Source organism: Solanum lycopersicum, chromosome 2 (assembly GCF_036512215.1).
Source record: "Solanum lycopersicum chromosome 2, SLM_r2.1".
NCBI lineage: Eukaryota > Viridiplantae > Streptophyta > Magnoliopsida > Solanales > Solanaceae > Solanum > Solanum lycopersicum.
Window position 1 is genome coordinate 44,215,750 of NC_090801.1, and position 72,089 is coordinate 44,287,838.

At 32.1% G+C, this 72,089-nt stretch overlaps 2 protein-coding genes across 2 annotated transcripts; both read left to right on the forward strand.

The window, feature by feature from the left end:
- The first annotated feature begins 4,895 nt into the window (after positions 1-4,895).
- LOC138342065 (uncharacterized) lies at positions 4,896-9,901 on the forward strand. Its single transcript, XM_069294248.1, has 6 exons — positions 4,896-5,352; positions 5,533-6,366; positions 6,838-7,647; positions 8,256-8,326; positions 8,744-9,133; positions 9,470-9,901. Exons 1-6 carry the CDS (start codon positions 4,896-4,898, stop codon positions 9,899-9,901), a joined length of 2,994 nt encoding a protein of 997 aa, XP_069150349.1.
- A 25,893-nt stretch (positions 9,902-35,794) lies between these two features.
- On the forward strand, positions 35,795-36,349 carry LOC112940645 (nuclear transcription factor Y subunit B-9-like). The gene has a single exon (XM_026028887.2). It carries the CDS (start codon positions 35,795-35,797, stop codon positions 36,347-36,349), a length of 555 nt encoding a protein of 184 aa, XP_025884672.2.
- The last annotated feature ends 35,740 nt before the right edge of the window (positions 36,350-72,089 follow it).

Below are 72,089 nucleotides of genomic sequence, written 5' to 3' on the forward strand. Positions count from 1 at the left end.
TTATCTCCATACAGGTGATCATTATGGTAGATGTTTTCAGCCATACGTCAGATTTGTAACAATATAACCATGAATAAATAGCATCTATGGTGATTCATCTTCTAGAATTTGTTTTTCATATATCGATCCTGATATTCCAAACCGTGATTCTCCTATCAAGGCACCAAGCATATTTGTCCAAGAAGCTAAGATGATTTCATTCTTTGAATTCCATCCAGCCTGGAAAACTTTCTCATTGTAACAATCAAAATCATGAATATTAGTGTATATCATTCATGATACTGATGTAGCCATTTGAATTCCATACAATGAAGCATATAAACCTATTTATAGTGATTTGAACGTACATAACTGATTATGCTTTTTTCATTTTTCATTCATCCTTTCAAATTTCATAATAAAGTGATTCAGTATTTTCAACTTTCAAATTAATTGACATTTTGATTAATTCTTTACAATTTACAAATTATTTGTCAGAAAATGTTAATCATTAATATTATTTAATTAATTGAAAATTAAATTATTTTTTAATTTGTTGTAAGGGCTAAATAGTAATTCAACTTTGAAGTTGAGAGCATCCCACTAATAATAATACTAGTTCCGGGAACGTGCGTGGCACGTGTGTCCCTGGCTAAGTTGCGTGAAGTTGTTGTAACGATGTGTTTGTATGACCTATTTGATATTAAGACGAAGAAACCACAAATATTATGAAAGAAAAATAATTCTACGTTAAATGTGTGTACATTTTGATTTAGTAATTTACTGATAGAATAAAAATAGATCAATAAAAAAATAGTTAAAAATGACAACAATTAATTAAGAAAAATATATAAAGAAGTTTCACATATATAAGAAATAATAGGCAAGAGAGAAGGCATACTAATATTGCAGTTATCTCAAGTTTTCTTTTCAAGAAAATCAACAAAGCCTTTCTTTGTATTGAAAGATATATATTTTTTTTTCTTGTAAAGATGGGTCCTAACTTAACTAAGAGAAAAATAATTAATTAAATTTGACAATTTGAACTTAAACTTCACGTTAGTATTAAAATGAATTAAATGTAAGAAAGTGAATGAGGGGAATCAAAGTCTCAAACATCTTTACATATTTCACCAGTAGCTAAAGAATTTCAGTAGATGAATATGGTATATTGAACTAAGTGTATTTAATTATTAAGTAACCCTTCAAACTCTTCAGATTTTATATTTTCAAAGATTGTTATACTCTATACAAATTTATTGAATTATTTTAGTAATCCAACCTTTAACTTTGTTGCTTTACGCTTTTAATAGAACTAATAACTCTATTGTTTACTATAAAGTTTGTAAAAAAAAATAGTAAATTAGGAAAAAAGTACTTTAAAAGCTATACAACTTACATTTGTGGTCACCAAAGAAAAAATAATTATCAACCATGCAAAGAAATTCTTATTGTGTATAATAATTTTTTATTTGTAGTTATTTATTTATCAAATAGCAATTAACTCGAAAAAGAAAATAGAGATTTTTTAATGGTAAATAAAAGAACAACTCTAAAAAAATCAACAAAAATATTATAAAATGAAGCTAAAAATAACAATATGAAAGAAAAAGGTACAATAAAATATAGAGAGATAAGAGATGACAACTTTCTTTATTCTCTACCAATTATTCAAAATATCTTCCGATAGGATATGATTGAGAGACTCAAAGGATTGTCATGAATATGTCATTAACCCATTTCATGGATGAAAGGTGAAAGTAAAAAATATATTATTAATGAACATCAATAAATGTATAACATCTTCATTTCTAAAATATTAACACAAAATAAAAATTCCACTTGAACACATAGAAGAGAAATTTAAACAAATCTTAATAAATCTACAATAAAATTATCAAACAAATATTAAGATCAAGGAGTGAAGAGAATTAGCTATCATAAAAACTAAGACAACATATATCATGAAACAATTTACAGATCGAAAAATTAGTGAAACACACGATGATATTTATAGCCAAGATATAGAAATTCAAAAGTCAAAAGCTATAAAAAGATCATTAAAATATCAATAAATTTCTTTATTGAAGAAGTAAAATGACACTTTATATTTTATTCTTTAAAAATGGTTAGATTTCCAAAACTAAATTTATAGTTATTGTTTAAAGTTGATGTAACGACCCGCTGGGTCGTTTTGAGAATTAGGACTATTTTGACTCTTTTTGAAAAATTTAAAGGGGGTATTTTAACTATTGATAACTACAAGTACCTAGTTGACGAAACTTTTATTAAATATAAGTAATATAGATAACAGATTAGTGGGGTTTCACAGTTAATAAACTCTTGTTTAGAAAATAAAAGGGGTGGAGGCAGAAACTTACCGTAAGCGATGAACTAGAGGAGAAGCAATAACCACCGCTAACGAAAACAAGGAACTTCTCATCCCTTTTAAATTCTACCATAGGTATGTTGTCAAAGTAATTTTGGTTTGTTGTTATTATTATATTATTACATGGATAGTTCATATCAAAGTGGGGAAAACGATTGGTATATATTATAATTTTAAAAAAAACGGCACCCAGGACGTATTCAAATTCCATTAATGACCATCATTCTGATGGTGTACTTTGATTTAAGGGTTGATTTGTATGTTATTTTATTATTTTATGTCTTGTTATTATTATTTTAATTGATGGAAAAAAATTGGGAAAAAAGGCAAATGGCAGTGGCATCGTTCTTTCCATGGCAAGCATGGAAATTGGTCAATTAAGATTATCATATTGGTAGGGGATCTGCCAATCATTGGGCAATCATATGCCAATGATTGGCATTTGGTAAAAAGGTAAAATAATTCTTTTTTGAATATGACATTTGGTTACAGTTTAGATTATTTTGGGAAAATCTTGACCATTGTAGACCGATTGTGTCTTGCGTGGTATTGTTAATTGGTGGAGTTGATTCTTAGTTTATTTAATTATCAAATCAAGGTACTAGTTTTGACACATGGAGATAGATAATTAATTATTAGATGTACACCATATGGTCAAATATTGAATGTTAGGGTATTTATGAAATTAAGGTTAAATTCTTGGCTTGAAATATGACAATTTGGCATATAAACTATGCCATGTTTTCTGATTTGATTAGAGATATGAGTGAGTTTTGAGAATTATGTTGTACCTATTATAGATATGAGTGAGTTTTGAGAATTATGTTGTACCTATAAAAAATTTAAATGTCTACAAACTCGCTTATTTACGAACCTTGCATCATTGGTAGATCGTGAGCGTTTCGAAACTTTGCATAAAGGGAAGGAACTATCTTAAAGATTCGTGACACAAATTCGGCACTTGAGGTATGTTAAGACTTTTTTTGACTTGTTGAAGGACGTTTTCCTAATTAAAGATTAAAAAAATGAAAATAGACAAAGGGGTAAGAGCGAAAGATGGGGGTCTCGTATCAATGGTGTGACGGGCATTGGTACGAGTACCGGTGTTATAAAACGGAAAGTTACTACTATAGAATGTGGATTTTAATTTGAGAATTTTCCAAAGCATATGGGCATTCGATGATATAGTATTGACTTGAAATTTTTGTGTGATTGTGTTTTATTATTTATGTATTTTTTTACACCCGTATAGTTGTGATAATGGAGGTGGTTGTGTATTATGTCGATATTGATTGAGTGAGATGCATCATCATCCTCTTAGTTTGAATAATTTTGTATACATGCATTGACATGAGATTGAGTATAAGATGGGCACGTGGAGATCGTCTGTGCTGGGGATGGTAAGAATGTTAAGATTGTAATTTTGGCATGTGGAGACCGTCCGTGCGGAAATTGTTTGATATTTATGATGGTGCATTGATATCGTCCTCACAGATACATGAAGATCGTCCGTGTCAGTATATGGACCTTGCGAGTCCCCCATGGGTCATGAACTCTCGATGTATTTCCGAGGAGTATCATGTATATACGGTTGAGTGAGTACTGGGTATTCTGAGACACATCATTACATGACATCATATTGCATTGCATTTCATCCCATCATTCATTCTTGATGACTATATGTTTCGTTTGGTGTTTGGAAAATATTAAATGTTGATTTCCTTTATTGATGAAACTTAAATAGTAAGTGTATAATATATATATATATATATATATATATATATATATACTTGTACAATCTAAGAATTTATTTTCTTATATAACTCCCGTCACTACTTCTTTGCTGTCGGTCAATGAGACATACTGGGTACACGTGGTTTCGTACTCATACTACGCTTGTTGCACTCTTTGTGGTGCAGATTCGATTCCGAGTAGGAGCACATCTCGTGGAGAAAATTGAGTCCGAGCTTGGAGTTCTTGGAGTTGTGGTGAGCTGCTTGGCTGTTCTGTGGCCCACACCTCCCTCTATCTTTTATTCATTCTGTTATTAGTATTCAGACAGGATATTCCTTATGTTAGTTTTGTCATTTAGTTTCAGACTTGCATCAAATTTTAGAAGCTCTTGTACTTAAGACACCAATTCTTGGGGTGATATGTTTTAGCTTCCACATTTCGTACTTATAAGGAACTCAATGTTGGAGATTCTTGCTAAGTGTTAGTCTTTTTACTCATTTGTTGGTTTAGTTGGGTTAATATGTTGGGTTGGCTTACCTATTTGTTCGGAACATAGGTGCCATCACGACTTGCAAAATTTGGGTCGTGACAAATTTGGTATCAGAGCCCTAGGTTCATCGGTCTCAAGAGTACAAGAACAATGTCTAGTAGAGTCTTGCGGATCGGTATGAAGACGTCCATACCTATCTTCGAGAGGCTATAGGACATTTAGGAAATAATCTGTTCTTTTATTCATTATCGTGCACACTTGACCTTGTAGAAATTCTAATCTTGATATTTCATTCTCTCCCAGATGGCGAGGAATCGTACATCGGCAAGTGGTGGTCAGGATCCTATTCCTGCGCCTGCTTCTGGGAACACTGTCCGAGGTAGAGGTAGGAGACGAGCTCGAGGTCGGGGTAGGGGCTGTGTTGCAGCACCTGTGGATGTTCAAGTACCAGTAGCTACCCAGGGTCGTGATAGGGTCGTACCTCCAGATGCAGAGGTTATTCATGGGGAGGTGCAAGATCGTGTCGAGGGGGATGGGCCAGCTCAGGATCCAACCAGTACTATTGTGCCCCCAGTGCTTCAAGATACCTTGGCTCGTATGTTAGGAATCCTAGAGGGGATGGCCCAGGCAGGAGCTTTGCCTGTCACTTCTGATGGCTCACAGACCCGTGTTGGAGGTCAAACTCCAGATCCGATAGTTGCTCCACATTCTCAGACTCCCAGGACTCAGCCAGTTGCCGTTGTAGCTCCTCGTTTGGATAGTATTGAGTTTCCAGATATGACATCACATTTGGTGAACAGGCCTTCTATGACTATGGATGAGCAAAAGATGTTTGGGAGGTTCAGACTAATGAATCCTCCTACTTATACTGGTGACTTAGCTGAGGATGCATATGAGTTTATAGTTAGTTGTCATGAGAGGTTGCATAATCTTTGATTAGTGGACTCTCATGGAGTTGATTACACAGCGTTTCAGATGACTGGCTCTGCTAAGCAGTGGTGGAGGGATTATATTAGTAGTAGGCCAGCTGGATCTCATCCACTATCCTGGACTGAGTTTACTCAGGTATTTCTATCCAAATTTGTTCCACGCAGTGAGAGGGAGCGCAAAAGGGCCCAGTTTGAGGGTTTGCAGCAAAATGGTATGTCAGTTGCAGAGTATGAGGGTAAATTTCATGCCTTGGCTAGGCATGCTTCGATGATACTTCCCACAGAGGCTGAGAGAGTGAGGAGGTTTGTTAAGGGGTTGATTATTTCGATCCGTCTAGAAGTTTCTCAAGTTGCTGCTTGTGGTGTTCCATTCCAAAAAGTGGTAGATGCTGCTAAGGAGTTGGAGATGATTCGACGTGAGGGATTTGAGCAGCGAGAGGGAAAGAGGACTCGTTATTCAGGTGATTATGGTGGTGCTCCGCCTAGGAGTCGGGGTTACTTGGGCAGAGGTTATCACCCTCAGTCCAGCAGACCCATTTATGCTGCTATACCAGCGTCTGAGGCTGGTTATGCTGGGAATAACTCTTCGAGCTCAATGCATACTTCGCAGAGTTCATCTTCTAGACATGTAGTTCGTGGAGGGCATTATGGTCATTCAGGTTCCTCTCATCGGCCTGTGTCTCGTAGGGGCTGTTTTGAGTGTGGTGATATGGGACACTTTGTGAGAGACTGCCCTAGGACCAGACGTGATGGATTGCATCAGGGTTCTCAGGCTTCGACTTCCAGGGCTGCACAACCTCCAGCTAGGGGTGGTGCACAGAATGGTAGAGGTGGTTCTCATTCAGGTAGAGGTGGTTCTCGTTCTGGTCGAGGTGGTGGTCGTGGAGGTTCACAATCTGATGGAGTTCGTTCTCACTGTTATGCTTTTCCAGGTAGGCCAGAGGCTGAAGCCTCAGATGCTGTTATCACAGGTATTATTCCGATTTGTCATCGACCAGCTACTGTATTATTTGATCCAGGCTCTACTTATTCTTATGTGTCCACATATTTTGCTCCTAGTCTGGATATATTGTGTGAGTCTCTTGATTTGCCGATACGTATTTCTACTCCTGTCGGGGATTCTGTAGTTGTAGATCGGGTGTATCGTTTATGTACTGTTACTTTGATGGGGTGTGACACTCATGCAGATTTAAAGGTCTTAGATATGATAGATTTTGATGTGATTCTTTGTATGGATTGGTTATCTTCTTACCACGCAATTTTAAATTGTCATGCAAAGACCATCACTTTATCTATGCTTGGAATTCCTATAGTAGAATGGAGAGGTACTCTTATTCATCCTTCTAAGGGTGTGATATCATTCCTTAAGGCTCGTCAGTTGGTACAGAGAGGATGTTTGGCTTACTTGTCCCATATTCGAGATACTAGTATTGAGACTCCTATGCTTGAGTCTATTCCAGTGGTGAGTGAATTTTCAGAGGTATTCCCGGCCGATTTGCCAGCTCTTCCACCAGATCGTGATATTGATTTTTGTATTGATGTGGAGCCAGGCACTCAGCCTATTTCTATTCCTCCTTATCGCATGGCACCGGCTGAATTGAAAGAGTTGAAGGAGGAGTTGCAAGATTTTTTGAGCAAAGGTTTTATTAGACCAAGTGTATCTCCTTGGGGTGCTCCAGTGTTATTTGTGAAGAAGAAAGATGGATCTATGCGTATGTGTATTGACTATCGGGAGTTGAACAAGGTAACCATCAGAAACAAGTATCCGTTACCTCATATTTATGATTTATTTGATCAGTTGCAGGGTGCTTCAATTTTCTCAAAAATTGACTTGAGATCTAGCTACCATCAACTGAAGGTTAGGGCGGAGGATATCCCTAAAACGGCTTTTCAAACACGTTATGGTCATTACGAGTTTTTGGTGATGTCTTTCGAATTGACTAATGCCCCAGCAGCTTTTATGGACTTGATGAATGGAGTGTTAAGACCGTATTTAGATTCCTTTGTTATTGTCTTCATAGATGATATATTAATATACTCACGCACTGAGGAGGAACATGAGCATCATTTGAGGATTGTTCTAGGGATTCTAAAGGAGAAAAAGCTTTATGTGAAGTTTTCAAAGTGTGAGTTTTGGCTTAGTTCGGTAGCATTCTTGGGACATGTAGTGTCCAAGGAGGGTATCATGGTGGATCCTAAGAAGATTGAGGCGGTTAGAGATTGGGTCAGACCTACTTCAGTTACTGAGATTCGGAGTTTCTTGGGCTTTGCTGGTTATTATCGACGGTTTGTTGAGGGTTTCTCATCCATTACATCTCCATTAACTAGATTGACACAGAAGGAGGTGACTTTTCAGTGGTCTGACGAATGTGAGGTTAGTTTCCAAAAGCTCAAGACTTTATTGACTACTGCTCTGATTTTGACCCTACCCATGGAGGGAGAGGGTTTTGTTGTATATTGTGATGCTTCTTGGATTGGAAGCGAAGGGTGATAGCTTATGCTTCGAGGAAGTTAAAGGTTCATGAGAAGAACTACCCTATTCATGATTTAGAGTTGGCAGCTGTTGTGTTTGCATTAATGATTTGGAGGCATTATCTTTATGGTGTGCATTGTGAGGTGTTCAGGGATCATCGTAGTCTCCAGTATATATTCAATCAGAGGGATCTAAATTTGAGGCAGAGGAGATGGTTAAAGTTGCTCAAAGACTACGATATGACTATTCTTTATCACCCAGGCAAGGCAAATGTTGTAGCAGATGCCTTGAGTCGGAAGGCGGTAAGTATGGGTAGTCTAGCCATGTTACAGGTTGGCGAGCGTCTTTTAACTAGGGATGTCCAATCCCTGGCCAATAGCTTTGTGAGACTTGATATTTCAGAATCTGGTAAGATGTTGGCTTATATGGAGGCTAGGTCATCCTTGTTGGAGCAGATTCGGGCTCAACAGTTTGATGATGGTGATTTATGTAAGATTAGGGAAAAGGTTTTAAAAGGAGAAGCCAAGGCTACAATTCTTGATAGTGAGGGAGTTTAGAGGATTAAGGGTCGTATATGTGTTCCTCGTACAGGTAATTTGACTAGATTGATCATGGAGGAGGCTCATAGTTCGAGGTACTCTATTCATCCGGGGGATACTAAGATGTATCGTGACTTGAAGCAACACTATTGGTGGTGTCGTATGAAGAGGGACATAGTAGACTTTGTATCTCGATGTTTTAATTGTCAGCAAGTGAAGTATGAACACCAAAAGCCTGGAGGTATGACTCAGAGGATGCCCATAACTGAGTGGAAGTGGGAGCGCATTGCTATGTACTTTGTGGTAGGGTTGCCATGTACCTTGGGTAAGTTTGATGCTATATGGGTCATCGTGGATCGACTGACTAAGTCTGCACACTTTGTACCAGTTCAGACTACCTATAACTCAGAGAAGTTAGCCAAGATCTATATTCAAGACATAGTTCGTTTGCATGGGGTTCCTATATCAATTATTTCAGATCGTGGCACCCAATTTACATATCATTTCTGGTGGACTATGCAGAAAGAGATGGGCACTCGGGTGGATCTTAGTACAGCCTTTCACCCTCAGACTGATGGTCAGTCTGAGCGGACTATTCAGGTTCTTGAGGACATGTTGCGGGCGTGTGTGATTGACTTTGGTGGTCAGTGGGATCATTTCTTGCCGTTAGCGGAGTTTTATTACAATAATAGTTATCACTCGATCATTGAGATGGCACCATTTGAGGCTCTATATGGTAGGAGATGTCGATCTCCAATTGGCTGGTTTGATGCATTTGAGGTTAGACCATGGGGTACAGATTTGTTGAGGGAGTCCTTGGACAAGGTCAAGTTGATCCAAGATAGACTTCTCATGGCTCAGAGTAGGCAAAAGAGTTATGCAGATTGAAAGATTCGTGATTTAGAGTTTATGGTTGGAGAGAGGATTTTATTGAAGGTTTCACCCATGAATGGTGTGATGAGGTTTGGAAAGAAGGGCAAGTTGAACCCAAGGTATATTGGTCCTTTCGAGATTGTTGAGCGTATTGGTGAGGTGGCGTATCAGTTGGCTTTGCCGCTTGGTTTGTCAGGTGTTCATCCTGTATTTCATATTTCAATGCTTAAGAAGTATCAACAGGGTGGTGATTATGTGATTCAATGGGATTCAGTGTTACTTGATCAGAATTTGACTTTTGAGGAAGAGCCGATAACCATTTTGGATAGGAAAATTCGGAAGCTAAGGTCCAGGGAGATTGCTTCAGTAAAGGTTCAGTGGAAGCATCGTCCAGTGGAAGAGGCTACATGGGAGACAGAGTCAGTTATGAGGAGTAAATATCCTCATCTTTTTGAGCGTTCAGGTTATCTCTTTTCTTTTTCCGTTCGTGGATGAATGTTTGTTTAAGTGGTAGGTGATGTAACGACTCGCTAGGTTGTTTTGAGAATTAGGACTATTTTGACTCTTTCTGAAAAATTTAAAGGGGGTATTTTAACTATTGATAACTACAAGTACCTAGTTGACGAAACTTTTATTAAATATAAGTAATATAGATAACAGATTAGTGGGTTTCACGGTTAATAAACTCTTGTTTAGAAAATAAAAGGGGTGGAGGCAGAAACTTACCGTAAGCGATGAACTAGAGCAGAAGCAATAACCACTGCTAACGAAAACAAGGAACTTCTCATCCCTTTTAAATTCTACCATAGGTATGTTGTCAAAGTAATTTTGGTTTGTTGTTATTATTATATTATTACATGGATAGTTCATATCAAAGTGGGGAAAACGATTGGTACATATTATAATTTTTTAAAAAAAAACGGCACCCAGGACGTATTCAAATTCCATTAATGACCATCATTCTGATGGTGTACTTTGATTTAAGGGTTGATTTGTATGTTATTTTATTATTTTATTTCTTGTTATTATTATTTTAAGTGATGGAAAAAAAAATTGGAAAAAAAGGCAAATGGCAGTGGCATCGTTCTTTCCATGGCAAGCATGGAAATTGGTCATTTAAGATTATCATATTGGTAGGGGATCTGCCAATCATTGGGCAATCATATGCCAATGATTGGCATTTGGTAAAAAGGTAAAATAATTCTTTTTTTGAATATGACATTTGGTTACAGTTTAGATTTTTTTGGGCAAATCGTGACCATTGTAGACCGATTGTGTATTGCGTGGTATTGTTAATTGGTGGAGTTGATTCTTAGTTTATGTAATTATCAAATCAAGGTACTAGTTTTGACATATTGAGATAGATAATTAACTATTATATATACACCATATGGTCAAATATTGAATGTTAGGGTATTTAAGAAATTAAGGTTAAATTCTTGGCTTGAAATATGACAATTTGGCATATAAACTATGCCAAGTTTTGGGATTTTATTAGAGATATGAGTGAGTTTTGAGATTTATGTTGTACCTATAATAAATTTAAATGTCTACAAACTCGCTTACTTACGAACCTTGCATCATTGGTAGATCGTGAGCGTTTCGAAACTTTGCATAACGGGAAGGAACTATCTTAAAGATTCTGACACGAATTCGGCACTTGAGGTATGTTAAGATTTTTTTTGACTTGTTGAAGGACGTTTTCCTAATTAAAGATTAAAAAAATGAAAATAGACAAAGGGGTAAGGGCGAAAGATGGGGGTCTCGTATCAATGGTGTGACGGGCATTGGTACGAGTACCGGTGTTATAAAACGGAAAGTTACTACTATAGAATGTGGATTTTAATTTGAGAATTTTCCAAAGCATATGGGCATTTGATGATATAGTATTGACTTGAAATTTTTGTGTGATTGTGTTTTATTATTTATGTATTTTTTTTACACCCGTATAGTTGTGATGATGGAGGTGGTTGTGTATTATGTCGATATTGATTGAGTGAGATGCATCATCATCCCCTTATTTTGAATAATCTTGTATACATGCATTGACATGAGATTGAGTATAAGATGGGCACGTGGAGATCGTCCGTGCTGGGGATGGTAAGAATGTTAAGATTGTAATTTGGGCACGTGGAGACCGTCCGTGCGGAAATTGTTTGATATTTATGGTGGTGCGTTGAGATCGTCCGCACAGACACGTGGAGATCGTCCGTGTCGGTATATGGACCTCGTGAGTCCCCCATGGGTCATGAACTCTCGATGTATTTCCGAGGAGTATCATGTATATACGGTTGAGTGAGTACTGGGTATTCTGAGGCACATCATTATATGGCATCATATTGCATTGCGTTTCATCCCATCATTCATTCTTGATGACTATTTGTTTCGTTTGGTGTTTGGAAAATATTAAATGTTGATTTCCTTTATTGATGAAACAGAAATAGTAAGTGTAATATATATAAATATATATATATATATATATATATATATATATATATATATATATATATTCTTGTACAATCTAAGAACTTATTTTCTTATATAACTTCCGTCACTACTTCTTCGTTGTCGGTCAATGAGACATACTGGGTACACGTGGTTTCGTACTCATACTACGCTTGTTGCACTCTTTGTGGTGCAGATTCGATTCCGAGTAGGAGCACATCTTGTGGAGCAAATTGAGTCCGAGCTTGGAGTTCTTGGAGTTGTGGTGAGCTGCTTGGCTGTTCCGTAGCCCACACCTCCCTCTATCTTTTATTCATTCTGTTATTAGTATTCAGACAGGATATTCCTTATGTTAGATTTGTCATTTAGTTTCAGACTTGCATCAAATTTTAGAAGCTCTTGTACTTAAGACACCAATTCTTGGGGTGATATGTTTTAGCCTCCGCATTTCGTACTTATAAGGAACTCAATGTTGGAGATTCTTGCTAAGTGTTAGTCTTTTTACTCTTTTGTTGGTTTAGTTGGGTTAATATGTTGGGTTGGCTTACCTATTGGTTCGGAACATAGGTGCCATCACGACTTGCAAAATTTGGGTCGTGACAGTTGAAGCGTCTGATTATAATTATTCAATATATGTACTAATACACATATAAGAATATGAAGAATCAATCTTGAAATTTTTAAAACATTCATTGTATTTTAGTCAATATGATACTTAGCATTTATTTAAATATATATTTACTTTTTCTTACACAAATTATTAAAGGAGTATTTCTTTATTTAAAGATAAAAATGTTTAATTAATTATATTATATGAGTTTAATTAAATATTTTATAGCCTTTTCATTTTGTGTGGGGGTAAAATGATAATTCAACTTTTCACTTTGGAGTTTTTCACTTATAATAATATATGATATATGATATGATTGATGATATGATATCATTGATATGTATTAGAGTTATATGTATAAGTTTCTTCTACGTTTGAAGTAATGGCATTTATAAGATTTGAAGGAATAAGGCTTATGTTTTCACATGAACTTTGAGGACGTTATAGCTTAAATATGATGACATTTGAGTTTGTCTTATGCTTAATAAAGATGTTGTAATCTAAATCAATTTTGAGTTCGGTTCAAAGTAGCCAGTCCCGAGACGTCTCTCGTTCAACATTTATTGTTTTGGATAATGTATTCGTCGTATGATTTTATTTGGCTCTATTTTTTATTTATTTGATATCTTATATAGTTGAACCGTCTTACTAATCTCTTCTTACTCTCTTTGTTTGCATGAACAGGAGAAAATGGAGTCTTTATAAAAGACCTACTGCCATGAGAAGTCTCTTCGTGAGAATCTGTACTGTCGCTACATTTGGAATCGGCGTATATCTCCTCATTCAGTTCATCCCCTCTTGAAAAGCATCGGAGTTGATGAAGCAATAAAAGAATAAGGGAGAAAAAGGAGCGACCTGATCATTGTTAGCTAGCTTTAAGGTTAAATTAATCTTTTTTTTTCTCATGTGATTGTTTGTTTTAGGTTATATTAGCTTATCTGTCTTAGACACTTGGCCTTTAGAGGGGGGAATTACTATTAGGGTAAATCACATAAATGTACCATATTAAAATATTATCATTTATGTCAATATAATATTTCTAATAAATATAACAATTTTTAAGAATTAAAAAATTGAACAGTTAATCTTCCTTTGCTCTTTCTCGGCCCTTTTTCTCTCTTCTTTTTTTCTTTCTATGTCAATCTTTCTTCCTCTTTTTTTTTAAAATTTTCATTTAAATAATTATTTTAAATTAGTTTTTCCCTTATTTCACTATTTTTATTCAAAAACACGACAAGAAAAGGAATAGAAAAAACAGAAAATTGTACAATATGATGTTCTCAAATAAGATTTTCAAAATTTTAAAATTATAGAAACAATAGTTCATCATCCATTGTCATTATAAAGATTCAATTTTACGAACTTGTGATTAGTTTGGATAGGTTGTTGCTACAAATAAGTGAAATGTCCTTTGTAGTTTATATCCCAATTTAAAGAGGGTTTGGTTAAGTTTATAATTGATTTTGGTTAAGTTTATAATTTATTCATGAATAATACAAGTTCAGTTCAATCTATAGATTATTGTCTTGTCTTTCGTTAGTTACGTTTTTCATTTATTATTATTTTTCTCTTGTAATTCAACTTTAATATTAAGTAATATACTTTTAATGCAAATTTAATTCATTTTGTATTTTATTGTTTGTTATTATTAATATAGATCATTGTCTTCTGTTTCATTGGTTACAATTTTTATCTATAATTAATTCAACTTTAATTTAATTTGTGTATGGACTTTTAATACAAATTAATTTATTTTGCATTTTGTTGGTTGATTTGTTATTATTGAATTACCTCTTTAATTCATTATTGATACAAATTTATTCAATTACAAATCACATGATGCTCTTTCATTTGATACATTTATTATTCATGTTTAATTGTTTTTCATTCAACTTTGATATGAATGTAACATTCTTTTTATTCAAGTTTAATTCATTTGACATATGTTTCTCCATTTGTTACAATTAGATTACTTGTCTAATTAATTGGATATCGTAGTGATAAAAGCAAAGATAATCTATACGATGCATATGATATAAGTTTTATTCATGGATAATATGAGTCTAATTCAATTTATAGATCATTGTCTTGTCTTTTGTTAGTTTACGTTTTTTATTCATTCTAAACTCTCTTCTAATTCAACTTTAATATTGTGTAATACAATTTTAAAACAATTTAATTTATTTTGCAATGTTTTGATTTATTTATTACTATTGGATTACTTATTTAATTCATTATAAATACAAATTTAATTTACTCTATAGATCATTGTGTGATACATTTTTTATTCAACTTAAATATGTGTGTGATACATTTTTAATTCAAGTTTAATTCATTTTCAATTTATTATGTGTCTTCATTTGTTACAATTAAATTATTTGTTTAGTTAATTAATTATTGATAAAAAGTTTATTCATTCTACGAATTATTGACTATTCTACGAAAAAAATTAAAGAGAGAAACTAAAGGGAAAAAAGTAACAGAAAGATGTTTTAACCACTGGATTGAGTTTATGTGGACTCAATTGTTTAGTTGTTTTGTAAAACGTGGTTGTATTTATCATGATGTTAGTGGTTTATTAAAATGGTGGTTGTTAAGTTAGGCAAATGACCAGGTTCTGATGTATGGTTTAAGTGTTGGGACTGGTTATGGTTGTCTAGTGTTTTTAGAACTTATATGATAATGGGGATGTGAGTCAAGATGAATGAGTTTGTATAAGGTTTTAGTTTCATCAACTGTTCCAAAAGGGTCTGGGAGTTGGCGTGAGAAACTGAGAAGGACCAGTATGTTGGTGGATAGGGCTAGTGATGGCCTGATATTCGTGAATTTTAATATGGTAGAAGTGTTAGGCTATTATTTTGCACTAAAGTGGTCTTATATTTGTGGATATTCATGTGATAGAAGGGTTAGACTATGATTTGACATTATGGTGACCTAATATGTAGACTTGGGAAGCCATAGAATGACAAGAGGGTCGAATGCATAAGTATTAGAGTTATAGTGGAATGAAGTAGGAGATTAAGTTAAAAGCGTACTACTTTATGGGTATTATACCTAGGACGGTGAAAGCATGTGGATAGAGAATTGAGATGGTGTAACTTTCATATTTTATGTTCCCTTCTGAATGTCTTCTTCTATTATGAAGAAGGTTCAGGTTTACCGATGAAGCATACTATGTGTTGTTTCAGAGTGTACCAACAATTGAAGGGAAGTGCACTCCTTCAAAAACTAATCTAGACTGGAGAATGAGGATTAGTTGTGAGCTAGTGATACTGGAGTAGTTAAGAATCCCGCCACATAAGTGAGTTTGAATAAAGAATATATTGGTCATTGCACTAAAGTAGCATCTTCTAACATATGCTCTAATATAGATATTAACATTAAGCATACTTGCACCAGAATTAATTCGTTAGAAGAACTGATTGGGCTGAGGAATAAGTCATACATCTCTCCACTAGTGTAAGATCAAGAAAAACATCCATCTCGGTACCGAACTTTCATGATTTATATTCTTAAGTTGACAATAGATAGGAGCAACTCTGACTCAATTCTGCAGGTCAAAGCAATTATCATCCATCTTAATTCGTGATATAGCGGGCTTTCATAATTCGTATTCTCAAGTTGAAAGGAGATATGAGCAGCAACAACTCAAGTCTGCAAGTAAGGCAATAACATCAACCTCAGTCATATACCGACCTTCTAGAATTCACATTCTCATATTGTAGCAACTTCTAAGAAAATTGATCCATCAGGGTCTGTCCCATCAACAACCTTAGTACGACCATCACAACCAAACTCAATCTCGAACTCAACCGTGTCGCCATCAAAGAGGCTACGGAAACCCTCAGATCTGATACCAGACTAGTGAATTTATATATACTCACTGAACCGCTTCACGGTTCCCTCAAGCCTCTGTCCACTCTCACCCACCATTCTCACTAAAAATGAGAAATTCTAAAGACCTTTTGTGTGTTTCCTTTGGAATCATCATCGTTACAAGAAAAAATAATCTATTAGAAGTAAAATGACCAACGACTACATTAGATTATTTTCTTGTGACGGTGACATAACCAAAGGAACCACACAATGGGTTTTTAAGGTTTCTGTTTGTTAGTGATGAGAATGGCGGGTGAGAGTGGACAGAGGGCTAAGGAAACCGTCAAGTGGCTTAGTGACGATCTCTTCATTCACTAATATGGTGTCAGATCTAAGTTTCCATAACCTATTTGATTGCGACATATTGCTGAGTTCGACGTTGAGTCTGGCACTGATGGTTGTACTAAGGTTGTTCATGTGACCGGCCTTGAAGGAGCGAGTTTCTCAAGAGTTATTACAACATAAGAATATGGATTCTTAAAAGTCGTTATAGCACAAAGATGCATGATATTGCTTTGACCTGCAGACTTGAGTTAGTGCTGCTCATATCTGTTGTCAACAATATTAATTCTGAAAGGTCAGTGATAGAGATGGATGTCATTTCTTGATCTTCCACGAGTGAAGAGCATGGCGGTTGTTAAGTTGTGCAAATGACCAAGGTCTAATGTATGGTTTAAGTGTTGGGACTGTTTAACCGCCTAGTGTTTTTAGAAATCATATAATAATAGGGATGTGAGTCAAGATAGACGAGCTAGTTTCATATACTGTTCTAAAAAAGTCAGGGAGTTGGCATGAGAAATTGAGAAGGATCAGTAAGTTGGTTGATAATGCTAGTGATGACCTGATATTCGTAAATTTTAATATCGTAGAAGTGCCAGGCTAGTATTTTTCATTTACGTGGTCTTATATTTGTAGATATTAATGCGATAGAAGGGTTAGATGATTATTTGACATTATGGTGACCTAATATTTAGACTTGGGAAGCCATAGAATGACAAGATGGTCGAACGCTTAATTATTAGAGTTGACAGTGGAATGAGGTAGGAGGTTGAGTTGAAAACATACTTGTTTATGGGTATTATATCTAGGATGGTGAAATCATGTGGATATGGGTATTATATCTAGGATGGTGAAATCATGTGGATACAGACTTGGAGTGGTGTAACTTCCATATTGTTTTGTTCCACCAGTGTGATGAAGAATAGATCCGAAAAAGAGACTTTCATTTCCAGTCTCCTATTTATTTATTTATTAAATTTGTATGTTCCCTTCTGAATGTTTACTTCTGTTATGTAGTAGGTTTGTGTCGATTGATTATGCCTACTAGTATGCATTGTTTTTACTGATACTAATATAGCTATGCCACTTGGCATAGTCTGGTGATAGCAATTTAGTAATGTTCCATAGCTAATGAAGATAATGATTTTTGATAGCTATGGTCGATGATGCCTACTAGTATGTGTGGTTTCAAAGTGTACACAAATTTGAAGGGAAACGCACTCCTTCAAGAACTACACAAGACGTAGAATAAGGATGAGCTGCTAGCTAGTGATGCTGGAGTAGTTAAGAATCCTGTCACATAAGTGAGTTTAAATAAAGAGTATATTGCTCACTGGACTAGTGTAGCAGTTTGTAATCGATGCTCTAATATAGATATTAACATTAAGCATATTTGCATCATAATTAATTCCTTAGAAGAATTGATTTGGGTAAGGAATCAGTCATATATTCTCTCCACTAATGTAAGATCAAGGAAAGCATCTATCTCGGTATCGACCTTTAATAATCCATATTCATAAGTTGACAATAGATAGGAGCAACTCTTACTCAAGTCTGCAGGTCAAAAAAATTATCATCCATCTTAATTCGTGATATAGCGGGCTTTTATAATTCATATTTTCAAGTTGACAGGAGATATAAGCAACAACAACGCTAGTTTGCAGGTAAGGCATAACATCAATCTCTGTTATATACCGACCTTCTTGGATTCACATTCTCATGTTATAGAAACTCCTAAGAAATTCGCTCCATCAAGGCCAGTTATATAAAAAGCCTTAGTATGACCATCACAGCCTAACTCAATCTCGAACTCAACCCTTAGCCCTTTGTCCACTCTCACCCGCCATATTTATCACTAAAAATGAGAAACTCTAAAGTCCCTTTGTGTGTTTCCTTTGAAATTGTCATCGTTACAAGAAAATCTAATATAGTAGTTGGTCATTTTACTTAAATTAGATTGTTTTCTTGTGACGGTGACAATTTCAAAGTAACTACTCAATGGCGTTTTAGGGGTTTTGTTTGTTAGTGATGAGAATGGAAAGTGAGAGTAAACAGAGGGTTTAGGGAATCGTCAAGTGGTTTTGTGACTATCTCTTCATCCACTAGTCTCGTATCAGATCTAAGTGTTTCTGTAGCCTATTTGATGGCGACATATAGCTGATTTCGAGGTTGAGTCTTAAAGTGATGGTCGTATTAAGGTTGTTGATGTTACCATCTCTAATGAAGCAATCTTCTCAAGAGTTACTAAAACACGAGAATATGAATTCTTAAAAGTCAGTATATCACCAAGATATATGATATTGCTTTGACCTACAGAATTTAGTTAGTGCTGCTCCTATCTGTTGTCAAGTACTTACGAATATGAATTCTGAAATGTCAGTGATAGAGATGGATGTTATTTCTTGATCTTCCATGGGTGAAGAGCATATGGCTCCATTGAAGGTCTTAACGTACATCCATGTAAATTCTCAACAAAAATTGCGTTGAAATTCCAGATCATAAAAAAAAGATGGACTATAGCACACGAAAATTGGCAAAATATGGGGTTTACCTTCTCTGGGCTCATTTGTCCTTGAAAATGGGTCTTTTTTACCGTGGTGACCAACTAGCTTTATAAATAAGGTCGTAACAAATTTCCGTGTAAATTTTCATCAAAAATGATGTTAGAATTCTGTTCACCAAAAATCTCATGGGTAATAGCACATGAAAATCGGCAAAATAACGGGATTACCTACATTGGGGCTCGTTTGACCTTGAAAATGAGTTTGTTTGTCTATGGTGACAAATTTACTCCATAGATAAGGTCCTAATAGACGTCTATGTAAACTTTTGATAAAAATGACGTAGAATTCTGGATCACCAAAAAATATGGTGGACTATAACACACGAAAATCGAAAAACATAGGAAATTTACTTGTTCTGGCTCGTTTGACCTTAAAAATGAGTTGTTTAGGCCGTGCTGGCCAGTTGCTCCATAGATAAAGTCTCAACGGACGTCCATGAAATTTTTGGCAAAAATGGCGATGGAATTGTGAATCAGCAAAAATCTCATTGACTTATAGCACACGAAAATCGACAAAATAGGGGGTTTACCTGCTCCAGCTAGCTGTAGCCAAAACATCCCATTTTCAAGGTCAAACAATCCCTAGAGCAGGTAAACTCCCCATTTTTTCAATTTTCGTGTGCTATAATCCATGAATTCTTGGGGAGCAAGAATTTCATTTTTTTTTCAAAACTTTTTGTGGAGTTCCGTTAACACTTTAGGAACGGAGCCAGTTGGTCCCAATGGTCAAATAGTTGACCAGCCTTTTTTCATGGTCAATTTTGTGTTGGATAGACATTTTTGTCACAAATCATGGTATCTAGAAGCTTAATCTAGATATGGCCAATGATGAAAAATATGTATTGCCTGATAGAATATTTACTTCTGAAACATTGACATATTTGAAGCTATCGAGGTGTGTCTTTGAGCTGCCTATTGGTACTTATTTCCCCAATCATGTTAGTCTTCTGGAAGAGGATTCTGCAATCGTTTATTCTATAGGATTTAAAAAAACAGTTAATTAGTTAATGCTCGAGACTTTTGGAGTAGACATATTCTGTTGATATTGATTCCGTTTATTTGGTTTTCCAAGTACTTGAGAACTTGTCTACCCTTAGCAGCTATAAAATTACATTTGAGTGTTTTAATGTGAACCCAATATTTAGAATCATTAAACATCTTTGCTTTAACGGAACATCCCTAGAGGTAAGAAAATTATGATGCCTCATTTTATTTCGTAGCTGTTGTAATTAACACTCCATAATTTTATTCATTTTTTGACATGTTTTTTTCAGACGAAACATTGCTTGGTCGATGTGCCAGACAGGTCTCTCCAGTCACTAAAACTACAAAGCCATGAAAATTTGTGACTTTAAGATTTCTGTTGAAAGTATTTTCTTGTTTAGTTTGCCTGCTTACGACTTCTCCTAATTTTAACGAAATTGAAATAGACGAGGTAGTAGATGTAAGACATACCATACCTAATAAGGACAGTTCTATTCTTACACTTAATATCTTTAACTTTCGTAACGCAAGTCGACTATTAAGAGACTTTGTCTTCAGATTGATGAGACATTAACTCAGAGAACAAAACCTTTATCTTACTTATCAATGGAGCTATGAGATTGATCCAAATATAGGTTGCGGAAATTCAAGGGATCAAGTACTGGAATGTACTAACAAGAGTCCTCTTCTCATTCTCCAAAACTTGAGAGAATGATCATTGAACAGCGCGAGAAATTAGGCAATGCCATGAACTTTAAGGAAATTTTGAGGGAACTGCTAAGCTGCAATTACAAGCTATTTTCCCAGTGGCGTATTACGTACGACTTCTTTTTAAGTATGCTGATGTCATATTTAAGCTGAATATTTTGTGTTTGATGTTGTCCAATTTATAGCCAGATTTTCTTTGTCGTATGTAGATGTTCTGTTGTGGGTGATAAAAGGTTTGCATTCAATGTTGGAAAATTTCATAAATGGTTACAAATTTGCTATTCAGACATATTCGGGGGTTTTATTTGTTTTTGGGTTTTTGAATAGCCGAATGGCTGAAAATTGAATGGTAAGTAACATACACTCCCTCTATCCGAAAATAAATATCACTTTAGCCAAAAATAAGTTTTCCCATAATATGTAGGAAATCAAGAAAGAAGATTGTATTTACTCTCGTATTAAAGAACTGCTCCTTAATAGTATTCAGTTCCAAAAAATCATCTAATAAATAACGGTAACATAATAAACTATACCTTCTATTTATTATTTTCCTTAATGGACATTAAATGAGCTAAATTTATACTTATTTTGGAGTGGAGGAAGTAGTAGTATATACCTATGTCGTTTTGGTCAATGCCCATTTTGGCCAACTGTGAAATCCTATTTATCAGGGCGAATACCTTCACCTTGTTCATTACGCCATACTGCTATGTGTCTCCCCTTTCTCTTAAGTAGCTATTAATATCACTTGCCAAGTAACAGTTACTTTATATATTTAGAGAGAGATACATATCTGTAGAGAGAGATCGATGACTAATGATAATCACGTTGGTTCAGGAAATGGAGGATTTCATAGCTATTGCAGATCCCCGCAACCAACCCCTTCTCGTTCATCTTCCCATGGTATGCTCCCTAACTTCTTTTTTACTCTTACAAATGCATTCCCCTTCTCCATGGAACATTCATGAAACTTAGCTTCTGTTTTGTATATTTGGTTTTGATATGCTTACTCGAGCCGAGCCTCTATTAAGAACAATCTCGCTTCTTTACCTTCACAAGGTAAGGCTACAAATTGCATACACATAACTCGTTCACGCACCACCTGTAAAATTATATGTACTAGATTTGTTGAATATTCAAAAATTTGTTAAGCTTTATAAATGTTGAAGCACATACAGTACTATCCCCCAAAAACATAACAAAAAGAATCCATTTTTTTTCAGGAGAGCTAATAATTTTCATTCATTCTTCAGGATTTTTATTATTTTCTTTAGAGGAGAGCTGCAACTTGTATACATTTCTTAGCTTGTTGTATCGCCATCTACTAAACATGCGTCTTTAATTATCTAGGGACTGATATGCATTTTTTTTCCATACATGTATTTGCAAAGCTAGTTGTTTGTATATCAATAGATCAATTCATGGTAATGGTGATCGACACAACAATTTCTAGTTTTATTTTGGAAATTGTAAGACAAAAGGGGAACAAGTGGAAATCAATCAATAAAAAGATTGTGAGAAAAAAATCGTCTAAAGCTAGCATGTTTGAAAACCAACAAGTTGAATTCCACAATGTCCCTTAAGTCCTTTTATGTTTTTGACTTTTGTATGGGTGTGTTCCAAAGTTTTAGTTTAAATGATTATAAATGGTTTGAGACAAAGTGTAGACTTTCGCTTGTTTTTATTAAAGACTTCGATTATAAAGAAAAGTTTTAAATTTCTACATCATTTTCTACTATCTTATGTTATGATATGCTAAGAGGCTTGTATGAGGTTTTTTAGAGTCTTGTACTTCTTGTCACATCTAGGGGGTACTCTTGAGTCGTGACAACAGGAGAGCCTTCATCTTAATATTCTCTCGATATTAAGCAAAAATCTCATGGAATAATCATTAATATTATTCATTTCATCATCCATGGAAAGTCCAATTAAGCAATCAATACAAGCTAAAGTTCATTTAGAATAACTCGTTAATCTTGATCCAACTCAGGTGAGAAAACATTTCAACCTTCTGAATCCTTTTGTGAGAAAACTCATTCTCAATCATGTTTTTCATAGTATGTGAGAAATCATTTCACAACAACAACATTTATGATTTACTCTCAAAGTAACCTTAAATAATTTATATAAACTTCATAAAAGAAAATATTTTTTCTTTCATAGTTCATAAGCTTCATCATATGTAACCCGCCCAGAATTTCAAGGGTTGGGTTCAAGATAATTTGAATTGAGTTCAATTTCAACCCACCAAAGCTTAACCCATTTGATAAAAATTCTCAATTTAGCCCAATTCAATCTCCAGTTTCAACCCGTTCTAAAACTTTTTATTAAGATATGTTCCTATATTGAAAGTATGAATTATAGAACTTCCAATTTCAACCGTTGAAAAGTATAGAACTTTTGATTTAAGCCTCATTTTGACGGAACCTGTCTATGACTTTTAGGTCTTCCAATGGTCCGTAGACTAGACTCCAACTGTAGAAACCAAGTTAACCTTAAAAATTTCACTAAGTCTAGGACTCACCTATGAGACATATTTATGACTTGTACAAAGAACGACAGACCGTCCTGGTGAATCGTACAAAGGGTACTGAGACTTGATTTTTGAAAAATTATGTTCTCTCTTCCTTTGGTAGTTATCTACAGTCGTAGATAGGACCCATAGACACAATCTTCAACCCAAAAAATCTTTTTTTCTTTCTTTTCCGAATGACAAGGTGTTACATTAGGACCTCAAATCGTCAAAACGGCTTCGAAAACCACTTTTGAGCAACTTAGCCTTTTGAAACTCAAAACTTACCAAATTCTTCAGTTTTTATTCAACTCTTGAAACCAACATCCAAAACTCAACATAATTAATATGGGGTCAATATTGGGAGGGAAAACAGTAATTTCATGATAATAGTAAAGAATGACCAATCAGGTCATTACAGACATAAATTTTTTTAAAAAATAGAAAAAATCAAAATTATAAGCACAAAAAGGATTTTGATAACTCAATTTAGAAAACGAATAAAGAAAAAGTTAAGTAATTATACAACTTCAATGAGTTGGCAATTCATTGAAGAAGCTTTGAGGGGATTTAACTTTCTAGACTCATTTAATAGGCCAGTCATGATTTGTGTTACTACAACCCACTTCTCTGTCAAGGAGATCCCATGTCCCCCCTTCTATTTGTAATGGTAATGGAGTATTTGTCAATGATTCTGTGGAAAATGAGTGCTTTACCTGATTTCAAATTCCATTAGATATGCAAAGTGACCAAACTAACTCACTTAATCTTTGCGGATGATCTAATGATTTTTTGCAAAGGGGATATGTGTTCAATTAATAGAGTGATGGAGGCACTTGATCACTTTAGTAAAGTGACGGCATTAATGGCTGATTTGGATAAGTCAAACATATTCATAGCTGGTGTGGGAGAAGCGGTTAAGCAGAATATCCGACTAACAACTGGTTTCTCAGTGGGTACTCATCCTATCAAGTATTTGGGACTCCCACTTACTTCAAAGAATGTTGCAAATGGAACATTACTTCAATCGGGGAACTCTTGTGGCAAGTAACAATGAAGAAAGATGTGTTATGGGTAAAATGGGTGAATGGTATTTGTATGAAGAATAATGTGAATATATGGGACCATAATGCCCCGGCAAATTGTAGGTGATACTGGAGGAAATTGAATGCACTTAAATCGCGAATGGCATGCTGGAATCAAGATGGAAATATACTCTCACACATAATGTGGCATACTCAGTATTTCACAGTTATCAAGCATTATTAGCTCCGCTCCCAAAACTAAAGGGGGCTGATTTAATATGGAATTTTGTTGTGATACAGATACAAAAGGAATTGAGAGAAAGGATAGGCATGTTTCATATGTGTCACCGAAAAAAAAAACTTAGAAAACAGCACTTCAATTTTTTTCCCTTAATGGGTGAGAAATGAGCTGAAGTAACACTTATTTTGGGACAGAGAAAGTAGTAGTATATAGTTATGTCGTTTCTGGTCAATACTCATTTTCCCAACTATGAAATCATATTAATCTCATTGAATACCTCTTTCTTGTTCACTCCGCGCTGGTACCACGTGTCCTCCCTTTCTCTTATATTTTGTTGCTATATATATGGGGATAGATTGTTATCCAAGAAACACATACCATACAAAGAGAGCTTTGAGAGAGAGGTATATTTGTATAGACAGAGTGAGATGGATAATGGTAATCATGTTGGTGGTTCAGGAAATGGAGGATTTCATAGCTATCACAGATCTCCACAACCAACCTCTGTAGATCCCCCTTCTCTTGGTATGCCACCTATCTTCTCTTTTACTATTTACAAGTGATTTCTCTATATATATGTATGGTTGGAATATTCATGAATTTTTATATTTGATATGCTTACTAAATCCGAGCGTTTCTATTAAAATATATCTCACAAGGTAAGGGAAAGTCTATGATTACAACGCACTTTCAGATTCTATATAGACTGATTACTAGGCATGTTCTCATTGTTGTTGAATATTCATGAAGCTTTGTATATGCCGAAGCGCACACAGTTTTTTTTAGGAGAGTTAACTTGGGCTGCTAGGTAATAATTTTCATTAATTCCTCTGAATTTTTCATTTTCTTCTTTAGCTTTGTTGAGCCTTGGAAGATAATAAAAATGGAAAGCTGCAATTCGTGTAGATTTCGGCATTTCTGGTTTTCTTTTGGAACTTAAAAGAAAAAAATGGAAACAATTGGCATGCATGCAATCGTGTGTATGTCCTCTTTACCGCTTTTTACGCTTGTCTCTCCTCTAAAAAGAAAATATTAAAAAGAGAGTGGAAGAAACAAACCGTCTAATGTTAGCAAGTTTGAAATCAGCTAGCTAAATTACATAAATTGAAGGCTTTAATTATGACATAAAAATTGCCTAAATTGTCCGTTCCATGAAAATTTTATCTTATTCCTATATTATGGTTATAGTAAAAGAAAAATCTGTCTGATCCGAGACAAGTTTCTATACATGCGAGAGTCGGTTGAAGATTAGACAAAGTAAGATAAATGATGAAAACTAAATACGAAACGTCATATGTTTACCTTTCTTAGCTTGTATTTACACTGATTATATAAGATATGCTTCTGATGTTCACAAGAATAATGTTCAAAATTCATAATGTCGTCTTACATTATGATTGTCATATCCAGCTAATAATTCGTGAAACATATATTTTTGTGTGCATTAGCTTTGTAATTTATTCTATACTTGGGTAGGTAATAGCAAATGTTACTTAAAAATGTGTTACTAGACAATAAAAGCGTAGCTAGTGGTGATGAAATTAGATGAATATTTTGGTGATATATACCACACTTCTTTTTAATGTCACTCTGGTGCTTTTTTTTGGTTTGAAATTAAGATATGGGATGAGCCTGGAACTGCCTGCTCATCTCAACCAGGAAGTTGTTGAAATCATCATTCAGGAGCAAGACCAAGTCATACCAAATGTGGCCAGAATCATGCATAGCACCCATCCTCCCCATATCATGATATCCGATGACGTCAAAAAGACCATGTACCATTGTATCTCTGAGTTCATATGCTTTGTAACATATGAAACCAATGCATTGCCAGTGTGAGCAGTGGAGCACAATCACTGAGGAAGACGTCCATCGGGTCATTAAAAAGTTTTGTTTTGATGACTACATAGAACCCTTGCCTTTGTACTTTCCTCGTTATAGTGAGGATGATGGTGACGAGTGTAGAACCCATACAAGGGAGTCTTTGTTGAAGCGTCCAATGGTTGATACAGCTTCAAGCTCCAATATCACACCCTATAACCTTCCTCCTATTTTTCCTATGGCTCATGACCACTTTTTTTTTTCACCACCAATGGGAAATGGTGATATACAGGGGGATGCACCTAACGGAAGCACTTCTCAGTGTGCAGTGGCATCCATGGATAGTGACGTTGAGTCTCCTAAGAAGGAGGATAAGGAGTGAGCAATTTCTCAATCTATTGAAGGTATTAAGATGTTGTTTAAACTCTATAAGCAATAAAGGAAGTTCAGGAATAGTTTTTAATTTGTGAAGTTTAGGAATGTATGTTTCGAACTAAGTGAGCCAAATGAAACCCCTTCAATTTGCTGTTTACGTATGTGTGTATGTGTGTGTTTTTGTGTGGTGGAAGTGATAAATAACATGAATAAGTGCTACTTGTCCTCATAATGATATTTTAGTTGAGCATATTTGATCAAGCATTTTGGAAAACAACAGCGGAACTGATATCAGTCTCTGCCACCTCTTTGCTCTTCTTACAGGACCAATTACCAAGTTTACCTTGACATTCCTAATCTGGAAAATTTTCAAACATGTCCAAAAAATGAAAATTTGATATGTTTCCTCTTTAGGAGTACCATTCAACATCTTGTTGCTAAAACTCTACTTGGTAACCGATACAAACTGTTGGTAATGTAGGTCGACTATTGGGAGACTTTTTCTTCAGATTGATGAGACATTGAGTCAGAAAACGGAACTGTTTTCTTACTTTTCAACGGATAAAGACCGTTTGAATGATGCTTTGAGATTGATTCAGTGAGGTTGCCATATTCAACGGAGCAAGTACTGAAATGTACTTAATAAGAGTCCTCTTTTCTCATTCTCCAAAACTTGAGAGAATGATCATTGAACAATGAGAGAAATTAAGCAATGCCACAAACTTAAAGGAAAAAGGGAACTGCTAAGCTACATGTACAACCTGTTTTCCCAGTGGCGTATTACGTACATCTTCCCTTTATTAAATGTGTTGTGTCATATTTAAACTGATCTTAAAGTTGCTATACAAAATTTATTATGTTGTGTGTTCGAAGCTGTCCCATTTATAGACGTATTTGGTTTATCATTTGCGAGATGTTCCATTGTGGATGATGAAATTTTGCTTTCAATATTGCTAAATTTCATAAATGGCTACGAAGTTTCTATTCAAACATTTTCAGGTGTTTTATGATCACTTAATGTGTTGTATTTCTTGGTAAGAAGGATTCTGCAGTATATTGTTGCTAATCCTTTCTTACTATACTTAATCAACAAAAATTTCGTTACATCAACTTGGTATATTGATTAATACTAGAACCGTTTCTCCCAAACTAGAACTGTTTCTCCCAAACTAGAACCGTTTCTCCCATTTGTCATCACTATCCACAAAAACATGTGGATAAATTTACATACTCGGGATAACGAGTCACTCAAAACAATTTTTTTCTCAATTTGAATTAATGGGGCCGGCTTGAATAGGATTGGAAGTAGAAATTGTTGAGAAAGAAGAAACGTGAAAGGGAAATGGCCAAATGGTTTTAAATTAAATAATAAGTAATGAATACTCCTCCTATCTGAAAATAAGTTGAACTTTAGCCAAAATAAATTTTCCAAAAATATTGTAGGAATTCAGGACAAAATTTAGTATGTTTTTCCAACTATACTCTCGTAATAAAGAACTATTTTTGATACTGCTCAATTCTCAAAAAAAACATCAAATAATTAAAGGTTACTTGATAAATTATACTTCAATTTTTTATTTTCCTTAATTAACGTAAAATGAGCTAAAGTAACACTTGGGATGGAAGAAGTGGTGGTATGTAGTAATGTTGTTTTTGGTCAATGGTCACTGTCCAATTTGAAAACCTATTTATCCGAGCGAATACCTTCACCTTGTTCACTACTTCCTGCTGCTATGTATCCCCCCCCCCCACCCCTTTCTCTTAAAGTACCTATAAATATCACTTGCCAAGAGCCACTTACTTTATATATTTCGAGAGAGATATATGCATATTTGTTGTGTGAGAGAAAGAGAGATGACTAATGGTAATTGTGTTGGTTCAGGAAATGGAGGATTCCATAGCTATCGTAGATTCCCACAACCAACCTTTGTCCGTTCCCCTTCCCCTGGTATGCTACCTGGCCTCTCTTTTACTTTTGCAAAGCTCTCCATGGAATACTCATGAAACTTTGTGTATGTTTTATATATTTGATTTTGATATACTTACTCGAGCCTAGCATCAGTTTCTCTACCTTCACAAGGTAGGGTCACTGTTCATACACATCACTCTTTTCCGACAACACTTGTGAAATTTAAGGAGAGCTTATAATTTCCAGTCATTCTTCTGAATTTTTGATTATTTTCTTTAGATGAAGAAATCCAACTTGTGTACATTTCTTAGCATGTTGTATCTTCATCTACTATACACCCTTTTTTAACTTTTTTTCCATATTTATATCTATAAAGCTAGTTATCTATCAAAGATTAATAGATCAATTCATGGTAATGGTGATCGACACGGCCATTTCTTGTTTTATTTTGGAACTTTTACGGACAAAGGGGAACAAGTGACATCCATGCGGTTAGTAAAAAGAGAGTGCAAAAGAAACCGACTAAAGAGAGCATGTTTGAAAATCAGCAAGTCGTATTACACAAATAAGACAGGTTTTACTTTTATTACTCTCTGCTTTTCCATAAGATTAAAATACATAACAAAATTTATCATCAGAACATATAGGCATTCTAAGAAGTTAATTAAAATCTAACAGAATTTCTTTATCCAAAGATTAAGCAGAATTGGATATAACTTTAAGAAGAACTAGTACTAAAAATATAGAGTATATGAAAACAGTAGGTAGTGTAGTATCTGTTACGATGCAATTTCGTCTTATTCCTATATCACATTGATGGTAAAATAAAAAGGCTTTTGATCAGAGGCAAATTTGAATGGTTTGATAAATGTCAGAGTTAGTTGAACATCAGATAAAATAAGATAGATAATGAAAACTATGTATGAAGTGTTTTATATTACATTAATTAGTATGTATTCACACTGGCCATCTCTTTTGTCAAAATAATATGTGATTTTCATGTTTATGTGAATATTTTCAACATTTCATAGCGACGGTGACGACGCAAGGGGGCACATTCTTCTTAGCCCTTAAAAAAGTAAAGAAAGTGTTTTATAATATAATGACAACAATTTCTTTTCTTCTGTCAATATGGCAGAAATGACTTTTCATTTGCACTTTGCAAATGACTTTTTTATTTTCCCTCCAAAATTAGTTCCCCTCTTTTCCATTTTTCTCTTCTCATTTCCATTCACTTTTCTAAAATCCAACAACCCCCCACATGAATGAGGAATGACTCTACTGTTAAAACATATGAATGAAAAACTTGTGTGTCTTGTAATTAAGGGTTAATCGCATCCGGATAAGTAGGTTTTCCTTTAAACTTTGCTTATATATTGGATATACTCTATCACTCGGTAGATTTGATATCTTTGAAACGCCGAGCTTTGGTTTATACCTACACAACATAAGTCACACATACAACTCTTGAATTGTTCTTAGTTATCGTTGTTTTTTTGTTTCATTAACGAACATATCTCGGTTAGTAAGTGCTTAGAGAACTTACCTTACCGTATTCTCCTTGAAGCGACTTACACTTAACAATCACATAGGTGGTTTTTAAATGTGTTATCTCCTAGATAGACTATTAGATATAACCAGTATCAAACTTAGAAATTACTAAAAAGTTCTTATTCCTTTATCCTGGTTACTAAACAATGTCTCATCATAAGAATGGACCAAAAAATAATTTTTGACAATGTTGAACCGTCGTCAATGACTTTGTTTTATCTCCTTGAACCTAGATCTTGGGATCTCCAGTATTTCTAGGTAGAGTTACCGCCACGATAACTTATTCTAGACCATAGTCCATTCCCGTCTATGATCTCTCAACTCTCTCTCTAGTTAGGCATTTTTGTAAGTGGGTCCGACACATTATCCTTTGACTACACATAGTCAATTGTGATAATTTCACTAAAGAGTAATTTTCTAACAGAGTTATGTCTTCGTCTTATGTGAAGAGACTTCCCGTAATGCATAACACTTCCAGCCCTTCCTATTGCAACTTGACTATCAAAGTGTATGCGTATAGGGACCATTGCTTTGTCCAAAACGAAATATCTTCTAGGAAATTAGGGACTAATTCAGCTTCTTCACCTGCCCTGTCTAAGGCGATGAATTTAGACTCCATAGTAGAGCGAGCTATATATGTTTGTTTAGATGATTTCCAAGATATTGATCCTCCACCAATAGTAAAAACATATCCACTTGTGGATATTATTTCAGGTGACCCAGTAATCTAATTTGCATCACTATATCCTTCAAGAACTACTGGATTTTGTTGTAATGCAAAGCATAGTTTTGAGTGTCATCTAAGTATCCCAAAACTCTCTTCATTGCCAACCAATGATTTTGATTGAGATCACTTGTGTATCGACTCAGTTTACTGATAGCGCGAGCTATGTCTAGTCATGTACAATTCATAACATACATCAAATTCCCAACACTCTGCATTGTTCAATTGAGACTGACTTTCACCTTTATTCTTTGCAAGATGAAGGTTCAAATTAATTGGGGTCTTGGCCCTTTTGAAATTCAAATACTTGAACTTTTCAAGTACCTTTTGAATATAATGAGTTTGAGACAAAGCTAGACCGTTAGGATTTTTGAGAATCTTAATTCCAAATATAACATCAACAACTCCTAGATATTTCATATTAAACTTACTAGCGAGTATACGCTTAGTAGCTTTTACATTGGCAATGTCCTTGATCATCATCAGCATGTCATCCACATATAGGCATACAATGACTTCCTAATTCTGAGTACGTAAACACATTTATCACATCATCGATCTTAAACTCATTTGACAATATGGTTTGATCAAACTTTGTATGTCATTGTTTCGGTGCTTGTTTTAGTCCATAAAGTGAATTCATAAGTTTGAACACTTCCTTTTCTTTACCAGGAACTGCAAAACCCTCAGGTTGTTCCATGTAAATTTCTTCCTCTAGCTATCCATTTAAGAAGGCGATTTTCGCATCCTTTTGATGGATTCTAAGAACGTATACTGCAGGTAGGGTAGTTAACATCCAAATTGATATAATCCTAGTCACTGACAAGTATGTGTCAAAATAATCAAGACCTTCTTTTCGTCTAAAGCCTTTCACAACAAGTCTTGCTTTATATTTGTCAATAGTTCCATCATTATTTTTTTAAAGATCCATTTCGAACCCAAGGGTTTGTTCCCTGGAGGAAGATCAACCAACTTCCAAGTATGATTGCTTAGGATTGATTCAATTTCGCTATTAACAAACTCTTTTCAAGAGGTTGAGTCTCTAGACAACATTGCTTCATTGAATGTTTGAGGCTCACTTTCAAGAAGGAACGTACAAAATCATATCCAAATAATGTAGCTCTCCTTTGACGTTTACTGCACCTTAGACTCTGTTCATTGGTTTCATCCTCTTTTGGTTCTTCTAGGGGTTGTTTATACCCCCCCCCCCCCCAACCAATTAGATGACTCAAGTCTAGTTTTATACAGATAGATATGTTCAAGAAATTCAACATTATCTTATTCCATTACCGTATTATCAGGAACATCTAGATGTTCGGACTTATGAACCATAAATTGTCATGCCTTACTATTTTCATCCTCTTAGGTAAAGAAACTTGGACTTTGGCTAGACACCCCTACACTTTGAAATATTTCAAGTTGAGTTTTCTACCTTTCCATTTCTCATATGAAATAACATGTGCCTTTGTGTGAGGTACTCTTTTAAGTATTCAATTTGCTGTAAGAATAGCTTTCCCCCACAAGTTTTGTGGTAAACCTGGACTTATAAGTAAGACATTTATCATTTCCATTAAAGTTTGGTTTTTCCTTTCTGCAATCCCATTAGATTGAGGAGTGTAAGGAGCAGTAGTTTGATGGATTATTCCATTTTCTTAAATATATTTTTGCAAATGGAGATTTATATTGTTCGCCTCTATCACTTCTAATCATTTTGATCTTTCTATCAAACTTATTTTCAACTTCTGTTTTATATTGTCTAAATGCATCTATTGATTCATCCTTACCATTTAGCAAATAGTTATGAAATACTTTTTTCCGCCACGTGATAATGTTGACTTCATGTCACAAATATCAGTGTGAATCAGATCAAAGGGATTTGAATTCATTTCAACAGATTTTAAGGATGCTTAGCATACATAGATTCAATGAAAATTTGAAATTTTGATTTATCGCACTCATATTTTTGCAAAACATTTAAGTTAATTAGTTTTCCCAAGGTTTTGTTATTAACGTGTTCCAAACATTCATGCCATAAATATTCGGACTCAAGCAAGTAAGAAGAAGCAAAATCTTTATCTATCAACTACAATTACATTGAGTTTGAAAAGGTCATCATTGAGGTAACCTTTTCCTACATAAATTTCATTTTTACTCACTACTACTTTATTAGAAACAAATACACATTTGAATACATTCTTAGTTAAAACTAGAATAGAAAGAAAATTCTTTTGCAAATTCGGAACATATGAGACTCTATTCAAAGTCACCACCTTGTCTTACGCCATCTTTAATAGGACCTTGTCATTTCCTTCCACTTTTGCAACAACGGAGTTTATCATAAACAACTTCTCGTCTGTTGGTACTAGAGTATATGATGAAAATAATTCTTTCTTGGCACAAACATGACATGAGGAACCAGAATCTATCCACCATTCTCTTGGATTTCCAACCAAGTTACATTCTGAAAGCATTGCACATAGATCGTCCATTTCTCCTTTGGATTCAGCCCAATTTACTTGATCTTCTTCTTCTTGTTGTTCTTAGGATCTCGACATTTAGTAGCCCTACGATCACATTTGCCACAATTGAAGCACCTTCCATTGAATTTCTTCTTTGGAGGATTGCTTTTTGGACCAAATGCTTTCTTTATTTTCTTTAATTTTGTGGGATCTTATTCAACAAAATTTACTCTAGATATTATTGCATTACCACGTGACATCTTTTCTGCAGCCTAATTATCCTTTTCGATTCTCAATCTCACTATGATATCTTCAACACTCATCTCCTTGTGTTTATGTTTCAAGTAGTTTTTGAAGTCCTTCCACAATGTAGGTAACTTCTCAATTATGGCAACCACTTGAAAAACATCATTCACAATCAATCCTACATTAAAGATTATGTGAGTATTAAGAATAAACTTAATATTTCCAACATAGGCCTTAAATAAATTTATACCTTCAGCAAGGAGATCATTGATTGTGACATGTAGTTCTTGAACTTGAGTAATGACGGTCTTACTGTCTATCATCTTATAGCCCAAAAATTTTGTGACACTGAACTTCTTCATTCCGGCATCCTTTGTTTTGTACTTCTTTTCTAAAGCATCCCAGAGTTCTTTTGAGGTTTGTACATTACTGTACACATTGTATAGATCATCTTGCAAGTCACTCAGTATATATATTTTTTAAACCAAAAAATCCGAGTGTGTCCATGCTTCTGTTATCAAGAATCGTTTTTCAGGCGGAGTTTCATTTGACATAATAGGAACATTCTCATTAATGAACCTCTGCAGACTCAACATGGTGAGATAGAAGAACATCTTCTGCTGCCATCTTTTGAAGTCGACTCCAGAAAACTTTGCAAGTTTCTCAGCCGGTACTAGGGCAAAAGTTGAACGATTGTGTGCAACCGATGTTGTTGCAACACTTACTGTTGCAACACTCATTGTAGCAGCATTTACTTGACTTGTATTATTCATTTTTCTGTCACAAATGACAGACGGTTTTAGTATGTGAAATGCTAATAGTAAAGAATAAATCTTTACACAAATAATTTTTGATTTAACGATAAACTTTTTATGTTCTTTTAATCGTTAATCGAATGAATTTTAAAAGTTCAAACAGAGTAGAAAACCATAAAGGTTTCAATCTCCAGAAACCTCAAATATTGAAACTAATAAATTTCTTAATATTATTAATACATGTATTAAGGTAAATCAAAAATAGAGAAACATAAAAGATGAAATAGACAAAAAAAACTTTTAATCTGAGTCCACAAAAACTATTGTGTATCCTTAAGAAATCACTGTACCCGACGTTGTAGATTAATTTCTCCCAAGACAAAAAGGATTAACCTGTTAAAGAAGTAGCGGTACCTCAAACTTTAATAACTTTAGAGAATATAAGAACAGTAAGAAGCCACACACACTCAGTCGATCGACAATTTTTGTTTATGAGAGAAAATGTATGCAGAGAGAAGGAAAAATTTTCAGTATTTGAAAACCGGAAAAACCCTCTTATTTATAGCCATTTTTAGCAAGGAACGTGTCTGTTCAAACAAATCTGTTTAGATCCGTTTTTTCCTGACCGTTGTGTCTTTCAGAAAGAGTAACGACTTTTTAGGATGTTACAATTACACGCGAATTAAATAAATTCCATTATATTAAATTAATTTTGTTAATTAACTAATTAACTAACATCCTGGATTAGTTTTTAAGATAAAGGAAATTAGGAAAAAGAATTTAATTAACGAGATTGATGAAATAAATTTTGTCCAAAATTTCAAATCAAAATCCGAGCGACGATGACGGCGCGAGGGGCACCTTCTTCTTAGTCCTATAGGAAGTAAAGGAAGTGTTTCCTACTATAAGGACAACAATTCCCTGTCTTCTACAAATATGAGAAAAATGACTTGTCATTTGCACTTTACAAATGACTTTTCATTTTCCCTCCAAAATTGGTTCCCCCTCTTTTCCATTTTTCTCTTGTCATTTCTCATTAACACTTTTCTAAAACCTAACATTACTCTCATATCCAGCTAAATATTAGTGAAACATGTGTATACGCATGCCATTAGTTCTGTAATTGCTTCAACACTTTGAAAAGTTAGTCCATAGCAAATGTTATTTAATAATGTTTAATTAGACTACAAAAGCCTAGCTAGTTGTGATGAAATTAGACCAATATTTGGTGATATATATATATATATATATATATGCTACACTTCTTTTTGTTTTCACTCTGATGTTGTTGTGTGGAACTAAGATATGGAGAGAAGAACGGGAATGTCTTCTCATGTCAACCAGGCAATTACTGAATGCATCACTCTGGAGCAAGACCAATTCATGCCAATAGCAAACATGGTCAAAATCATGCGCAGGATCCTTCCTTCGCATGCCAAAATATCCAATGACTCCAAACAGACCATACAAGAATGTGTCTCTGAGTTCATAAGCTTGATAACATTGGAAGCCAACAATCGTTGCCAGAGTGAGCAGCGCAAGACCGTCACCCATAAAGACATTCTTTGGGCCATGAGCAAGGTTGGTTTTGATGACTTTATTGAACCATTGACTTTGTACTTGAATCAATATCGTGAGTTTGATGGTGGTGAGAGTGAATCCCTGAGAGGGGAGCCTTTGTTGTTGAAGCACCAAATAGCTCATCACCATGGTTACTTTGTGTCTCCACCGCCAACAGGAAACAATGATATGCAGGGGATACATCAAATGGAAGCACTTCTCAGTGTGCACTGGCTTCCGTGGATAGTGACATTGAGTCTCTTGTGGAAGAGGGTAAGGAGTGATCAGTTACTCTACTGAAGGAACTAAGTGAAAAATGTGTCTTTTGTACTAAGGAATTAGACTATGTTTTCTCTGGCACCTAATTTGCGACCTGTTGACAATCTAGGATAGTTTTAAATTTGCCAAGTTTAATAATGCATCTTTTGGACTAAATGAGCCAAATGGTGGTAGGACACAACAAAACAAAGGTACCACGTACCTTATTATCAACTAGAGTTAGGTTTATATAAAATTTATAAAATAGTAAAGGTCATATTATTAGAAGCCACAAAATCAAAAGTCAAAGTATAATAATTCACATCAAAAGTTTATTGACTACTTTACCTTCTATCCAAAAAGATGTTCTACTAAACCGGATCATTTTCTTCTTCCACAATCAATTGAGCTTTAATTATGATTCTTTTTAAAACCATTCAGTAAAAGTACATAGGTTATCAGCCTTTTCATATGCCTTGTAACATTTATCTGTAGAATAGATTGTCAGTACACTACTACAGTTTTATCGTTTGGTATTCTATGTCAAAGCCTTATCCATCGATTAAATGATATATTTTATCCCAAAAACATATTTTTTTTGGTCTTCTCATTTTATGTGATAGTGACATGTGAGTGGTTTATCTCACAAAAATACTTCTTATTTTCCTAGTTTTCTTTGAGCATTGTAGGTGTTGTTTCATTCTTAACGAATTTTTATGTTTGTTTCATAACAGGTCCCTTTTGGACAAAACACCTACTCAATATTTATGAAGCAAAACAAACCTTCAAGTATATACTATTTCCTCACCAATATATATATATTGTTTTGTTAATGTAACTACCTATTCTGTCGTTCTTGGAAATATCTACAGTAATACGAATCTTATTTGTCACAGGGTTAGGATCATTTCCTTGATATGGAAGTGCATTACTTAGTTATTAATGAAGGTCGTACAATGCCCCTTATCACAAAGTTAAGTTGAAAGTGTCTTACTGATTAGTTTCGGACTTAAGTTTAAACTAAGGTAAATTTCAAACGACCATATCTCTCAGCCTATAATGAATTAGGTGTTCCATCAACTATCAAATTAAAGGTCTACATATGAGTCTTATTTTCAACACCAACAAATTTGCTTCATTTGGTGTCCGAACTAAAAAATTGTGACTTTACCAAAGACTATCCGTGCTAAAAAGTTGAGGCCATTATAGCAGGAACCAGATCGTTATAGTGCGACTGCTACAGCGGGCTACACACAAAATGGGTGGATTAGGTTAAATTGGGGATATCAAAATGGGTTGAAATAAAAATCAGATTAGTTCATGACCCGACCAATTTCTTTAGGCTCAAATGGGCTAAATATGTGTTAGGTCATGACCCGTCCAATTTGACTTGCTTAATCTCAATGATTTTAACATATTGTTATTTATTTTTATTATCACAATTTGAATTTCAACTTAGGTAAATTTAAAAAAATAAGATACATATGCTTAGGTATATCCATATAAAATAGATTATAATTCATAGGTACTTAATATGGGAATATATATATATATATATATATATATATATATATATATATTAAGTCAATACAAATAAAGCGTCTCAATGGTTGAAATTGAAGATCAAATTGAGCCAAATTAAAAATTATTTTCAAATGAGTTATTGTAACACCTCGAAAGTTGGTAAGTTGAGTTGGAAAGGAAAAATATGAAAGTGTTGTTGGTGCATGTTGTACGAGCCTAACTACGGATGGTACAAGGTCTCATGGTTCGTAGAAGGGCATTCATGGAAGAGCCTTGGAAAAGTTGAAAAGTTAGAGTCCTTACAAATTTATCAATGCATACATTTTATGACTTATTGTGTTGGTGGTGATAGTTTTTTTTTGTTGTTGTTGTTGTCGTCGTCGTCGTTGTTGCTATTGTTGTTGTTGTTGTTGTTGTCGTTTTTGTTGTTGTCATCGTTGTTGCCATTTTTGTTGTTGTTATTTTTGTTTTTGTTGTTTTCGTTGTCACGTTGTTGTTGTCATTCTCATTTTTTTTCATTATCGTTGTTGTTGTCATCATTGTCGTTGTTGCCGTTGTAGTAGTTGCTGTTGTTATTGTCGTCGTGGTTACATTTTCTTTCACAAATAATAACAAAGCTATCTTTTAAACTTTTTATTGTCATTATCAAATTAGTTATACATCATATTCATATCATATATTATTATAAGTGGGAATCTCCTAACTTCAAAGTTAGATTACCATTTTGCGCTTTTAAATTTTTATTTGGGAATTTAAGTAAAAAGTAGTCAAAAGGTCATAAATTTTTAATAAATAACTATGTCTCTCTAAGAATATTTCAATTACTATATTGATATGTAACTAAACTTCTTCCATGAGAGATGACCAACGTAAGTCTTTTTTTTAACTTTCAAAAATGAAAGATAGTTTTTTTCTTTACTATTAATCAACTTTTTCATTTGTTTATTATCAATATCTTAAAATTGAAAGACTTTTTTTTATATTATGTATATTGCTTGTTGTTTTGTCTTGTATTATATTATAAGTGGGAAGGTTTTAACTTCAAAGTTGAATTACCATTATACCCCTATACTATATTAAATATCTTGTCAATTAAATTTTAACATTAGCTGAATTCTCTGCATGTGCCAACATTTAGTATAATCTATTAATCTTTTTGGACATTAATATATTCTTTTTTTGTAGATGCTTTCATCTTTCAAGTAAAACTTAGCTGAAAAGTTAGAGACATAGGTAATGAAGAGTTGTAACACAGAGATATAGGTGAAGGGTGATGAACAGTGGTGGAGCCACATGTAGTGAAGGGGTGTCGACCGACACCCCTTCATCGAAAAATTATGTTATGTAGATAGAATTAAAATATTTTTTGTGTATATCTATATTACATACTAACACTCCTTGGCTTCTACATGATTTTATTTTATTATATTTTGACACCCCTTAGACCAAATTCTAGCTCCGCCACTGGTGATGAAGAGTCGTATAGTATGTTTAAGAGTCAATTAATTCTATGAATGTATTTCAACATTCGTTTACACAAATTTTCCAATGCTTTAGTTTCTTGCCAACTTTAATCTAATTCAATATTCTTTAATTTCTTATGGAAACCATTCAATTTCCCTTAGATTCTTATGTAAAATCCTAGATAAAATTCTCCAGTTTACTTAATTATTTTCCCTATTTAAGTTCCTTCATTACCAAATATTGACATTTCTTCCGTTATAAAAGAGAGATTTTGGTGATTTCTTTGGAAATAGAGGTCGAGTTGATGATGACATTAGTTTTAATTGCATCTCGCCTCATGTCTTTATTATTTGTGCAAATTTCTTGTATCTTTTCTCCTAATCAAATAAATTGTAATTTGGCTTTGAATATCTCGTCATCGTTACTTTACAGACGTAGTTAATATAGATAGTGTAGCTTATTACAGTAGATGTCCTTTGGATCATATACTAAAAGTGATTCTAAAGAAGAGGAAAAATGATGAAGAATGAACAATTAGAAGGAAACTCCCGGTGGAACAGAAAGTCAAAAGGCTCAAATCTTATACTCCCTCCGTCCCATTTTATGTAGCAATATTTGACCGGACACGGAGTGTAAGAAAAAAAGAAGACTTTGAAATGTTTTACCAAATTTCCCTTCAAAAAATTAAACTCACTTTTCACTCTCCTCATAAATATATTAGAGTACTATGTTTAAAATTAACTGTGACCAACAAAGGTAAAAGAGAAGTTATACCTTTAAATACTTACCCATATAAGAAAATGTGACATTCTTTTTGGGATTGACCAAAAAGGAAATGGTGGCACATAAAATGGGGCAAAGGGAGTAATTCTGTTTGTTGTGTTATCATTATAAGTAGTTTTGGTAAGGTGGAACACATAAAATCACTACTACAAATCCTAGGTGATATTCATTTTGCTCTACCTATTCATGTATTTCATAAGCTTAGTATTTGATTGATGTTTATCTATAATTTGAAAAATTATTGTAATTTGTAATTATATTTTTATTAATCTATTTTTATCTTGTCTGTAGACATGTAAATATCAAATATTTATCACTTGGTCATTTTTCGTTCATAATATATGTTGGTGTCTTTGCCTACAATATGATATTAATTTTAATATTTTTTATTTATCTCGAATAGGTTTTTCATGAATTGTTTCCTCAATTTTTGTTTTTAAATTCTTATTAGCCACTCTTGATAAACATTTGATAATCGCTTAATTTTTCACTCTTTATTATTTTTCTATATAATTATGGAAGAAAAATATTTTCTTCTTTTCCAATTTTCATGTCTTAACATTTTTCTTTAATACATTTGAGGATGTTAGCATCAGATTAATGCTTCAATTTTTCATTTACACATCTATAAGCATTTTTTTCTTTATTTTTTTTTCTCTACAATCTGGTGTAGCTCAAGGTACACATATTCTATGTTTATGTATCTTATTTTAGATTAAGTTTATCAATTAACATTAAATACACGTGCATCACACGTGTTCAGAAATTAATATATATATAAGAGGGAACCAAAAAAGTTAAAAGTTAAATTATTATTTTATTCTTATTATAAATTAAAATGTTATAAAAATATTTAACTATTTATTTGAATATTAAATTACATTATTTTAATAAAAATGTTCACGACTTTTGCACTTAATTAGAATATTCTTAGTTAAAATATCTAATTAAATTTATTTTCTTGAAATTATTTACCCTTTAAATAGATACATGTATATGATTTATCTTCTAAATAAATATATGTTCTTGATTAATATTTGTCTTTAATTTTTGTAACATTTGAACTTTCAAATTTGTAAGTGAATCTTCATATTCCAAAACTATATTTTTTTTTCAATAAATACAAATCTTTTAACATTATTTTCATAGAATGATTTATATGTGATACAATTTTTGTGTTTCGAAGACTAGAGTAGCTTTAATAAAGTGAAGAAAATTTCAATGACAGGAGATTTGTGTCAAGATTACAAGGCATAATTTGATAATAGGAATGAATAACACTTTAATTACTAAAATATCAAAGTTTGATGTATTTGTTTTTCGTTTACTTATTTGTCGAAATCAGAACTATAATAAGACCCCTCCATTTAGGTAGTTAAATATCACTTTAATAAACTCGTCTTCCAAAGATTTTAACTTTTTTTTATGGTCAAAAGTTGAATGTTTGTTACTATAACTTTGTTTCAATTTGCATTATCAATAAAAACACAAGAAAAAGAATTGTCTTAGAATTTTTCTATTTTTCGTTGTAGCCTTATGCTAAACTTGCTCCTACGTATAATACTTTTTCTTTGTATTTGTAATTTTGTTTTAAGAATATATTTGATTGAAGGGTGTATTTTTTGCTTTAGAAAATGAGACAAATACAATCATAAAAATAATGTATAAGGCATGTAAAACAATTAATGCCTACGAGATATTCTAATTTTAAATTATTAATAATTATATTTTTGCATCTTAAATTTTAAATATTTGTAAAGAATCATTCTTACTTGTGCTTGTGGATAAAATTTATAGTTTTTAGACAATTTTCAATAAAATTATCATGAGATCCAAATTCTTAAGTAAAAAAAATAATATACCAAAATGCTCAAGAAGTTAAAAGATCTTCTATCCTTTGACAATATTGCTCCTATTAATTTTTTTTTTAAATGTCAATATATTTTAACAAACTTTTAATTGTAACAATACTAATATTGTCATTTTTGCTCTCCATTAAATTAAAATATGATTTATTTAAATTAAATATTAATATTTTATTTGTATAATTACATAACTTAAGTACCATTCATTGCACTTTAAATATTAAGTTATTTCCTTCAAATAAGTTTCTTATTAATAAATTTGAATTACTTAGTTGTATTCTACTTAATAAGAAGGAGAATTTCGTCTTTTACTAATTAATGTCAAACATTTTATCTTCTTGAAATGTATATCTTGTGTAACTATTAATTTAATTTCATCATTTTTACTCTATTCTATGAGACAAGAGAGACATTTTAAGGAAGAATTTAAATATTTTTACTCTATTCTGTGAGACAAAAATAATATTTTAGTGAACTTAATCATAAGATAGTGTGCCTCCATGTTTGTATTTGCTACTTTATTTTATTTTTTTAAACAAATATCAAAATTCTATATCAAAATTATAATAAAGGGAGGACTAAATGAAAAAAAATTTCTTCAAGTTGACTATACACTACAAACATTTTTTTAAAACTTAAATAGTTTATCATTTTATTCATTGTTATGAAGTAAACTTGCAATGCACGTGCCGGTACTAGTATTTTTATGAATTAATTATATATTACGCTAGTTATTAATTTAGAATATCAAAAAATAGTTTAAAGAAGTAATAGACTATCAACTAAACTATTTTACATCTTACCTCCAATTAATTCTCTTAACAAATGAACAACCCATATTATACTCTCAAACCGAGCCCAAAATTACAAATCAACATAACCTCGTAAAATACCTTAAATACCCCCCCCCCCCCCCTATCATGTTTTAAATATGTAGGGTTTCAAGACCCAATGCAGCCGCAACCCTATCTTCTCCTCTTATTGCCTATTTGTGGAATAGTTTTCACCAACAATAGGAAAAGGGTAGATACTCCATCTCTATGCTATTGTTTTCTCAATCACATGAACGTACAGTTCACCCGAATCTTTGATTTCTTTGACCAATTTCAAAATCTGAAAATCGAATTTCTGCTCAAGAAATCCTAATTTCTACCAATAAATACTTGGTTAAATTTTATCCTCAAGAAGCTTTGGAAGCCGCCGCGTTTGCACCCTTAGTATTATTGTTCATTCTTTTTTCTTGCTTACTCTTGCAAACGCTAAAAAAGTTAAAAGTTAAATTATTATTTTATCCTTATTATAAATTAATATGTTATAAAAATATTTAACTATTTAATTTGAATATTAAATTACATTATTTTAATAAAAATGTTCACAACTTTTGCACTTATTTAGAATATTCTTAGTTAAAATAACTAATTAAATTTATTTTCTTGAAATTATTTACCCTTTAAATAGATACATGTATATGATTTATCTTCTAAATTAATTCATGTTCTTGATTAATATTTGTGTTTAATTTTTGTAACACTTGAACTTTCAACTTTGTAAGTAAATATTCAAATTCCAAAACTATTTTTTTTCGATAAATACAAATCTTTTAACATTATTTTCATAGAATGATTTATACGTGATACAATTTTTGTGTTTCGAGGACTAGAGAAGCATTAATCAAGTGAAGAAAATTTCAATGACGGAGGATCTGTGCAAAATTACAAGGCATAATGTGATTATTGGAATGAATAACACTTTAATTACTAAAATATCAAAGTCTGATGTATTTGTTTTTCTTTTACTTATTTGTCGAAATCAGAACTATGATAAGACCCCTACATTTACGTAGTTGAATATCACTTTCATAAACTTGTCTTCCAGAGATTTTAACTTTTTTTATGGTCAAAAGTTGAATGTTTATTATTATAACTTTGTTTTAATTTGCATTATCAATAAAAACACAAGGAAAAGAATTGTCTTAGAATTTTTTCAATTTTTCGTTGTAGCCTTATGCTAAACTTGCTCCTACATATGATACTTTTTCTTTGTATTTGTAATTTTGTTTTAAGAATATATTTGATTGAAGGGTGTATTTTTTGCTTTAGAAAATGAGACAAATACAATCATAAAAATAATGTATAAGGCATGTAAAACAATTAATGCCTACGAGATATTCTAATTTTAAATTGTTAATAATTATATTTTTGCATCTTAAATTTTAAATATTTGTAAACAATCATTCTTACTTGTGCTTGTGGATAAAATCCAATTTTCAATAAAATTATCATGAGATCCAAATTCTAAAGTCAAAAAAATGATATACCAAAATGCTCAAGAAGTTAGAAGATCTTTTATCCTTTGACAAAATATTGCTCCTATTATTTTTTTTAAAAAAAATGTCAATATATTTTTACAAACTTTTAATTGTAACAATACTAATATTGTCATTTTTGCTCTCCATTAAATTAAAATTTTATTTATTTAAATTAAATATTAATATTTTATTTGGATAATTACATAACTTAAGTACCATTCATTGCACTTTAAATATTAAGTTATTTCCTTTAAATAAGTTTCTTATTTATAAATTTGAATTACTTAATTGCATTCTACTTAATAAGAAAGAGAATTTCGTCTTTTACTAATTAATGTCAAATATTTTATCTTCTTGAAATGTATATCTTGTGTAACTATTAATATAATTTCATCATTTTTACTCTATTCTATGAGACAAGAGAGACATTTTAAGGAAAAATTTAAATATTTTTACTCTATTCTGTGAGACAAAAAAGATATTTTAAAGAACTTAATCATAAGATAGTGTGCCTCCATGTTTGTATTTGCTACTTTATTTTGTCTTTTAAAACAAATATCAAAATTCTATATCAAAATTATAATAAAGGGAGGATTAAATGAAAAAAAATTTCTTCAAGTTGACTATACACTACAAACATTTTTTTAAAACTTAAATAGTTTATCATTTTATTCATTGTTATGAAGTAAACTTGCAATGCACGTGCCCATACTAGTATTTTTATGAATTAATTATATATTACGCTAGTTATTAATTTAGAATATCAAAAAATAGTTTAAAGAAGTAATAGACTATCAACTAAACTATTTTACATCTTACCTCCAATTAATTCTCTTAACAAATGAACAACCCATATTATACTCTCAAACCGAGCCCAAAATTACAAATCAACATAACCTCGTAAAATACCTTAAATACCCCCCCACCGCCATCATGTTTTAAATATGTAGGGTTTCAAGACCCAATGCAGCCGCAACCCTATCTTCTCCTCTTATTGCCTATTTGTAGAATAGTTTTCACCAACAATAGGAAAAGGGTAGATACTCCATCTCTATGCTATTGCTTTCTCAATCACATGAACGTACAGTTCACCCGAATCTTTGATTTCTTTGACCATTTTCAAAATCTAAAAATCGAATTTTTGCTCAAGAAATCCTAATTTCTACCAATAAATACTTGGTTAAACTTTATCCTCAAGAAGCTTTGGAAGCCGCCGCGTTTGCACCCTTAGTATTATTGTTCATTCTTTTTTCTTGCTTACTCTTGCAAACGCTAAAAAAGTTAAAAGTTAAATTATTATTTTATCCTTATTATAAATTAATATGTTATAAAAATATTTAACTATTTAATTTGAATATTAAATTACATTATTTTAATAAAAATGTTCACGACTTTTGCACTTATTTAGAATATTCTTAGTTAAAATATCTAATTAAATTTATTTTCTTGAAATTATTTACCCTTTAAATAGATACATGTATATGATTTATCTTCTAAATTAATTCATGTTCTTGATTAATATTTGTGTTTAATTTTTGTAACACTTGAACTTTCAACTTTGTAAGTAAATCTTCATATTCCAAAACTATTTTTTTTCAATAAATACAAATCTTTTAACATTATTTTCATAGAATGATTTATACGTGATACAATTTTTGTGTTTCGAGGACTAGAGAAGCATTAATCAAGTGAAGAAAATTTCAATGACGGAGGATCTGTGCAAGATTACAAGGCATAATGTGATTATAGGAATGAATAACACTTTAATTACTAAAATATCAATGTTTGATGTATTTGTTTTTCTTTTACTTATTTGTCGAAATCAGAACTATGATAAGACCCCTACATTTACGTAGTTGAATATCACTTTCATAAACTTGTCTTCCAAAGATTTTTACTTTTTTTATGGTCAAAAGTTGAATGTTTATTACTATAACTTTGTTTTAATTTGCATTATCAATAAAAACACAAGAAAAAGAATTGTCTTAGAATTTTTTCAATTTTTCGTTGTAGCCTTATCCTAAACTTGCTCCTACATATGATACTTTTTCTTTGTATTTGTAATTTTGTTTTAAGAATATATTTGATTGAAGGGTGTATTTTTTGCTTTAGAAAATGAGACAAATACAATCATAAAAATAATGTATAAGGCATGTAAAACAATTAATGCCTACGAGATATTCTAATTTTAAATTTTTAATGATTATATTTTTGCATCTTAAATTTTAAATATTTGTAAAGAATCTTTCTTACTTGTGCTTGTTGATAAAATTTATAGTTTTTAGACAATTTTCAATAAAATTATCATGAGATCCAAATTCTTAAGTAAAAAAATAATATACCAAAATGCTCAAGAAGTTAGAAGATCTTTTATCCTTTGACAAAATATTGCTCCTATTATTTTTTTTTTAAAAATGTCAATATATTTTAACAAACTTTTAATTGTAACAATACTAATATTATCATTGTTGCTCTCCATTTAATTAAAATCTTATTTATTTAAATTAAATATTAATAGTTTATTTGTATAATTACATAACTTAAGTACCATTCATTGCACTTTAAATATTAAGTTATTTCCTTCAAATAAGTTTCTTATTTATAAATTTGAATTATTTAATTGCATTCTACTTAATAAGAAGGAGAATTTCGTCTTTTACTAATTAATGTCAAACATTTTATCTTCTTGAAATGTATATCTTGTGTAACTATTAATTTAATTTCATCATTTTTACTCTATTCTATGAGACAAGAGAGACATTTTAAGGAAAATTAAATATTTTTACTCTATTCTGTGAGACAAAAAAGATATTTTAAGGAACTTAATCATAAGATAGTGTGCCTTCATGTTTGTATTTTGCTACTTTATTTTGTCTTTTAAAACAAATATCAAAATTCTATATCAAAATTATAATAAAGGGAGGACTAAATGATTTTTTTTTCATCAAGTTGAGTATACACTACAAACATTTTTTGAAAACTTAAATAGTTTATCATTTTATTCATTGTTATGAAGTAAACGTGCAATGCACGTGCCCGCACTAATATTTTTATGAATTAATTATATAATACGCTAGTTATTAATTTACAATATCAAAAAATAGTTTAAAGAAGTAAAAGACTATCAATTAAACTATTTTACATCTTACCTCCAATTAAATCTCTTAACGAATCAACAACCCATAATATACTCTCAAACCGAGCCCAAACCAACTAATTCAAGCCCAAAATTACAAATCAACATAACCTCGTAAAATAACTTAAATACCCCCCCCCCCCCCCCCCAATCATGTCTTAAATATGTAGGGTTTCAAGACCCAATGCAGCCGCAACTCTATCTTCTCCTCTTATTGCCTATTTGTAGAATAGTTTTCATCAACAATAGGAAAAGGGTAGATACTCCATCTCTATGCTATTGTTTTCTCAATCACATGAACATACAGTTCACCCGAATCTTTGATTTCTTTGACCAATTTCAAAATCTGAAAATCGAATTTCTGCTCAAGAAATCCTAATTTCTACCAATAAATACTTGGTTAAACTTTATCCTCAAGAAGCTTTGGAAGCTGCCGCGTTTGCACCCTTAGTATTATTGTTCATTCTTTTTTCTTGCTTACTCTTGCAAATGCCAAAAAAGTTAAAAGTTAAATTATTATTTTGTCCTTATTATAAATTAAAATGTCATAAAAATATTTAACTATTTAATTTGAATATTAAATTTCATTATTTTAATAAAAATGTTCACGATTTTTGCACTTATTTAGAATATTCTTAGTTAAAATATCTAATTAAATTTATTTTCTTGAAATTATTTACCCTTTAATAGATACATGTATATGATTTATCTTCTAAATTAATTCATGTTCTTGATTAATATTTGTGTTTAATTTTTGTAACACTTGAACTTTCAACTTTGTAAGTGAATCTTCATATTCAAAAAATATATTTTTTTCGATAAATACAAATCTTTTAACATTATTTTCATAGAATGATTTATATGTGATACAATTTTTGTGTTTCGAAGACTAGAGAAGCTTTCATCAAGTGAAGAAAATTTCAATGACGGAGGATCTGTGCAAGATTACAAGGCATAATGTGATTATAGGAATGAATAACACTTTAATTACTAAAATATCAAAGTTTGATGTATTTGTTTTTCTTTTACTTATTTATCGAAATCAGAACTATGATAAGACCCCTACATTTACGTAGTTGAATATCACTTTCATAAACTTGTCTTCCAAAAGTTTTAACTTTTTTTATGGTCAAAAGTTGAATGTTTATTACTGTAACTTTGTTTTAATTTGCATTATCAATAACAACACAAGAAAAAGAATTGTCTTAGAATTTTTTTAATTTTTCGTTGTAGCCTTATGCTAAACTTGCTCCTACATATGATACTTTTTCTTTGTATTTGTAATTTTGTTTTAATAATATATTTGATTGAAGGGTGTATTTTTCGCTTTAGAAAATGAGACAAATACAATCATAAAAATAATGTATAAGGCATGTAAAACAATTATTGCCTACGAGATATTCTAATTTTAAATTGTTAATAATTATATTCTTGCATCTTAAATTTTTAATATTTGTAAAGAATCATTCTTACTTGTGCTTGTGGATAAAATCCAACTTTCAATAAAATTATCATGAGATCCGAATTCTAAAGTCAAAAAAATCATATACCAAAATGCTTAAGAAGTTAGAATATCTTTTATCCTTTGACAAAATATTGCTCCTATTAATCTTTTTTTTTTTTAAAAATGTCAATATATTTTAACAAACTTTTAATTGTAACAGTACTAATATTTTCATTTTTTCTCTCCATTAAATTAAAATCAGATTTATTTAAATTAAATATTAATATTTTATTTGTATAATTACATAACTTAAGTACCATTCATTGCACTTTAAATATTAAGTTATTTCCTTCAAATAAGTTTCTTATTTATAAATTTGAATTACTTAATTGCATTCTACTTAACAAGAAGGAAAATTTCGTCTTTTACTAATTTATGTCAAACATTTTATCTTCTTGAAATGTATATCTTGTGTAACTATTAATTTAATTTCATCATTTTTACTCTATTCTATGAGACAAGATAGACATTTTAAGGAAGAATTTAAATATTTTTACTCTATTCTGTGAGACAAAAAAGATATTTTAATGAACTTAATCATAAGATAGTGTGCCTCCATGTTTGTATTTGCTACTTTATTTTATCTTTTATAACAAATATCAAAATTCTATATCAAAATTATAAGGGAAAAGGGTCTGATATATCCCTCAACTTTGTCATTTAGAGCTGATATACCCCTCGTTATAAAAGTAGCTCATATATGCTCTTACCGTTATACAAACAATTGACATATACCCTTGCCGTTACAAAATGGCTCACATATACCCTTCATTTAACGCAAGTTAAAAAATTAGTTTTAAATTTATATTTGTTACTTCTAATTTTTTTAAAAAAATTATTTAGGGGTATATATGATTCTTCTATCAAAGTTCAAGGTATATTTTAATTTTTTATGCAAAAATTATTTTTTGACTTCTTTAATTATAATTATTTGAGTTTCTTATTCTTATTTTGTTTTTTTCTTTCATTCCTTAGTTTAAAGAAAAAAAATTTAAACTATTTTTTTTGTGTGTATTGTAATTTAATTTCGCATTTGAAGAAAAAATTTGGTCATCTACAATAAGTTTTACAAGAATATTAGTGAAACATAAATAATTTTGATTATCAAAATAATAATTATAAATTAGTCATTGAAACAAAAAAAAGTCAAAAAAATATGTTTGACGAGGATTAAATTTATTCATATGGGATTATATATTTTTTAAAAAAATAAGAAAAATTTAGATTAAAATAATTATTTTTTTCATTTCCGTTAGAGGAAAAGGGTATATGTGAGCCATTTGTTTACAAGCAGGGGTATATATGAGCCACTTTTATAACGAGGGGTATATCATCTCTAAATGACAAAGTTGAGGGGTATATCAGACCCTTTTCCCAAATTATAATAAAGGGAGGACTAAATGAAATTTTTTTTCTTCAAGTTGACTATACACTACAAACATTTTTTTAAAACTTAAATAGTTTATCATTTTATTCTAAACGTGCAATGCACGTGCCCGTACTAGTATTTTTATGAATTAATTATATATTACACTAGTTATTAATTTAGAGTATCAAAAAATAGTTTAAAGAAGTAAAAGACTATCAATTAAACTATTTTACATCTTACCTCCAATTAAATCTCTTAACAAATCAACAACCCATATTATACTCTCAAACCGAGCCCAAACCAACTCATTCAAGCCCAAAATTACAAATCAACATAACCTCGTAAAATACCTTAAATACCCCCTCCCCAATCATGTTTTAAATATGTAGGGTTTCAAGACCCAATGCAACCGCAACCCTATCTTCTCCTCTTATTGCCTATTTGTAGAATAGTTTTCACCAACAATAGGAAAAGGGTAGATACTCCATCTCTATGCTATTGTTTTCTCAATCACATGAACGTACAGTTCACCCGAATCTTTGATTTCTTTGACCAATTTCAAAATCTGAAAATCGAATTTCTGCTCAAGAAATCCTAATTTCTACCAATAAATACTTGGTTAAACTTTATCCTCAAGAAGCTTTGGAAGCCGCCGCGTTTGCACCCTTAGTATTATTGTTCATTCTTTTTTCTTGCTTACTCTTGCAAATGCCAAAAAAGTTAAAAGTTAAATTATTATTTTGTCCTTATTATAAATTAAAATGTCATAAAAATATTTAACTATTTAATTTGAATATTAAATTTCATTATTTTAATAAAAATGTTCACGATTTTTGCACTTATTTAGAATATTCTTAGTTAAAATATCTAATTAAATTTATTTTCTTGAAATTATTTACCCTTTAAATAGATACATGTATATGATTTATCTTCTAAATTAATTCATGTTCTTGATTAATATTTGTGTTTAATTTTTGTAACACTTGAACTTTCAACTTTGTAAGTGAATCTTCATATTCAAAAAATATATTTTTTTCGATAAATACAAATCTTTTAACATTATTTTCATAGAATGATTTATATGTGATACAATTTTTGTGTTTCGAAGACTAGAGAAGCTTTCATCAAGTGAAGAAAATTTCAATGACGGAGGATCTGTGCAAGATTACAAGGCATAATGTGATTATAGGAATGAATAAAACTTTAATTACTAAAATATCAAAGTTTGATGTATTTGTTTTTCTTTTACTTATTTATCGAAATCAGAACTATGATAAGACCCCTAAATTTACGTAGTTGAATATCACTTTCATAAACTTGTCTTCCAAAGATTTTAACTTTTTTATGGTCAAAAGTTGAATGTTTATTACTATAACTTTGTTTTAATTTGCATTATCAATAAAAACACAAGAAAAAGAATTGTCTTCGAATTTTTCAATTTTTCGTTGTAGCCTTATGCTAAAATATCTCCTACATATGTCACGACCCAAAATGAGTCATGGGTGGCACCCACACTTACCTCCTTAAGTGGGCGAACCAACACATCTAAACCCCAACATATACCGATAGTTCCACTATAAATAATATCAATAACGCGGAAGCTTCAAAAGATACTAAGCAACCAATTTAAATAAGTTTTTAAAGTTTAATACTTATTATCCCAAAATCTGATAGTCATCACATCAAGGACATCTAATCTCCAATACTAAGTCTAAGAATATCGAATACACTAAAATAAAGAATAAAATGGTATGTGTCCGAAAGTATAGGACATCATGTCATGACCGAGAGAATCCAACACGAGCTTGAATGGATATTTCACCCTGTAACTTGATATGCGGGAGGCTGGCTAGAGCTGAGGGAAATCAGAAGTCATAGGTACAATCGCTGCATTTCATAAAAGGAAAACAAAGAAGAAAACAAGTAGGGCTCAGTACGAGGCAACATATACTGAGTAAGTATCATCGGTCAACCCAAAATAGTAACTAATATACAATAAATAATAGTATGAACTCAACTATAGCACTTAACAAGTGATAAACATCAAACAACATGAAGAAGTATCAACAACATTAAAGTAAACTCGTAATAAGTCAATGATATCAATATCACACATGAGGACTCATGCCTCCAAACCAAACCATTTTGGGAGTCGAGTTATTTGAGATTGAGTACCTTCCATTAATTCAACATGTTTTTTCTTTAATATTATCGTGTCGAAACGTGACACTCCGATCCAAGAATACCGTCTCAGAACGTGACACTCCGATCCAAGAATACCATGTCGGAACGTGACACTCTGATCCAAGAATATCATGTCGGAACGTGACACTCCGAACGTGACACTCCGATCCAATAATATCATGTCGGAACGTGACACTCCGATCCAAGAATACTGTGTCGGAACGTGGCACTCCGATCCAAGAATACCGTGTCGGAATGTGACACTCCGATCCAAGAATACCGTGTCGGAACGTAACACTCCGATCCAAGAATACCGTGTCGGAACGTGACACTCCGATCCAAGAATACCGTGTCGAAACGTGACACTCCGATCCAAGAATACCGTGTCGGAACGTGACACTCCGATCCAAGAATACCGTGTCGGAACGTGACACTCCGATCCAATTATACTTTTAATTTATCCTTTATTATTACCGCTTTCAATTCATTGTTATATTATTTTCATTAAGCCTTCTTTATTCAAGGCATCACTTCGATAGAGAGGGTTAGAGAATATAAATTCTTCGGTCTCAGGATTTCAGACCAATCACAAACCACACAACCAAATCACACAATCACACAGCCAAGTACATAGAGAACTTCACAATATCATTCAAGGCATATCAGTCACTATTAAGAGTTTACTATCAAATAGCATAAACCATAACCTACCTCCACCTAAGAATCGAAGTCAAGTAAGCAACTTCTTCAATGCTTTTTTTTCTTTCCTCAATGACTCTGAATCTTCCCAATCCATAAAGTATATGATATTTGTAAGTAGACACACTCAACTGTATATCAAGTTTCAACATTGATTTCAATTAATAGGTCAAATCCTATATATCTTGAATTTAAAACTAAGCTTAAGTCTCAATTTCTTTAATATTATAAATGTAATAAAACACACATAACGTTTAATTACACATCTCATTATATCATAATTCCATTCATAACATGATATACAAATCCATAATATTATTAAAATAAATTCCACTGTTTACGGACCAGCGACAACCAACACCTTAATTGATCAAAGTATGCTTATCAAATACATGTTCAAAGTATGGATATCTCTTTCTATGTAAGCATTTCCTGACAGATACGAGTCCCAAATAAGGCCTATAGCACTAATTTCAAATGTGATAGTACCTTTTCATTGAGACAAAACTATTAAATCACACCCAAAGTCAACTCTACGCCACCTTCACATACCATGCTTAAGGTACCATTTTAAACCATTATATATATCATGCCAACACTTAGGAAAATTCTTTGTCACTCAAACTATTCTGTATACTATAAGCTCATAACCTCTATTAACCATCAAATGTCCATGTAACACACCTTAACATTCTATGAAGTCCCATCAATAGAGTAGTATTAACCCAACTTTATTCTTAATAACCATGTAGAATTATATCTCACCTTTTACATCATTCTTAAGTCTTCTATCCTAATTTGAGCAATCTAACCTCATTGTAAAATACTAAAATTTTCATACCTCATTATTTGTCACCTAAACCAAAACTCATTTTTTTTTGAAGTCGATGATAAACTCCTAGTAAATCTGTACCGAACTAGTTCACATCTCACAATTATATCTAAACTCATAGGTAAAAATTAAAACAAGGGGGAACGGGACGACTAAGAACACATTTACAAAATTTAATATGGTTGTTGGAGGTTCTAATATGGTTCAAGGTGTATTAAATATGTCTAACATGGCTAGTCGAAGCACACACCGCACGTATAGTAAAGAAAAAGATCGTAGAGAATTAGCTAAAATGATTGCTGTTTTTGGTTTACCTTTTTCATTTTCTTCTCATCCTGGTTTTGTTCATTATATTCGAGAATTATATAACCCAGATTATGAAGATATTCCAAGAAATACAATTAAAAGTGATATTTTTAAATATCAAAAAGAATATTCTTATTTTCTTTGTTGTTTATTTGCTTATTATGATGGTAGATTATCTATTACTTCTGATATGGGACCTAGTCCTAATGGTAACGTTTTTTTTTACACTTACTGTCCATTGGATTGACCATGAATGGAACATGCAAAAAAAAATATTAGCGTATAAATATGTTGAAGAAACTAAAACCGGTTCTTATATAGCATCAAAAGTAGGCTCTATTTTACAATATTATGGAATATGTGATAAAATAATGAGTGTTACTTTAGATAATGCTTCTAATAATTTAAGAGTCGTTGATTATTTAAAAATTAGACTTTGTCCAATTGATAATAGTTGTTTTCATATTAAGTGTGCCTCACATGTTTATAATTTAATAGTAAAAGATGGTATTTCTCAATTTGAAGTTTCTTTGTGAAAAAATTAGACTTGCTTGTAATTGGATTTTTAAAGCTTAAGTAAAATCTAGAATTACTGAATTGAAAAATCGTTGTAATGAATGTGGACTTGCATATAGAAAAATTCCAAAAGAAATATGCACTAGATAAAATTCTTTATTTGAAATGCTTCAAGTTGCTTATGTTTATCAAGAACCGCTACAATTAGTTTTTAATGCTCATAATGCGGATCCGAGTTTAAGAATTGGCTTTGAAAATTGGCAAAATACAAAAGAACTGATTGATTTTTTAAATGTTTTTTATAAAGCAACAAATGAATGTTCTTGTCAATATTATCCTGCGATTTCTTCTGTTTTAGTAAATATTTGTGCTATTTCAATTAAATTTGCTAAATATAAAGGAAAAGAACATTTTAAAGATTCAATTGCTTTTATGATTGAAAATTCAAAAAATATTTTTCCCTATTCCTCAAATCTATTTGACTGCTACTACTTTCAACCCAAATTATAAATTAAGAGGTGTTGAAAGAATGGTTGAAAAGATTTATAAAAATTTAGAAATTAAAGATGATGAAACTCTTAGTGTTGAACAATGTAAAAGTAGGATTTATACAAAAGTTAAAGATTTATATAATGCATATAAAGTTATGGAAAAAAATATTCCAATAGTTGAACCTTCATCTTCTAAGCCTAAAAGTGATGATACAGATGATATGATGGATGAATATCTTGAGCTTGAAAGTGATGAAACTAATAATGATTTTGATTTATATTTCAACTAGGCACGGGAAAAGATTAGGCGTGAAGAAGGAGAACTTCAACCTCGAATATTAAATTGGTGGAAGAATCGTGAAAATCAATTCCCCCCCCCCCCCCCCCTTTCTAGGATTGTTCGAGATGTGCTAGCGATTCAAGCATCATTGGTCGCTTCGGAGCAAGCCTTTAGTGCAGCGAGATTTATGATTGGAGATCATCGATATTCATTAGCAAAGGACAGTTTGGAAATATCGGTGTTGTTTCAAGATTGGGTCAATGCGAAAGAAGAAACACCGGACTACCACTATTAAGTAGCCATATATAAGACCAAATAGATGAAATATTTGGTGATAATAGTGATGATGGCATGGAATTAATGGAAGAACGACAAATGCCACAATTCCAAAAAATCTTTCTTTTCAAATGAAACAAAATTTACAAAAAGAATTTACAAAAATGCAATTGTTAGTATAATAATTACTATTCAATTCCTCCTAAATTTTGTACTCTTATTCTCTTTCTAATATTTGTATTGTATAATTTATTTATTTGGATAAATATACGGCTATTCGCCTTGATTTTCTTTTATAATAGTCTCTTCTATTTAATTCATGTCATTTTATAAATTTAATTTTTAATTATTTTAATAAAAGTTTATATTAAAACTTTAAATTCAATATAAACTTTAAAGTTTAAATTTAATTTCAAACTTTAAATTCAATATAAAGTTTAAAAAACTTTAAATTCAATTTCAAACTTAAGTTCAATATAAAACTTTAAATTCAATTTCAAACTTTAAATTCAATATAAACTTTAAAGTATAAATTTAATTTCAAACTTATATAAACTTTAAATTTTCAATTGAAGTTTTAATATAAATATATAATATTATATAATAATTAAAATAATTATATATATATTTTTTTTAAAAATCGGATGAACCGGTAAGACCCGGTTCCAAATCGGTTGCTAACGGACCGGGCGGAATAGGGTGATTTTTCCGGTAAATCCGGTCAGGTAAAATCCGGCACCAGTAAGAAAATCCGGTAAGAAAAATCCGATACCGGTCCGGTTACCGATAAAACCGGTCTTGTTGACCCGGTCCTGTCCGTTTGCCAGCACAATCATATTATTCATGAGAGGGGTTAATGAAAAAGTAATTAGAAGAAGAAAAGTAAAGAAATTTAGGTAAAGATTTTTCTTAAAAAAATTATATTTATTATTTACATATAGATTATAGATGATAAATATTAATAGATTATATACTTAATTAAGAATTAATCTTCGGAAGTCTAAAAGTCATTAACATTTAATTAAATTTATACAATCAACTATTTAAATATTTTATAACAATTTAATTTATAGAAGGGGTAAAATCGTAATTCAACTTTCAACCTTTTTATTCATGCTTTTAGTAATATATGATATGATATATGATGATATGATATGATTGATGATATGATATCATTGATATGTATTAGAGTTATATGTATAAGTTTCTTCTGAATTTGAAGTAATGGCATATATAAGATTTGAAGGAATAAGACTTAAGTTTTCACATGAACTTTTAGGACGTTATAGCTTAAATATGATGACATTTGAGTTTGTCTTATGCTTAATAAAGATGTTATAATCTAAATCAATTTTGAGTTCGGTTCAATGTAGCCAGTCCCGAGATGTCTCTCGTTCAACATTTAATGTTTTGGATAGTGTATTCATCGTATGATTTTATTTGTCTCTATTTTTTATTTATTTGATATATTATATAGTTGAACCGTCTTACTAATCTCTTCTTACTCTCTTTATTTGCATGAACAGGAGAAAATGGAGTCTTTATAAAAGACTTGCTGCCATGAGAAGTCTCTTTGTGAGAATCTGTACTGTCGCTACATTTGGGATCCGCGTCTATCTCCATTCAGTTCATCCCCTCTTGAAAAGCATCCGAGTTGATGAAGCAATAAAAGAATAAGGGATAAAAAGGAGGGACCTGATCATTGTTAGCTAGCTTTAAGGTTAAATTAATCTTTTTTTTTCTCATGTAATTGTTTGTTTTCTTATCTGTCTTAGACACTTGGCCTTTAGAGGGGGGAATTACTATTAGGGTATATAACATAAATGTACCATATTAAAAAAATATTTATTATTTATGTCAATATAATATTTCTAATAAATATAACAATTTTTAAGAATTAAAAAATTATATAGTTAATCTTCCTTCGCTATTTCTCTGCCCTTTTTCTCTTTCTCTTTTTTTTCTTTCCGTGTCAGTCTTTCTTCCTCCTCTTTTTTTTTAAATTTTCATTTATATAATTATTTTTAAATTAGTTTTTACCTTATTTCACTATTTTTATTCAAAAACACGATAAGAAAAGGAATAGAAAAAACAGAAAATTATACAATATGATGTTCTCAAATAAGAATTTCAAAATTTTAAAATTATAGAAACAATAGTTCATCATCCATTGTCATTATAAAGATTCAATTTAACGAACTTGTGATTAGTTTGGATAGGTTGTTGCTACAAATAAGTGAAATGTTGTTTGTAGTTTATATCCCAATTATAATAGGGTTTGGTTAAATTTATAATTGATTTTGGTTAAGTTTATAATTTATTCATGAATAATACAAGTTCAGTTCAATCTATAGATTATTGTCTTGTCTTTCGTTAGTTACGTTTTTCATTTATTATTATTTTTCTCTTTTAATTCAAGTTTAATATTATGTAATACACTTTTAATTCTCTTCATCAAGGCCCGTTACATCAACAGCCTTAGTACGACCATCACAACGGAACTCAATCTCGAACTCAACCCTTAACCCTTTGTCCACTCTCACCCGCCAAATTTATCACTAAAAATGAGAAACTCTGAAGACCCTTTGTGTGTTTCCTTTGAAATTGTCACCGTTACAAGAAAATCTAATATAGTAGTTGGTCATTTTACTAATATTAGATTGTTTTCTTGTAACGGTGACAATTTCAAAGTAACTACTCAATGGCTTTTTAGGGTTTCTGTTTGTTAGTGATGAGAATGGAAAGTAAGAGTAATTAGAGGGCTTAGGGAATTGACAAGTGGTTTTGTGACTATCTCTTCATTCACTAGTCTGGTATCAGATTTAAGTGTTTCTGTAGTCTATTTGATGGCGACATATAGCTGAGTTCGAGGTTGAGTCTTAAAGTGATGGTCGTATTAAGGTTGTTGATGTTACCATCCGTAATGAAGCAATTTTCTCAAGAGTAACTACAACATGAGAATATGAATTGTAAAAAGTCAGTATATCACCAAGATGTATGATATTGCTTTGACCTGCAGAATTTAGTTAGTGTTGCTCCTATCTGTTGTCAAGTACTTACGAATATGAATTCTGAAATGTCAGTGATAGAGATGGAAGTTGTTTCTTGATCTTCCATGAGTGAAGTGCATATATCTCCACTGAAGGTCTTAACGAACGTCCATGTAAATTTTCAACAAAAATGACGTCAAAATTCTGGATCATAAAAAAAAGATGGATAATAGCACACGAAAATTGGCAAAATATGGGGTTTACTTTCTCTAGGCTCATTTGTCCTTGAAAATGGGTCGTTTTGACCGCGGTGACCAACTGACTTTATACATAAGGTCTTAACGAATTTCCATGTAAATTTTCATAAAAAATGATGTTAGAATTCCGTTTCACCAAAAATATCATGGATAATTGCACACGAAAATTGGAAAAATAAGGGGTTTACCTAATTTGGGCTCGTTTGACCTTGAAAATGAGTTTGTTTGGCTATGGTGACCAATTTACTCCATAGATAAGGTCCTAATAGACGTCTATGTAAAGTATTGACAAAAATGACGCGGAATTATGGATCACCAAAAAAGATGGTGGACTATAACACACGAAAATCGATAAAAATGGGGGATTTACTTGCTCTAGCTCATTTGACCTTAAAAATGAGTTGTTTAGGCCGTGGTGGCAAACTACTCCATGGATAAAGTCTCAGCGGACGTCCATGTAAATTTTCGGCAAAAATGGCTACGGAATTGTGAATCAACAAAAATCTCATGGAATATAGCACACGAAAAACGACAAAATAAGGGGTTTACCTGCTACAACTAGCTGTAACCAACATTCCCTTTTCAAGGTCAAACGATCCCTAGAGCAGGTAAAATCTCCATTTTGTCAATTTTCGTGTGCTATAGTCCATGAATTTTTGGTGATGAAGAATTTCATATATTTTTTTTGCCAAATTTATTTGTGGAGTTCCGTTAACACTTTAGGAACAGAGCCAGTTGGTCCCAATAGTCAAACGGCCTTTTTTCATAGTCAATTCTGTCTGGGATAGACATTTTCGTCTCAAATCATGGTATGTAGAAGCTTAAACTAGATATGGCCAATGATATGAAAAATATGTATTGCCTGATAGAATATTTACTTCTGAAACATTGACATATTTGAAGCTATCGAGGTGTATCTTTGAGCTGCCTATTGGTAGTCAATTCCTCACTCATGTTAGTCTTCTGGTAGAGGATTCTACAATTGTCTGTTATATAGGATTTAAAAAACAGTTAATCAGTTAATGCTCGAGACTATTGGAGTTGACATATTGTGTTGATATTGATTCCGTTTATTTGGTTTTCCAAGTACTTGAGAACTTGTCTACCCTTAGCAGCTATAAAATTACATTTAAGTGTTTTAATGTGAACCCAATATTTAGAATCATTAAACATCTTTTCTTTAACGGAACATCCCTAGAGGTAAGAAAATTATGATGCCTCGTTTTATTTTCGTAGCTGTTGTAACCAACACTCCATAATTTTATTCTTTTTTTAACATGTTTTTTTCCAGACGAAACATTTCTTGGTCATTGTGCCAGACAGGTCTCTCCAGTCACTAAAACTGCAAAGCCTTGAAAAATTGTGACTTTAAGGTTTTTGTTGAAAGTATTTTCTTGTTTAGTTTGCCTGCATACGACTTCTCCTAATTTTGACGAAATTGAAATAGACTAGGTAGTAGAGGTAAGACATACCATACCTCATAAGGACAGTTCTATTATTACACTTAATATCTTTAGCTTTCATAATGCAAGTCGACTATTAAGAGACTTTGTCTTCAGATTGATGAGACATTGAGTCAGAGAACAGAACTATTATCTTACTTATCAATGGAGCTATGAGATTGATCCAAACAGCGAGATTCGGAAAATCAAGGGATCAAGTACTGGAATGTACTAACAAGAGTCGTCTTTTCTCGTTCTCCAAAACATGAGAGGATGATCATTGAACAGCGCGAGAAATTAGGCAATGCCATGAACTTTAAGGAAATTTTGAGGGAACCTCTAAGCTGCAATTACAACCTGTTTTCCTAGTGGCGTATTACATACGACTTCTTTTTATGTATGCTGATGTCATATTTAAACTTAATATTTTGTGTTTGATGTTGTTTAATTTATAGCCAGATTTTCTTTGTGATATGTAGATGTTTTGTTGTGGGTGATAAAAAGTTTGCATTCAATGTTGGAAAATTTCATAAATGGTTACAAATTTGCTATTTAGGCGTATTCGGGGTTTTATTTGTTTTTGGGTTTTTGAATGGCCGAATGGCTTAAAATTGAACGGTAAGTAACATACACTCCCTCTATCCGAAAATAATTATCACTTTAGCCAAAAATAATTTTTCCCATAATATGTAGAATTCAAGAAAAAGATTGTATTTACTCTTGTATTAAAGAACTTCTCCTTAATAGTATTCAATTCCAAAAAATCATCTAATAAATAACGGTAACATAATAAACTATACCTTCTATTTATTATTTTCCTTAATGGACATTAAATGAGGTAAACTTATACTTATTTTGGGGTGGAGGAAGTAGTAGTATATACCTATGTCGTTTGGGTCAATGCTCATTTGCCCAACTATGAAAGCCTATTTATCAGGGCGAATACCTTCACCTCGTTCATTACGCCATACTGCTATGTGTCTCCCCTTTCTCTTAAGTAGCTATCAATATCACTTTCCAAGTGACACTTTATATATTTAGAGAGAGATACATATTTGTAGAGAGAGATCAATGACTAATGATGATCACGTTGGTTCAGGAAATGGAGGATTTCATAGCTATTGCAGATCCCCGCAACCAACCCCTTCTCGTTCATCTTCCCCTGGTATGCTCCCTAAGTTTCTTTTTTTACTTTTACAAATGCATTCCCCTTCTCCATGGAACATTCATGAAACTTAGCTTCTGTTTTGTATATTTGTTTTTAATAAGCTTACTCGAGCCGAGCCTCTATTAAGAACAATCTCTCTTCTTTACTTTCACAAGGTAGGGCTACAAATTGCATACACATAACTCTTTCACACACCACCTGAAAAATTATATGTACTAGATTTGTTGAATATTCAAAAATTTGTTAAGCTTTATAATGTTGAAGCACATACAGTACTAGCCCCCAAAAAGATAACAAAAAGAATCCTTTTTTTTTTCTTTTCAGGAGAGCTAATAATATTCATTCATTCTTTTGGATTTTTATTATTTTCTTTAGAGGAGAGTTTCAACTTGTATACATTTCATAGCTTGTTGTATCGTCATCTACTAAACATGCGTCTTTAATTATCTAGGGGCTGATATGCATTTTTTTCCATATATGTATTTCCAATGCTAGTTGTTTGTATATCAATAGACCAATTCATGGTAATGGCGATCGACACAACAATTTCTAGTTTTGTTTAGAAATTTTAAGACAAAAGGGGAACAAGTGGAAAGCCATTAATAAAAAGAGAGTGAGAAAGAAACCGTCTAAAGCTAGAAAGTTTGAAAACCAGCAAGTTGTATTCCACCATGTCCCTTAAGTCCTTTTATGTTTTAGACTTTTGTATGGGTGTGCTCCAAAGTTTTAGTTTAAATGGTTATAGATTGTTTGAGACAAAGTGTAGACTTTCGCTTGTTTTTATTAAAGACTTCGATTATAAAGAAAAGTTTTAAATTTCTGCATCATTTTCTATTATCTTATGTTATGTTATGCTAAGAGGCTTGTATGAGGTTTTTTAGAGTCTTCTACTTCGTGTCACATCTAAGGGGTACTCTTGATCCGTGACAATAGGAGAGCCTTCATCTTAATATTCTCTCGATTTTAAGCAAAAATTTCATGGAATAATCATTAATCTTATTCATTTCATCATCCATGGAAAGTCCCAATTAAGCAATCAATACAGGCTAAAGTTCATTTAGAATAACTCGTTAATCTTGATCCAACTCAGGTGAGAACACATTTCAACCTTCTAAATCCTTTTGTGAGAAAACTCATTCTCAATCATGTTTTTAATAGTATGTGAGAATCATTTCACAACAACAACATTTATGATTTACTCTCAGAGTAACCTTAAATAATTTATCTCAACTTCATAAAAGAACAAAATTTTTCTTTCATAGTTCGTAAGCTTCATCATATGATCATAGTAGGAGTGTCAAAATGAACCCAAACATATGTAATGGTTAGGTTCAAGATAATTTGAATTAAGTTCAATTTCAACCCACTCAAGCTTAACCCATTTGATAAAAATTCTCAATTTAGCCCAATTCAATCTCCAATTTCAACCCGTTCTAAAATCTTTTATTAAGATATATTCCTATATTGAAAGTATGAATTATTATCTACTCAACATGTTTTAGGATTTATCTATCCATTTTGTTATATTTTTATTCTTGAGCGGAAATTCTAAATGTGATTATAAAAGTTAAATATCAGTATGTTAAATTATTGAAATTAATCGAGTCAAATTTGGCGGGTCAAGAGTCAACCCAAATTTTAAACTATTTGAATGCAAAGTTAACTTGAGCGGGTCAAGACCCAATCCGATTTCTATTCAACCCATTGTAATATTTCCAATTTAAACCCAACCTGCCCATTTGACATCCCTATATCATAGTCTAAAAATCATGGATCATGCATGGGTTCATGTGATTCAGCTGAAAAACATATAATTTCTAATTCATGCATAAAAGAATAGAAAAACAATCAATTGAATCATAATTGAAAGGAACCCATGAAGATTGAATATAATCCTAACTCTGCAATCTACGAATTCATCTTGTAAAATTGAGGATTTTGGGAACCCTATGGAGAGAAGGACGCCATAGGTGGATACAATCATACCTTAGTAATCAATATCCACAATCAATGGTGATTTGGAGTTCTTCAAGCAGAACCCTATTTTTTTTACCTTTCTTAGTTCTTCAGAGGAAATTTAGGGGTGATATTAGATGGAATTTAGGGATTCAGAAGAATGATTTAGAATGGGTAGTTTTTTAGGCCTAAAAGACTTATATAGGTCTTAGGTGTAACATTTCGCAACTAGAAATGACTAGAAATTAGGTTAAAATCTTAAAATATTTAATTTGGAAAGAATAAGAAAATTTTGGAAAATCACCTAAGTTAAGAAAGTGAGTTTTGGTCTTTTTCATACAACAATAAATTCCCCTTCCCCTGGTATGCTACCTGGCCTCTCTTTTACTTTTGCAAAGCTCTCCATGGAATATTCATGAAACTTTGTGTATGTTTTATATATTTGATTTTGATATACTTACTCGAGCCTAGCATCAGTTTCTCTACCTTCACAAGGTAGGGTCACTGTTCATACACATCACTCTTTTCCGACAACACTTGTGAAATTTAAGGAAAGCTTATAATTTTCAGTCATTCTTCTGAATTTTTGATTATTTTCTTTAGATGAAGAAATCCAACTTGTGTACATTTCTTAGCATGTTGTATCTTCATCTACTATACACCCTTTTTTAACTTTTTTCCCATATTTATATCTATAAAGCTAGTTATCTATCAAAGATTAATAGATCAATTCATGGTAATGGTGATCGACACGGCCATTTCTTGTTTTGTTTTGGAACTTTTACGGACAAAGGGGAACAAGTGACATCCATGCGGTTAGTAAAAAGAGAGTGCAAAAGAAACCGACTAAAGAGAGCATGTTTGAAAACCAGCAAGTCGTATTACACAAATAAGACAAGTTTTACTTTTATTACTCTCTGCTTTTCCATAAGATTAAAATACATAACAAAATTTATCATCAGAACATATAGGCATTCTAAGAAGTTAATTAAAATCTAACAAGAATTTCTTTATCCAAAGATTAAGCAGAATTGGATATAACTTTAAGAAGAACTAGTACTAAAAATATAGAGTATATGAAAACAGTAGGTAGTGTAGTATCTGTTACGATGCAATTTCGTCTTATTCCTATATCACATTGATGGTAAAATAAAAAGGCTTTTGATCAGAGGCAAATTTAAATGGTTTGATAAATGTCAGAGTTAGTTGAACATCAGATAAAATAACATAGATAATGAAAACTATGTATGAAGTGTTTTATATTACATTAATTAGTATGTATTCACACTGGCCATCTCTTTTGTCAAAATAATATGTGATTTTCATGTTTATGTGAATATTTTCAACATTTCATAGCGACGGTGACGACGCAAGGGGGCACCTTCTTCTTAGCCCTTAAAAAAGTAAAAAAAGTGTTTTCTAATATAATGACAACAATTTCCTTTCTTCTGTCAATATGGCAGAAATGACTTTTCATTTGCACTTTGCAAATGACTTTTTTATTTTCCCTCCAAAATTAGTTCCCCTCTTTTCCATTTTTCTCTTCTCATTTCCATTCACTTTTCTAAAATCCAACAACCCCCCACATGAATGAGGAATGACTCTACTGTTAAAACATATGAATGAAAAACTTGTGTGTCTTGTAATTAAGGGTTAATCGCATCCGGATAAGTAGGTTTTCCTTTAAACTTTGCTTATATATTGGATATACTCTATCAATCGGTAGATTTGATATCTTTGAAACGCCGAGCTTTGGTTTATACCTACACAACATAAGTCACACATACAACTCTTGAATTGTTCTTAATTATCGTTGTTTTTTGTTTCATTAACGATCATATCTCGGTTAGTAAGTGCTTAGAGAACTAACCTTACCGTATTCTCCTTGAAGTGACTTACACTTAACAATCACATAGGTGGTTTTTAAATGTGTTATCTCCTAGATAGACTATTAGATATAACCAGTATCAAACTTAAAAATTACTAAAAAGTTCTTATTCCTTTATCCTGGTTACTAAACAATGTATTATCATAAGAATGGACCAAAAAATAATTTTTGACAATGTTGAACCGTCGTCAATGACTTTGTTTTATCTCCTTGAACCTAGATCTTGGGATCTCCAGTATTTCTAGGTAGAGTTACCGCCACGATGAATTATTCTAGACCATAGTCCATTCCCGTCTATGATCTCTCAACTCTCTCTCTAGTTAGGCATTTTTGTAAGTGGGTCCGACACATTATCCTTTGACTACACATAGTCAATTGTGATAATTTCACTAAAGAGTAATTTTCTAACAGAGTTATGTCTTCGTCTTATGTGAAGAGACTTCCCGTTATGCGTAACACTTCCAGCCCTTCCTATTGCAACTTGACTATCAAAGTGTATGCGTATAGGGACCATTGCTTTGTCCAAAACGAAATGTCTTCTAGGAAATTTCGGACTCATTCAGCTTCTTCACCTGCCCTGTCTAAGGCGATGAATTTAGACTCCATAGTAGAGCGAGCTATATATGTTTGTTTAGATGATTTCCAAGATATTGATCCTCCACAAATAGTAAAAACATATCCACTTGTGGATATTATTTCAGGTGACCCAGTAATCTAATTTGCATCACTATATCCTTCAAGAACTGCTGGATTTTGTTGTAATGCAAAGCATAGTTTTGAGTGTCATCTAAGTATCCCAAAACTCTCTTCATTGCCAACCAATGATTTTGATTGAGATCACTTGTGTATCGAATCAGTTTACTTATAGCGCGAGCTATGTCTAGTCATGTACAAATCATAACATACATCAAATTCCCAACACTCTGCATTGTTCAATTGAGACTGACTTTCACCTTTATTCTTTGCAAGATGAAGGTTCAAATTAATTGGGGTCTTTGTCCTTGATCATCATCAGCATGTCATCCACATATAGGCATACAATGACTTCCTATTTCTGAGTACGTAAACACATTTATCACATCATCGATCTTAAATTCATTTGACAATATGGTTTGATCAAACTTTGTATGTCATTGTTTTGGTGCTTGTTTTAGTCCATAAAGTGAATTCATAAGTTTGAACACTTCCTTTTCTTTACCAGGAACTGCAAAACCCTCAGGTTGTTCCATGTAAATTTCTTCCTCTAGCTATCCATTTAAGAAGGCGATTTTCGCATCCTTTTGATGGATTCCAAGAACGTATACTGCAGGTAGGGTAGTTAACATCCAAATTGATATAATCCTAGTCACTGACAAGTATGTGTCAAAATAATCAAGACATTCTTTTCGTCTAAAGCCTTTCACAACAAGTCTTGCTTTATATTTGTCAATAGAACCGTTTCTCCCAAACTAGAACCGTTTCTCCCAAACTAGAACCGTTTCTCCCATTTGTCATCACTATCCACAAAACATGTGGATAAATTTACATACCCTGGATAACGAGTCACTCGAAACAATTTTTTTCTCAATTTGAATTAATGGGGCCGGCTTGAATAGGATTGGAACTAGAAATTGTTGAGAAAGAAGAAACGTAAAAGGGAAATGGCCAAATGGTTTAAATTAAACAATAAGTAATGTATACTCCTCCTATCTGAAAATAAGTGGCACTTTAGCCAAAATAAATTTTCCCAAAATATTGTAGGAATTCAGGACAAAAATTAATATGTTTTTCCAACTATACTCTCGTAAAAAAGAACTATTTTTGATATTTCTCAATTCTCAAAAAAAACATCAAATAATTAAAGGTTACTTGATAAATTATACTTCAATTTATTATTTTCCTTAATTAATGTAAACTGAGCTAATGTAACACTTGGGATGGAAGAAGTGGTGGTACGTAGTAATGTCATTTTTGGTCAATGCTCAACTGTTCAATTTTGAAAACCTATTTATCCGGGCGAATACCTTCACCTTGTTCACTACTTCTTGCTGCTATGTGTCCCCCCTTTCTCTTAAAGTACCTATAAATATCACTTGCCAAGAGCCACTTACTTTATATATTTCGAGAGAGAGATATGCATATTTGTTGTGAGAGAGAAAGAGAGATGAATAATGGTAATTGTGTTGGTTCAGGAAATGGAGGATTTCATAGCTATCATAGATTCCCACAACCAACCCATGCCCGTTCCACTTCCCTTTGTATGCTACCTAGCTTCTCTTTTACTTTTGCAAATGCTCTCCATGGAATATTCGTGAAACTTTATGTATTTTTATATATTTGATTTTGATATACTTACTCGAGCCTAGCATCAGTTTCTCTACTTTCACAAGGTAGGGTCACTGTTCATACACATCACTCTTTTCCAACAATACTTGTGAAATTTTAGGAGGGCTTATAATTTTCAGTCATTCTTCTGAATTTTTCATTATTTTCTTTAGACGAAGAAATCCAACTTGTGTACATTTCTTAGCTTGTTGTATCTTCATCTACTATACACTCTTCTTTAACTTTTTTTTCCATATTTATATCTATAAAGCTAGTTATCTATCAAAGTTCAATAGATCGATTCATGGTAATGGTGATCGACACAGCCATTTCTTGTTTTCTGTTGGAACTTTTACGGCAAAAGGGGAACAAGTGACATCCATGCGGTTAGTAAAAAAGAGAGTGCGAAAGAGACCAACTAAAGAGAGCATGTTTGAAAACCAGCAAGTCGTATTACTCAAATTAGACAGGTTTTACTTTTATTACTCTCTGCTTTTCTATAGGATTAAAATAAAGAACAAAATTTATCATCAGAACATATAGGAATTCTAAGAAGTTAATTAAAGTCTAACAAGAATTTCATTATCCAAATATTAAGCAGGATTGGATATAACTTTAAGAACAACCAATACTAAAAATATAGAGTATATGAAAACAGTAGGTAGTGTAGTGTCTGTTACGATGCAATTTCGTCTTATTCCTATATCACATTGATGGTAAAATAAAAAGGCTTTTGATCAGAGGTGAATTTGAATGGTTTGATAAATGTCAGAGTAAGTTGAACATCAGACATAATAAGATAGATAACGAAAACTATGTATGAAGCATTTTATATTACTTTAATTAGTATGTATTCACATTGGCCATCTCTTTGTTGAAATAATATGTGCTTTTCCTGTTTATGTGAATGTTGTCTACATTTAATAGTGACGGCGACGACGCAAGGGGACACCTTCTTCTTAGCCCTTTAAAAAGTAAAGAAAGTGTTTCCTAATATAATGACAACAATTTCCTTTCTTCTACCAATATGGGAGAAATGACTTTTCATTTGTACTTTGCAAATGACTTTTTCATTTTCCCTCCAAAATTAGTTCCCCCTCTTTTCCATTTTTCTCTTCTCATTTCCATTCACTTTTCTAAAATTCAACAATCCCCCACATGAATGGGGAATGACTCTAATGTTAAAACATATGAATAAAAAACTTGTGTGTCTTGTGAGTAAGGGTTAATCGCATCTGGATAAGTAGGTTTTCCTTTAAACTTTTCTTAGTGAACATATATCTGCTATACTCTATCAATTGGTAGATTTGATATCTTTGAACCATCGATCTTTAGTGTAAACCTAGACAACATATGTCACACAATCAACTCTTGAATTATTCTTAGTTATCGTTGTTTTGTTCGTTTTAGTCACGAACACATCTCGGTTAGTAAGTACTTAGAGAACTGACATTGCCGTATTCTCCTTGAAGTGACTAACACTTAACACTCACATAGGTGGTTTTTAAATGTGTTATCTCGTAGATAGACTATTTGATATACCCAGTATCAAACTTAGAAATTACTAAAAAGTTCTTATGCCTTTATCCTGGTTACTGAATAATGTCTCATCATGAAAATGGACCATAAAATAATTTTTGACAATGTTTAACCGTCATCAATAACTTTTTTTATCTCCTTGAACCTAGATCTTGGGATCTCAAGTATTTCTTGGTAGATTTACCTCCACGATGACTTGTTCTAGACCATAGTCCCATTCCCGTCTATGATCTATCAACTCCCTCTCTAGTTAGGCCTTCTTGTAAGTGGATACGATACATTATCCTTTGACATCACATAGTCAATTGTGATAATTTCACTAAAGAGTAATTTTCTAACAGAGTTATGTCTTCATCTTAAGTGAAGAGACTTCTCTTTATACATAACACTTCCAGCCCTTCCTATTGCAGCTTGACTATCACATTGTATGCATATAAGGGCCATTATTTTGGGCCAAAACGAAATATCTTCTAGGAAATTCCGGACTCATTCAGCTTCTTCACCGGCCATGTCTAAGGCGATGAATTCAAACTCCACAGTAGAGCGAGCTATACATATTTGTTTAGATGATTTCCAAGATATTGCTCCTCCACCAATATTAAAAACATATCCACTTGTGGATATTATTTCAGGTGACCCAGTAATAAAATTTGCATCACTATATCCTTCAAAAACTGCTGGATTTTATTGTACTGCAAAGCATAATTTTGTGTTTCATCTAAGTATCCCAAAACTCTCTTCATTGCCAACCAATGATTTTGATTGATATAACTTGTGTATCGACTCAGTTTACTGATAGCGCGAGCTATGTTATACAATTCATGACATATATCAAATTTCCCAACACTCTGCATCGTCCAATTGAGACTGACTTTCACCTTTATTCATTGCAAAATGAAGGTTCACATTAATTGGGGTCTTTGCCCATTTGAAATTCAAATACTTTAACTTTTCAAGTACCTTTTGAAAATAATGAGTTTGAGACAATGATAGAACGTTAGGAGTTTTGAGAATCTTAATTCCGAATATCACATCAACAACTCCTAGATATTTCATATCAAACTTACTAGCGAGTATACACTTAGTAGCTTTTACATTGGCAATGTCCTTGCTCATCATCAATATTTCATCCACATATCACATCATTAATCTTAAATTAATTTGACAATATGGTTTGATCTAACTTTGCATGTCATTGTTTCAGTGCTTGTTTTAGTCCATAAAGTGACTTAATAAGTTTGAACACTTTCTTTTCTTTACCATGAACTGCAAAACCCTCAGGTTGTTCCATGTAAATTTCTTCCTCCAGCACTCCATTTAAGAAGGAGATTTTCACATCCATTTGATGGATTCCAAGACCGTATACTGTAGTTAGGGTAGTTAACATCCGAATTAATAAAATCCTAGTCACTGACAAGTATGTGTCAAAATAATCAAGACTTTTTTTTTCGTCTAAAGCTTTTGACAACAAGTCTTGCTTTATATTTGTCAATAGTTCCATCATCTTCCATCATTTTTTAAAGATCCATTTTGAATCCAAGGGTTTGTTCCCTGAAGGAAGATCAACCAACTCCAAAGTATGATTGCATAGGATTGATTCAATCTCACTATTAACAACCTCTTTCCAAGAGGTTGAATCGCTAGAGAACATTGCTTCCTTGAATGTTTGAGGCTCACTTTCAAGAAGGAACGTACAAAATCATATCTAAATAAAGTAGCTCTCCTTTGACTTTTACTGCACCTTGGACTCTCTTCATTGATTTCATTCCCTTTTGGTTCTTCTAGGGGTTGTTTAGACCCCCCCCCCCCCCCCCAACTAGATGACTCATGTCTAGTTTTATACACATACATATGTTCAAGAAATTCAACATTATCTGATTCTATTACCGTATTATCAGGAACATCTAGATGTTCGGACTTATGAACCAAAAATTGACATGCCTTACTATTTTCACCCTCTTAGGTAAAGAAACATGGACTTTGGCTAGACACCCCCATACTTTGTAATATTTCAAGTTGAATTTTCTACCTTTCCATTTCTCATATGAAATAACATGTGTCTTTGTGTGAGGTACTCTTTTAAGTATTCGATTTGCTGTAAGAATAGCTTTCCCCCCACAAGTTTTGTGGTAAACCTGAACTTTTAAGTAAGACATTTATCATTTCCATTAAAGTTTGGTTTTTCCTTTCTGCAATAACATTAGATTGAGGAGTTTAAGGAGTAGTAGTTTGATGGATTATTCCATTTTTTAAACATATGTTTGCAAATGGAGATTAATATTCTTCACCTCTATCACTTCTAATCATTTTGATCTTTCTATCCAACTTATTTTCAACTTCTGTTTTATATTGTCTAAATGCATCTATTGATTCATCCTTACCATTTAGCAAATAGCTATAATAATATCTTGTGCAATCGTCAATAAAAGTTATTAAATACTTTTTTCCCACCACGTGATGATGTTGACTTCATGTCACAAATATCAGTGTGAATCAGTTCAAAGGGATTTGAATTCCTTTCAACAGATTTATAAGGATGCTTAGCATACTTATATTCAATGCAAATTTGAAATTTTAATTTATTGCATTCAAATTTTGGCAAAACATTTAAGTTAATTAGTTTTCCCAAGGTTGTGTTATTAATGTGTTCCAAACGTTCATGCCATAAATATTCAGACTCAAGTAAGTAAGAAGAAGAAAA

Bases quoted from the DNA above. Each gene is read 5' to 3' on its own strand.
- LOC138342065 (XM_069294248.1), top strand. From the start codon at position 4,896: ATGGCGAGGAATCGTACATCGGCAAGTGGTGGTCAGGATCCTATTCCT. The intron at 6,367-6,837 runs GTAGAGGTGGTT...TTCCTATAGTAG, and splicing joins TAGAGGTGGTTCTCATTCAG to AATGGAGAGGTACTCTTATT. The intron at 8,327-8,743 runs GTTGGCGAGCGT...TTTAATTGTCAG, and splicing joins GTAGTCTAGCCATGTTACAG to CAAGTGAAGTATGAACACCA.
- LOC112940645 (XM_026028887.2), top strand. From the start codon at position 35,795: ATGGAGAGAAGAACGGGAATGTCTTCTCATGTCAACCAGGCAATTACT.